General features: G+C 34.7%; 5 protein-coding genes across 5 annotated transcripts; 1 reads left to right on the forward strand and 4 right to left on the reverse strand.

Moving 5' to 3' along the window:
- The first annotated feature begins 14,091 nt into the window (after window positions 1–14,091).
- On the forward strand, window positions 14,092–22,571 carry SAE2 (SUMO-activating enzyme 2). Its single transcript, XM_039044388.2, has 11 exons — window positions 14,092–14,593; window positions 14,690–14,779; window positions 15,874–15,957; window positions 16,043–16,261; window positions 16,942–17,043; window positions 20,055–20,513; window positions 20,630–20,859; window positions 21,215–21,308; window positions 21,407–21,589; window positions 21,670–21,767; window positions 21,935–22,571. Exons 1-11 carry the CDS (start codon window positions 14,561–14,563, stop codon window positions 22,269–22,271), a joined length of 1,929 nt encoding a protein of 642 aa, XP_038900316.1. The 5' UTR covers window positions 14,092–14,560; the 3' UTR covers window positions 22,272–22,571.
- A 1,408-nt stretch (window positions 22,572–23,979) lies between these two features.
- On the reverse strand, window positions 23,980–30,026 carry IMPL2 (inositol monophosphatase family protein). Its single transcript, XM_039044389.2, has 9 exons — window positions 29,054–30,026; window positions 27,984–28,062; window positions 27,700–27,794; window positions 27,585–27,634; window positions 27,158–27,282; window positions 26,313–26,379; window positions 24,975–25,064; window positions 24,674–24,785; window positions 23,980–24,520 (listed from the first exon to the last, which is right to left on the reverse strand). Exons 1-9 carry the CDS (start codon window positions 29,406–29,408, stop codon window positions 24,450–24,452), a joined length of 1,044 nt encoding a protein of 347 aa, XP_038900317.1. The 5' UTR covers window positions 29,409–30,026; the 3' UTR covers window positions 23,980–24,449.
- Window positions 30,027–31,194: 1,168 nt separating this feature from the next.
- On the reverse strand, window positions 31,195–33,032 carry LOC120088777 (uncharacterized). Its single transcript, XM_039046215.2, has 2 exons — window positions 32,436–33,032; window positions 31,195–31,676 (listed from the first exon to the last, which is right to left on the reverse strand). The coding sequence occupies exons 1-2, from the start codon at window positions 32,952–32,954 to the stop codon at window positions 31,455–31,457; spliced, it is 741 nt and encodes a 246-aa protein (XP_038902143.2). The 5' UTR covers window positions 32,955–33,032; the 3' UTR covers window positions 31,195–31,454.
- A 2,660-nt stretch (window positions 33,033–35,692) lies between these two features.
- On the reverse strand, window positions 35,693–48,925 carry LOC120088509 (uncharacterized). Its single transcript, XM_039045876.2, has 3 exons — window positions 48,768–48,925; window positions 48,188–48,384; window positions 35,693–36,039 (listed from the first exon to the last, which is right to left on the reverse strand). The coding sequence occupies exons 2-3, from the start codon at window positions 48,362–48,364 to the stop codon at window positions 35,965–35,967; spliced, it is 252 nt and encodes an 83-aa protein (XP_038901804.1). The 5' UTR covers window positions 48,365–48,384; window positions 48,768–48,925; the 3' UTR covers window positions 35,693–35,964.
- A 13,842-nt stretch (window positions 48,926–62,767) lies between these two features.
- LOC120088479 (uncharacterized) lies at window positions 62,768–67,331 on the reverse strand. Its single transcript, XM_039045816.2, has 4 exons — window positions 67,213–67,331; window positions 65,856–66,288; window positions 64,113–64,159; window positions 62,768–64,009 (listed from the first exon to the last, which is right to left on the reverse strand). Exons 2-4 carry the CDS (start codon window positions 66,169–66,171, stop codon window positions 63,053–63,055), a joined length of 1,320 nt encoding a protein of 439 aa, XP_038901744.1. The 5' UTR covers window positions 66,172–66,288; window positions 67,213–67,331; the 3' UTR covers window positions 62,768–63,052.
- Between the last annotated feature and the right edge of the window lie 4,758 nt (window positions 67,332–72,089).

The following is a 72,089-nucleotide window of genomic DNA, read 5'->3' on the forward strand; positions in this document are numbered from 1 at the left end:
AGATTGTGGCACCTGCAAATTGCTAGCTTGATTTTGCGTTTGACCATTTGTTCGCGAGAAAAATCCTTGTGGCTCTTCTTTTTTCGCCATTGGTTGAAATTTTTTTTGTTGATTTTTCCATGCGAAGTTAGGGTGGTTTCTCAATCCAAGGTTGTAAGTATTGAAAAACGGATTATTCTTCACGAAATACCCAGAGTGTGGATTCCTCGAACACTCTTCCATTGGATGGCCTTAACCACAAGTAGCACAGCTTGCGCTCGTTTGGTCGATTGCGTTGACTTGCCCCCTATGCGTTCCTGTGCTGCTAATTGCAATTCCTTGTATTAAATTCATCATCGCAATCATTTGGTTTTGTAGGGATGCGATGGCCCCGTTATTTGCATCACTGTCTTTAATTCTCAGTCTTTGATCGCTTTCTCTCTAGACTTCATGATTTTTTGAAATGCGATCAAGTATGTTCTTAGCCTCGTTGTAATTTTTGTCAAGAAGACCTCCAGTTGCTGCCGCATTGGTATCCGTCTGCAATGCAGGGTACAAACCGTGGTAGAAAATTTCCATCTATAGACAATCTGTAAGCCATTATGCAGGCAATCTCTCACCAGCCTTTTAAACCTCGCCCAAGCATCCCTGAGCGATTCATCGATATCTTGTTCAAAATTAGTAATCAACTTCCTCCTTCTGTCGTTCTCTATGGGGGAAGTACTTCTTCATGAACTTTTCTACTACCTTATCTCACGATGTAATTTCCTCTGGTTCTAGAGAATAAGCCCATTTTTGTGCCTGGTCACACAACAAAAATGGGAACAGTGTTAATCGATTCTCCTCAGCATAGATGTTTGGGAACACAAACGTATTGCAAATCTCAATAAAACTCTGGAGGTGGGCGTGTGGATCCTCGCCATGTCTACTGCCAAACTGTCCGGTAGTTTGAATCATCTGCAGCATCACCGATTTCATCTCGAATCTCGATCCGTTTAAGGCTGGCCTCCTGATTCTTGGTGAGAAATCATAAAGGTTGGGCGACGCATAGTCCGGATGGGCCTATTGGGTCGTTCGCCAAGAGGATGGGGTTCGCCATGATATTATTTGCATTTGGTGCTCTATCTTCTAGTTGCTCCTCCATGTTGGGATCTTTCTCTTGTTGTCATTGGCGGCTGTTTCTTTTTCTTCTTCGATAAGTTCTCTCAATCTTTGGGTCGTAATTGGGCTCAGGATTTTGTCCTTCGCTCATACGACACCCGCTTCTTCCCTTACCTAAGGAGAGGCAGTGCATAGAGATGGAAAGCTGCAAAGAAAATAAAAAAAGTTACCAGTAGCACAATCTGTACTGCCGTAATCCCCGACAACAGTACCAAAAACTTGATGCGTTGTGAATATGATGAAATTATGGTGTATATTGCGATGGTGATGTATGTGTTGTGCATGCAAGTTTTCCTAGCAAGATCCAAGTATAAATCCTACTAAGTTGCCTGGTAAGCCCAGGGTCGAACACAAGGAAAATGGAGACAGTATGCGATGGTGATTTCTGATAACTTTGCGATGACAAATAAAACAATGTGTTGGTTGGTATGTTTATTTAATGTATAGATTCTATGCGGCAGAATTGAGAAAAGAGTCAATAACAATGAAAATTACAATGAGTATACGAGGGAACAGGTTGAGAAGGTATTTAGCTAGCGCTTCCTGAGATTGAGTTTAAGCTATGCGATCATGCTACACACATGCAACAATAATTCACCTTCCAATGCAAATGCTATAGCTCCTAGTTTTAGGACGCAAGCGATATATGAGATGATGTCTATAGGACTTATTCCGAAGTCTCAATTTCTTGTATATGTGATGATGAATGATGCACACAGATACAAGATGAGCACACACCATCATATCTATCTCTAGGGTGCATGCGACGCGTTAATAGCAAACACCTAAGTTTTTATCTCTTGATTATGCGGTTCTAATCTGACTCTTCCGAGCCTAGATTTTAATCTGACTTTTCTAAGCCTAGATTATATCCTTAAACCACCCTCCCGAGCATCTCTAAAGGACGAATGATGCATACATAATACAAGATGATCGCATAAAGTGAAGATCTCAGGTTATGCTAGCTAAGTGCTTCTCAACCCATCTGATAGTTTAGTTACTCATGCGTAATGTAAAGAGAGTGAATAGATGTAGAGATACAAATTCCATTTTATAAATAAGTTCAAAATACAGAATGACAATGGAAAATAAGGGTAGAGAGCCTGGTAGCAATGTCTTGCTTCCCAAGGCTTTTATACTGAGTTTTCTCTACTCTGCCCAAAAGAATGTTCTTGCTTCCGCAAGAGTCGGCCCTCTCTCTGTTCTCAACGCTTCCCAGCACTCTTCTGTGTTAACCAAGACGATCTTTCGGCGTATTCTCTCTTTACTCGCCTCCACCTTCTAAGTATATAAAATTACAGACTACGGCTATCTAAGTATATGGCAAAGAAGAACTCTAAATTCTGAATAGCAGAACCACTTTTACGAAGGTGGTCTTCGGTATTTATAAAGTTTTAGGGTGAAGAGCTTTTCTCTCAAATGATTGCACTGATGGGATGTCATTAATTCAATGTCTGATGCGTCGATTAATTGTCACCGAAAAGTTGAGTGTACTTGCTTAGTGTGTCGTTAACTATTTGTCAACTTAATTCGGATTCGACCGTCATCAGTTTTCTGTCCCATCGCGATTTATTAAGCTTCCACCTTGATGCGTCGTCTCTATGCGGCCACCTTTTTTAGCAGATCTTCGTGAGCGCATACGATCGCATCACCTTGCGGTCACAATCTTTTAATGCGCTTGGATGCTGAATTCCTTGGATCACAACTCAACCTTATGCCAACACATTTTTTTGCACAAAATACATAAATTAGTTGCTTTAATGCGATGGATGCATGTGATCGCAATGTTCTAAACTTAATGCTTTTGGAAACGATTTTATATATTTTACCGTCGGAATCCTACATTGTTTTATATCTTTGCGCTATAATAACATGCATTTTTGCCCGTTATCAATCAGCCAAAAGCAATTGGAGCCAGAGGTAAGGGTTTCAATGGAGCTAAACAGAAAGGAGTGGTAGGACGACCTCAGCAACAGGGTATAGGGTTTGCAATGACCCACCAAGAGGCGGAGGAGGTGCCAGATGTTGTGACTGGTAAAGTAACTTTATGTAACCAGTTAGCTTATGTATTACTATATCCTGGTGCTACACATTCATTCATATCTAGTATGTTTGCATCAAATATAGATATGACGATTGAAAGCATGCCTGAGGACTTGTTTATTTCTACGCCTGTTAGAGATGTTATAGTGGTGCATGAGTATTATAGGAACTGTGAGGTAGTTATTGACAACCGAGTTTATGGGTTGATCTGATTCCGTTAGAATTACTTGAGTTCGATGCTATTTTAGGCATGGGTTTCCTGAGCGAGTATAAGGCCTCTATTGATTGTTTTAAGAAAGAGGTAGTGTTTAGAAGGCCAGGAGAGCAGGTGATATTGTTTGTGGGAAGCAAAAGACTTATGCCTAGCAGTTTGATATTAGCAGTTAAAGCTAGGAGGCTGTTGAGCAAAAGATGTATTGCCTATTTGGCACATGCGGTTGCTTCATAGGATAAAAAATTGACCCAACGATGTGCCGGTTGTACAGGAGTTTCTTGATGTGTTTCCTAAAGAGTTGTCAGGATTTCCACCTAACAGAGAGGTTGAGTTTACTATTGACCTAATTCCAGGTACAACACCTATTTCACAGGCAACGTACAGGATGGCACCAGCTGAGTTAAAAGAGCTAAACGTGTAAATGCAAGAGTTGGTTGATAAAGGGTACACTAGAACCAGTTTGTCACCCAGGGGAGTGCAGGTTTTATTTGTAAATAAATAAAAAAAAAATGGCTTCTCAGGTTATGTATAGATTACAGGCAGTTATACAAAGTAACGATTAGGAATAAGTATCCTTTACCCCATATAGGTGATCTTTTTTTATTAGTTAAGGGAGCAAAAATGTTCTCTAAGATAGATTTGAGATTAGGATACCATTAGTTGAAGGTAAAATAAGCGGATGTTCCAAAGACTGCTTTTAAGACCAGATATGGGCATTATGAGTTTTTAGTAATTCCATTCGGTTTGATGAATGCCCCTGCGGTATTCATGGACCTTATGAATAGAATATTTCATCCCTATCTAGATCAGTTTGTGATTATCTTTATTGATGATATCTTAATGTACTCTAGTAGCAAGGAAAAACATGTGGAACATCTGAGGATGGTGCTTTAGATGCGAGAAAACAAGTTGTATGCTAAGTTCAGTAAGTGTGAATTATGGCTAGATCAAGTTGTATTTCTAGGGCATGTAGTATCTGCAGTAGAAGTTACTATAGATCCCCATAAGACATAAGCAATAGTGAACTGGGAACGACCTACTACAGTATCTGAGGTACTTAGTTTCATGGGTATAGCAGGTTACTACAGACGATTTGTGGAAGGCTTTTCTAGGATAGCTCTTCCATTGACTAGTTTAACCAGGAAAGATGTGAAGTTTGAGTGGTCTTCTGAATGTGAGCGTAGTTTCCAAGATTTGAAACGAAGATTAGTATCGGCTCCAGTACTTATACTTTCTACTTCAGGTAAAGAGTTCGAGATTTATTGTGATGCGTCCCGTCAAGGACTAGGATTTGTTTTAATCCAGGAAGGTAGAGTGATAGCCTATGCTTCTAGACAGTTAAAGAAGCATAAGTGTAATTACCCTACTCATGATCTGGAGTTAGCAGCACTAGTACTAGCCCTGAAGCTATGGAAGCATTACTTATTTGGTGAGTGTTGCCATATATTTACTGATCATAAGAGTTTAAGATATATCTTTGATCATAAAGAGTTAACTTGAGATAAAGAAGATGGTTAGAGTTGATCAAGGATCATGACTGTACTATTGAGTACCATCCAAGGAAAGCAAATGTAGTGGCGGATGCCCTAAGCAGAAAGTCAGAAACGATAAAAGCTACTCTCTCAGTACGAGGTTTAGTATTGCAAGAGTTGAGAAATGCTAATGTTGTTTTAGCAGTTGATCGGGCAAGGTCTTTATTAGCTTCATTTCAGGTATGACCTACCTTAGTTGATGATATTCTATGTGAGCAGTTAGGAGATTCTAGTCTCCAAAAGATAGTTGAAGAGGTAGGTAAGAGTCAGAGGACAGACTACGAGTTAAGAGCAGATAGAGTGTTACTCAAGGATGGCAGGGTATGTGTGCCAAATGTGTTAGTATTGAAATAGGCTATTCTAGAAGAGGTGCACAGTTCAGCTTATGCTATACACCTAGGTAGTACAAAGATGTATAAAACGTTAAAGAAGTTATACTGGTGGCCTAGCATGAAAAGAGAGATAGCAGAATTAGTTGATAAGTGTTTTATATGTCAGTAGGTAAAGCCTAAACGGCAGAGGCCAGTAGGGTTGCTTAATCCACTCTCAATGCCAGAATGGAGATGGGAGTATATTACGATGGATTTTCTATTTAGCTTATCTAGAACACCATCAAGTTATGATGGAATTTGGGTAATTATTGATAGGTTGACTAAGACGGCTAAGTTATTACCGGTGAAGATCACTTTTACCCTAGATTCTTTGGCCTAACTATATGTTGATAAGATGGTAAGCCAGTTTGAAGCTCTAGTGATAATAGTGTTAGATCGGGATCCAAGGGTTACTTTGAAGTTTTGGCCTAGTTTACAGAAAGCTTTAGGTACTAAGTTACATTTTAGTACAACTTTCCATTTTTAGACAGATGGTCAGTCAGAGCGGACGGTACATACGTTAGAAGAGATGCTAAGAGTATATGTGTTACAATTTTAGGGAAGTTGGGATATACATTTTGTTGTTGATCGAATTTACTTATAATAACAACTATCATTCCAGTATTGGAATAGCTCCATATGAAGCTCTGTATGGAAGACCTTGCAGGACACCTGTGTGTTGGAATGAGGTTGGGGGAAGGAAATTGATAGGCCCAAAACTTGTACAGTAGACATCAGATAGTGTTAAGCTGATCAAGAAAATTTTAAAGATAGCCCTAGATAGATAGAAGAGTTATGCTGATAAGCGAAGAAGGGAATTGGAGTTTGAGATGGTGATCAGGTATTCCTGAAGTTATCCCCTTGGAAAGAAATACTAAGGTTTGAAAAGAAAGGGAAATTGAGTCTAAGGTATATTGGACCTCATGAGATAGTAAGCGAGTTGGCGCAGCGGCGCACATGCTAGATTTACCTCAAGAACTATCTTGTAGTATTAACTCTCAAAAGAGCTATTATTATTAGCTTAATTTAGGCTCATTAATGAATTTTGTGTGTTTATTGTCTTATTTTGTATGTATCATGCATCGAGGAGGTAAAACTAAGAAATCGGAGTCAAACAGGACTGATTTGAAGTAATTTGGAGGTGATTTGAGCAGTCAAGCTTCAAAATAGTGAAAATTACGAAATTGCCACTGCACTGTCACAGCGTTGCAAAGCTCTAAGGCAGAATGTGTAGCTTTGCGACACTGCGATCTTTCCTATAAATACTCCCCTTCGTCTTTAGGTCAAAATATGTTAAATTTGGGAGGCTAAATTGATGGAGGCCGAAGTAAAACTTGTTCCTTCGTCCATTCCCTTCAATTTTCGGTATCTTTAGGTTAGTTTCGCTTTTGTTGTAATCAATGGAATGGATGTGTATCTCAAATTTGTGTATGAATTGAGAGGTAATCTCTATCTAGTTTCTTTGAGCAAGAGCCTTGTGTTTAATTTCTTGAAGGTTTCTTAATTAATTTAACTGCAATCTTGTGAATTCTTTGGTTGGATTTGTTTTAGTCTTAATGGAGTTTTGATAAATTCTTCTGAAAAATTAATTTGTTGAAATTCTTGTTTGCAAAATCATTCTAGCCTATGCATCATTGATTGATTTAGTTGCACGTATTAGGATCACATGTTTAGGGTCTAGACTTTTTTTGGCCAAACTCATGCCCTAATATAATCTTTCCAACTAATTCATGCTATAAGATATGGCTTTTTGGCTTGTATTATGTCTCAAGAATTGAACTCTTTCGTAATGCAATTCAATTTTAACTTGTATGTTGCTAAGAAGGAAGAGTTGTAAATTGAATTAAGGCTAATTTGGTTTAATATCGAATTTGGCTAATTGGGCTATTAGATTTTCTAATAGGTTGAGGGATTGACAAATTCAGTGTAATTAATTGGTGCTTAATGAAAGAAATTGCATAGGAATTATCTCTTGCTCTAGAAATTAGATATACTCCTTTCCTAGATTGTATTTACCCACTTTATTTCAATTTTGCATATATTATCTCTTCCCCACCAAAACTCCTATTTATCGCTTTAGTTAGAAAATTAACTCAACGAAACCAATCGCACTTCTTTGTGGATCAACTTGGACTTACCACTGTTGCTACGTTTTAGTAGTGATAGGAGTAGTTCGGTATTTACAAATTTATTTTGCTTCGGCTCGGAATCGAATTAACAACGTCGACTCCCGAGTCCGAACAAAATGGCTTCGTTGCCGGGGAAGCCATTGATGTTTCGTTAGTTAAATTTCTAGTTAGAGTTTTCTTTTGCTTTTGATTTGTTTTCTTTTTGTGTCTATTTGTTCTTTTATGGAAGAAAATATCAACATGTATGGTTTTCCATATGCAGAACAATGGGAATCACTAGAGGTAAGAGAGATTTATGGCCTTAGAGATCAAATTTTTGAACTAACCTTTGTTGTGCGAGCTTTGGTGAATATGCAGGTTTAGAATTCGCACGGTCCTGAGTGCGGATATTATTCTCCTTGGGAGTTAGCTGGCCAAACACCATTGCCAATGTCATATCAGTCTACCCACACAGGTATTTCTTTAAAGGATTTAGTTAGGGAACTTTCTAATCGCTCTGGTGAGTTTGTGCAAGAACATCCCTACTATTATCAAGAACCCATCAATTTCTAGCACAACGACCTCTATTTCGAACGTGAGATCAAAGCTGAAATTCAGAGTTTAGTGACCAAATCGTCCAGATCGCAGAATAAATTAGGAAATTGGAGGAGTCTTATAAATCACCCTCCGAGGAAGCTGAGGTGAGCAGCGGCAATATGAGCATAGATAATCCCACAGAACAGACAATCCCTTAAATTTTTTTAGCAAGGTAAGGCGTTAGATTATTTAATTTGTGAACGTACTAATGATTTTTCTAAGTGCGCAGGAAATCATTTAGAGCCATCCCACATCTATGGTACTGAGCTCGATCTTGTGATGGAATATGCGTGGACATTCAAATAACGGGGTTTATCTTCTGCCACAATAAGAACGAGTTAGTGAGGTTAAGTATGAGTATGGGCTTAATTTAGAAGAATTCAGGTAAAAGAGTCGGAGGCTCCCAAGCCTTGCCCTATTCTTTGTACCGGTATTCCTCTTATTTTTGAATTTTTCTCGCCTTCACCTCATAAGTCAGTTGAGTTAGAGTTTTTATTTTTTGCAGAGCCAGTCCTTGTGTCTTTTATTTTATTTCCTTTTACTAATATGAAAAATACCAGAATTTACCTGTCTGGTTCTCTTCAAAAGATGAAGAGCCTAGTAGTCGTACCGGGTTATATTGACTCATCCAAGAAGGGACTGGAGAAATACGAAAATTTCTTTGTGCTTTGATAGGGGACAGGTCACATCGAGCAATCGACGTTAAAAATTTGCCCTTCCAAGAGGGAGCCAGGTGATAAAATTTACTGCTTTCTTTATTTGTTTTCTAGATCTAGTTTCTTTTTATTTTGTTTTGTAGGGATGACCTAGAGGAGAGGAGCATTTTTTTTAGGCGAGCCTACGACCACTACCATCCCATGCGCGACTATGTTTTCAGGGGAGGTTTTCTATTCCCTTGGCTTTATTTTCCTTGGACTTAGATTAGAGATACATTGGGGAAAATGTATCGTTTTAAAGTTGGGGGTGGTAGTTATATATGCATGTGTGGCAAGTCCCTGATCACTTGAGCTTGGACTTTATGGTTAAACTGTTGATATGATTTTTATGATACATGTATTGTGATGATGACTTTATGTGATAGGATTTAGATAACTCTCTCTTTGATCTGTTTAGGGTTCACAGATGTATGCACGATTTTGGACTAAATTTAAATTTTTTTCTTGATTCCCTTGCATATTTTGAGCACATAGCCGTCTTATTTGTGGTTTTGAATGCTTAGGATTGGATTATTTGGTCCATACACTTGTTGTCACTTCGAAAGGTCTAGGTGAGGGTTGTTAAGTAACTGAAGCTCAACTTAGTAATGCATGCTTAGGTTTTTTCCAAACTCTTGTGTTGTAAAGTAAAAGCCTGTTGTATGCTAATTAAAAGGGAAGCATGTCGTAGAGTAAAAGAAAGTTTGTATGATATTTTTGAAGGGGATTACTCCTCTTTCTTGGGTTATGATTAACCTGGGGCGGCTATGACACTCGTAGTTTCCCTCTGAGCTAAAGTACCCCGAGGAATGAGTAAGCTTCGACACCTTATTAAAAGACATTGCTTGTAGTTGGATGATTTGTATGACACTCGTGTGGGCAAGCGAAAACGAAGTTAATGTGTCTAGATAAGGTTTCCTCTTTCGTGTGTATAAAGGTGAAATAAATAATAATAAAAAGGGGGGGGGGTTGGCTTGCTTAAGTGTTTTATTGCCACCTTGAGTCTAGGGAGTTTAATGATTGATCCTCCGAGCCAGAGTAGGGGAAAAACGAGTTGAGGGCTGAATAAAACTTTCCCAAGCTAGTAGCGACCTAGATAGGATTGGCTAAGCACACACACATGTGGAGATAGAGAATTAGTTTTAAATTTCTTGATTAAGTGCATGCATTTGAATCACCCTTTCTTTCAAAAGAGTTTGTTATCTTTAGCCTTGAGATCCGAATCGCTCATTTGCATCATAAGTTTCATACCTATATTTTGTTCTGCCTTGCTCGAGACGAGCAAGAATTAAGTTTGCGGTGTTTGTTAGCTCTCAAAAAGAGCTACTATTCTTAGCTTAATTTAGACTGAGTTTTATGTGTTTATTGTCTTATTTTGTAGGTCATGCACCGAGGAGGTAGAACTAAGAAATTTGAGTCAAACAGGACTGATTTGAAACAATTTGGAGGTGATTTGAGCAGCCAGACTTCGAAACAGTGAAAATCACAAAACTGCCATTGCACTGTTATAGCGTTGCAATGCTTTACCTTGACGCTCTAAGGCAGAATGTGCTGCGTTGCAACACTATTCGTATACATGATGTCTTCCATGTATCCATGTTAAGGAAGTATGTACCAAATTATGCTCATGTGTTACCAAAGCAACCAGTACAGTTAAAGGAAAATCTGACTTATGAAGAGGAACTAGTAGAGATCCTTGACAAGAGAGAGCAGATGCTGAGGAACAAGACGATACCTTTAGTAAAGGTATTATGGAAGAATCATGGAGTTGAAGAAGCCACTTGGGAGGCTGAAGAGCAAATGAGAAGTAAATACCCTCAACTATTCAGTTGATGGACTTGAAGCAAAATTCAAGGACAAAATTTCTTAAGAACGAGGTAAATTGTAAACCCCGAACACTAATTTCCCTACCTAAGTAAGTTAACTAATATGATTAATTAAGGTTAAGTATAAGTTAATGTTATGTTTGTAGGGAAAGCTTGAGGATGGTTAAAGAAGGAGGAAATGTTCTTGATGCGTTGATTTATCATGCGATGAAAGGATGTGTGGAAGCGTTGATTTATCATGTGATGGTGTGGATGCGATAATTATGAAGTTTTCCTAATAAAGCCCAAGTATAAGCCTTCTTAGGGTTCTGGTAAGTCCAGGGTTGAACGCAGGGATTACTAAATAGATATGTGACAGACTCTCTGATCTTATTGCGATGGTGGTTAAAAATTAGATAATGATTTAACTTTGATTTTCTAATGCGATGGAATTAAATGCACAGTGATGAAAGGGTGGTGTTGTAACAAATATGCGATAAAGGGGTTGAGAAGAGGTTTTGTTAGCATTTCTTAAGATATTGTACAAGTCATGCGATCATGCTATACACAAATATTAAGCACTACATTTCTCAATGCATAATGACACATTTCCTATGTCTAGGATGCATGTGATGTGTATAGAATGCAGCAGATAGAACTTATTTCTAAGTCTCTACTCTTGCTTATGCGATCTAATCCGACTCTCTCAAGCCTAGATTTTGTCTTTAGACTACTCTCTCAAGTACTCCAAATGATGAATGAAGCATACATAAGACAAGATGATCGCATAAAGTGCACAACTTAAGTCATGCTAGCTAAGTACTTCTCAACCCATTCACAAATTTAGCTACTCATGTACAGTGTGAAGAGGTTGAACATAAATTGAAATGAAGTTTCCATTATTGCAAATAAAGCGTTTAAGTACAAAACAATAAATGATGTAAGTATCAAGCCAGGTAAGCAATGCCTTGTTTCCTCTGGTGTTTACACTACTCTTATCACTTTAATTCTTTCCCAAGTTATAAACTCTTGTTCTTGCAAGGGTTTAGTGTCTCTCCTCCGTGCTATTTTCGGTAGTCTCTCGACCTCTCTGAAAATTAATTTCTTCTTAAGAATTCCTTTCCCTTCGCTTAGTAGTCTTGCTGGTTTAGTAGCATTGGGCATTTATAGACTTCCAGACAAAACAGTTCTTCTCACTAATGATTGCGTGGATGGGCAACATTAATTTTCATACCCTGTTGTGTCGTCTGATAGTCACCAGAAGTTCAATGAATTTGCAACGGTATGGTCTTCGAGATCGTCAACTGAATTTTTTATTTGACCGTTATCGGCTTTACGTCCCATCACGTTTTATTACATTAGGCCACCGCCTTTATGTATTTCCAGGGTTTCTCTAAGCAAGTTAAGGATGTCAGTTAGGCAGTAAGTGCCACAAGGGGTTGATAATTGCTACCGTCACATTCTCTTTCGAATTAAGAAGGTAATCTGGGAGGGGATATGACAAATGAATTGTGGCCTTTTGCTAATGTCATCGTCCTATAAAATTACCATTTATCCTTCTTCCTTTTGCAACTTTTTCTTTCTTCCATTTTTCTGCATTCTTTCTTCTTTCTTCTTTCCTTTTTTTTGTTTCTTCTTTCTCCCCCTTTAGTCGTCGTCTTTTTCTTCTTCCCATCATTCTCCTGCATTCTTCTTCCATCGTTCTTCTTCTTCCTTTGGTCAATTTTTTTCTCTTCCTTCTTCGTTTTGCAATTTTTTTCTCAAATAAAAATTGTAGTTGTGTCTGACAAGACACAAGTGGAAAGAGAAGTGTGAGAGAGAAACTAAAAGAAGAAGTGAAGAAGAATATGAATAGAAGAAAAAAAATCGGAAAAGAAAATAATAGTTGTATCTGATGAGGAACAAGAAAAAATAGCGAAAAGCTTGAGGCAGGAGAGAGAAACGAGATGAAGAATCTGAACAAAGAAAAAAAATTGAAGAAAAAAATTGCAATTGTGTCTAATGAAAAACAAGCAGAAGGAGTGAGAAGCGGGAGAGACTAGAGGAAGAATCTGAATAAAGGGAAAAAAAGCGAAGAAAAAATAATAGTTGTGGCTGATAAAGAACAAGAAAACAAAGTGAGAAGCAAGAAGGGAGAAGTGGGAGGAAAAATTTGCATGAAGGAAAAAATCGAAGAAAAAGTTGTAGTTGTGTTTGATGAGAAACAAAAAGAAGGGGTGAGAAGTGAGAGTAAGAAACGATAATTTGTTTGAGCGCCAGGGTCTTGCACACGGTTTGGGGACGAGATGATAATTTCGCACGCGACCAATGTAAGTATAAGGCCATTTTTCAAATAAATTTGAATCTTGGGCCAGATTTCATTTGCCCCTTTCCGTACAAAAACCCCAATATTGAGCTAATGATACGTTATTTTGATTGTCTTAGTTTAGTTTCTAAACTTTGAATCCAAGTTGTAAAACTGACTTAATTGATAAAAATTATGCTATTTGAATCGAACGTTTTTATTGGGGCAAAATCCAATATTTTTATCCTATTGATCTTGGATGCATTGAATTAATAACACACTTTTGGATGCCAGTTTTATAGTTGGAATTTGATTTTAATTTCATTGTTCGCTATATGTGGTTGGTAAATCTATATATCATTTCAAAAATTAGTTATGTTGATATTGATTGGTGTACATTTAGGACCCATTTGGATTGATTTAAGAAAAAAGTGTTTTCGAAAAAAGTTCAATTTTATTTAAACACTTTTGATTAAAACTATTTAAAATACACTTCAAAAGCAATTTTTGAGTGGTTGCCCAACACTACAACGTTTTCTAAAATAACTTATTTTTTAAATTAAACACTTGAAAATGTATTCCAAACACACCACTACTATATTTAAGAACTTATGTTTTACTTTTCTTAATTTGCCCTCTTTTATGTTATTTGCTTTCTTGTTTAATTTTGTTAACCCATACTCCCTAATTTTTTTTTTTTTCGTTTTCGTTCAACATCATTGCCACATTTTTGTGTGTGTTTTTTAATTCTTTAGCATTCAAAGTTTTTTTTTTTCGAATATGCATTGTCTACCATTTTTCTACTTCGGGTACATTTTCTTTTTCAACATTTTTTTTTTGTTATGATTAGAAGTAGCTAGGTATTACACTTCCATTTTTTTTTATTTGTTTAAGGTATCAAATCTTTTTCATTTTTTTCTCTTCTTATCATTTAACATGAAATTATTTTTTTAAAACCTTTGTGTAAGACTGAGACCTAGATTGAATAAAATACAATTTTAAATAGTAGTTATAAAAACGTTAGAAATAGGTTTTTATTTCTAATAGAAGTGATTAACTTTTATTTTAATGTTTTTTTTATTATAAACGTAAATATTATTTAGTTTATTTGTTATCTTACTATCAAATATTTAAACGAAGAGACAATTTGAAAACTTAATAAAAATAGTTTTGAAAAAATATATTAATTTGAATATGTTTTGAGTAACACAGTATTTTTTATATAAATAAAGAAAAAATTATCATCAAATATAACACTCTTATTTCATATTTATATATATATATTTCATTTCCAACTAGTTCAAAGCTATTAGCCAGAATTGGAAGTGAATTATATTTAAAAATCATACATTTTTCCAAATATATTTTAAGAGACATACATGAATTACGAAAAAAGACGAAGAAGCCGACAAGTAGTTGGTTGAAATTTGCTGAGCTCAACCTAACTTCGAATCCAAAATCCAAACACCCAACGAAGAATTAAAATTAAAAGAAAATGGAAAAGAAAAATATGGCGAAAGCTTCAGAGTTGAGAGAGTTCAATGCTGACTTCTTTTTATATGTCTTTTCCATTTAGTATTTGGCGCTTCCTTCAGCCGCCCTTCCTTGCGAGAACCCCATTTGTGCGATTTTTTTATAATTTTTTTTCCCACTACTATACCCGTTCGATTCTTCCCAATCCCAGATTCTACACCCAAATCCCCAAAACCCCTTGTAAGTTTATGGTCTTCCTCACTTGTTTGCGTCTTCTCTGAGTCAATTCCCACTTCCAATGGCTTCCCAGCAGCAGTTATCCGCCATTAAGGTATTAACCCTTCAACCATTTCTCTTTTAAGTAGCCTTTTGTCACTCAATTCGACTGTTTTTTGGGCTTATCTCAAATGGGTCGTTGTGTTTGTAGGGCGCTAAAGTGCTGATGGTTGGTGCGGGGGGGATCGGCTGCGAGCTTCTCAAGACTTTGGCTCTCTCGGGGTTTCAGGACATTCATATTGTAATTGGGTTTTTTCGTTTTTCTTCCTAATTTTTTGGTTTGAAGTTCTTTGTTGAGGATCACTGTTTTTGGGTTTTTGTTTTTCTCCCAATTTTGCTTCGTTTGTGCTTAGAAATTTCGACTTAGGTGACTAATATATTGGCACTTTGGTGGGTTAGGGTTTAAATGGGTTAATATGATCGCGCCCGTGAAGCTTGTGGGTGGAGTGGACTATTTGTGTTCGTCATTCTTGTCTTTTGTTTTGCTCGTAGAAAGACGTTTATTTTGTGTTCCCCCCTTCGGGGATGCCCAACCAATACTGTTATGTAAATTCTCCGTGTAAGGTTTTCCATGAAACTATCTTACGCAAGATAGGAATTGTTAGCATTTTAGTAATTTCGTTTTGATGGTAGAATGTTACATCTTCCCCTCCAAATGATTAAGGGGGTGGAAAGAAGAAATTCTTGTACTTTTAGAAGCATCATGTTTAAACAGTTTAGTGTTATGGCACTTCATCGAAAAGTTTCTGATCTCGCTGTCGAGAGCCACCTATTTTGAAAAAAACTAAGTTGTGACTGCTAAGATTTAAAAGATATTTCTCCTCTTCTCGTTGGTAGTGACCTTTATCTGAGGGGATGCTTGAGATATTCTTCTCTTTATGATTGATGCATTCAGGTTCATGTGTAAATACTTCAAATTTTGAGAGGGGTAGGTGGCAGGAGCACCTGGCTCTGCTCTGCCCAACGTGTTGGCTGGACGGTTTAAATTTTAATAGTCGATATATCTATCTTGATAGCAGGTTACTATTATCAATTAATGTTTGTTATTTCATTGTTTTTAATATTGTATTGGTGAAATTTTTTGTTTGGAACCTCGACTGTATCAATGCATTTTTCTTTAAATTGTAAGGGCTGATATATATTATATGTTTTTCAGTGTACACTGAAATTGTTGAAGATCACTTTTAAGAGGTTTAAAATAACAATCTTGCATGTGGACTATGGTGTTCATTGACTATAGATTTGACTTAGGCGTGTTTTTTACCCCATAGACTCATGTGCATTGCTTAATACTTGTTTGCAGATAGACTTATCAAAATGCATTCTAATTTGCAGATTGACATGGACACCATAGAAGTGAGCAACTTAAACCGACAATTTTTATTCAGAAAATCCCATGTAGGGCTATCAAAGGCTAAGGTGAGGAAATTTTCGTTTTTCAACTGTTGGTGGCAATGCAGTTTCTGTCATTGAACTTGACAGATGCTCAATTTTTTTATGCTAGGTTGCTCGGGATGCTGTCTTAAGATTCAGACCTCATGTTAGCATTACCTCATATCATGCAAATGTCAAGAATCAAGAATTTAATGTAGATTTTTTTAAGCAATTTAGTGTTGTTTTGAATGGACTCGACAACTTAGATGCAAGGCGTCATGTGAATCGTTTGTGCTTGGCAGCTGATGTTCCCTTAGTTGAAAGTGGAACCACTGGATTCCTTGGACAGGTGATCTACTTATTCAAATATGTTTGACAAGAAGCTTTTTATCGTGAATGGTTATGCTTATGCATATGAAACCTATCACATCCTTATAATCTTTTTTGTACTTTTAGTTTCCCCTTGGAAACACTGCACAACAGTGTTTGGTGAGGTGAAAAGAGTGGAACCTGTTTCCAATGGAGTACTTAGTTTTTGTGCTTGTTTTTCAAATGTGATTTATTATTATTATTATTCTTTTTGTAATGCATCTGCCTTGCTATTACTTGAACTATGTATGATATAGAGTCTGGCTCATCAAAACTCATTCTATTTAATGTTCAAAGAACTTTTACAATTTGTTAAAATTGTGGAAACTAAACTGGTCAATTATTTTTCACGGATCTTCAAAGAGAGATTTGTGGTAGTTCCTCCTGTTATGTTCCAAAGTGAGGTCCAGGTGATCAAAAGTTGGAACTGTGTGAAGATTGGAGCTGGTTCTTTGAAGAAGGCGGTAATAATTATGAGATTGAGTTGGGCTTGGGCAGATGGCTAAAATGCCAATGGTCACACATACACACACAGAGTCGATGAGTTGAATACTACTCCAACCTTATTTTCTTTTTCATCTCTATTGGCTGGATGTCAATGTGTGCTTAGTCATGGTGTTTTTTCCCTGCTTGAACTATTTAATTTCAACTTTGGCCCAGGTCACAGTCCATGTCAAGGGAAAAACAGAATGCTACGAGTGCCAGCCAAAACCGGCCCCAAAAACATATCCTGTCTGTACCATTACTAGTACTCCGTCAAAGGTACTAACAAGCGTTATGATCTATATTGTTGTTTTCTTCAGTAATCTTCTCAGAGACCTTACATTATTCATTTATTTTCTTTCTTGTTCTTGTGGTTGAAGGGTTTATTACGTCTGATCAAGCTGTTACACCAGTTTTGTTTTACCCTTACTCAATTATAAATCTGAATTGGCGTTTTTGGGTTAATTAGCAATATACAAATTATTGCAAATTCATGATAAGCGACGTGGATTAAAAAATGGTGAGGGTTGGAGTGACCCAATATTTTTGTTTTTGTCTTTTATTAAACAAAAATTTCATCGATGAGATGAAATTACAAAAGATGATCATATCTAATGGATTACAAATAAAAAAACTTCTCCAATTGGTCATAAGATTAGACAGACTATAATTACAAAAAGGAGAGATCAATTTACACCAACTTAGGGATTAGAAAGTAATAGATTTGAAGGATGCATGGTAGTCTTGTTCCTTATCTGTAAAGGTGTGTGAGTTTCGTTCATGCCAAGTAGACCATAGAAAAACACAGATGAAGTTCAGCCAAAGAATCTTCTTCTCCCTTTTGTATGGGTGGCCATGGAAAAGGTAGGAAAGGATGTCTCATGAGTGTTGGGGAAGGGTTGTATGCCATCCAAAATCATCAAAGATGAAATTCCAAAATAATCTGGCTCGATCGTGTCGAAGGAATAAGTGTGTGTGGGATTCACTGGCAGCCTTGCACATGATGCAACAATTTGGAGAGATGAAAATCCACGTTGATCGTTTTTGCAGATCGTTCTGTGTTGAAGCAAGTGTGACTCAATTTCCAAATGAAAAACTTCTGCTTTTTAGGATAACCATTCCAGATGGATTGATAAAGAAATTTGAAGATCAAATCACCTTTAGAGGCCAGAGGAAGTGGAAGGGATTTGGCAGAGAAGACCCCATGTTTCTCTAATTTCCAGCACCAAACATCAGAAAAAGTATTTGCATGGAAAGATTCATGAGCATGGGAGAGGATAGTCCATTCATCAATTTCTTCATCCTTCAGATTTCTTCTAGGAAAAAAATTCCAGCATCAAGTAGTTGGATCCTACATATCAGCAATCGATCGATTTAGCTTTTGTGATATAACAAATAATGAATGGAAGCTATCTTTTAAAGAAAACTCCCCCAGCTAAGATTCTGCCCAGAAGCTAGTAGTGCTGGATTACCAATTTTGCAAGAGATTGGCAAAAATGCCAATTACCCTCAACATTGTGTATGTATCTGCAGGGACTGTGGAGGTGCTCAAAGAGGCGTGACCCGGTTTTAGATCAAAGTGAGGGGAGCCAAATTTAGCAACAATGACTTTCCTCCATAAATTGGATTGCTCTCCATGAAATCTCCAAATCCATGTAGCCAATAGAGAATCGTTTGTCTGCTTAACAACAACAACAATCCCCTAACTGCCTCCTCAAAGGGAAGTTTAACATTGTCCTATCTCAAATTGTGTGCCTCCCTTGTCTTTGGTTCCCTTCCATAGGGATTTCAAGTCTTTCAATATATCACAATTCACAACTGACGGATATAGGAAAAAGAGATAAGTAATATGTGGGGAGATTGGCCAACACAGTTGGATAAGGGTCAAATGGCCTTCTTTGGATATATGAGAGTGACTTAAAGAGTGAAGTCTTTTTTGAAAATTTTCAATGATAGGGACCAAAAGGCTGAAGTTTTAGGCTTCCCACTGAGAAGCAAACCCAAGAATTTAGCCAGCCAACTACCAACATTAAAACCCATCCTAGCTGCCAAGGTGTCGATGGTAGATTATTCAAGGTGAATCCCAAGAACTTGGACTTTTGACAATAATATTTAGCCTGGAAGCAACTTCAAAATCTCTAATCTAAAAAGAAAATATGTATTAATCAAGCTCTGGTTAGCATAGGAGAACAAATTTGTGTCGTCAACAACTGTAAATGAGTAATGAATATCTATTATGAAGTCTTCCTCACTTCCAACCTTTTAACGGTGTCTCTAGACTCTGCAAGAAAAATCATATGGCTCAACACGTCCATAACAATGGTTAATAAAAGAGGGGAGAGGGGCTCACCTTGTTGAAGTCCTCTAGATGCAAATTCTCCCACTGGCTTACCGTGAACAATAATGGAGGAATTTCTGGATGAGATCCTGATACACCTTTATCCATCTCCTCCCTATTGGGCCAAAACCTTCAGCATCAAGAATTGGATAAAAATCCTCCACTTTAATGTCATTTTTTTTCTTAGGAATAAGGCAAATGTATGTGTCATTGACATTGACATTAACGATAGCATTTTCAAAAAAATCCTCGAACACCCTTTTGATAGCATCCTTGAGGATGTATCAGGATTTTTCTTGAAAAATTCAGCAGTGAGTCCTTCTTGGTTTGGTGATTTATCAGCACCCAAATCACTGGCAGCAAAGTGGATCTCTTCTTGTGTAAAAAGCAGTTTCAAGATTCAATTTTGTTCCATAGAAATAGGGCTTCAATTAATAGTCTTGAGAGAATTTTTGGTCATCTTGAAGAGAATATTTCTTCTGTTATTTCTAGAGAGGATTGTGCGGCCAATTGCATTGCCTTCATTGATAATAAGTTCTACAGACTCGAGAGGACTAATATAATAGCTGAGTTCATTAAAAAAAGAACTAATATGAGGCTAAGTGACTAGGTTGTAATTATTGACAATTGATATTAACAAGGTCACATATTTTTATAAGACAGCCATCTCTGTAACTAATTAAAATTAATGAGTTTACAACTAAGAAATCCTAATATATCAGTAGATCATTCAACCATGAACCAACTCATTTACTACACTCAAGAATTGGGCAGCTCAATATTTGAAGAATGTATGATCATAAGTTCATAACTTGACTACTTATCGTGGCTCATCTTAGGTTGTGTAGCCGCCCCCCTCCTCTTTTTTTACTATTTGTTTAAGCGAAGTTTAATACTATGAGTTTCTGCTTTTTCTATTCTGCAGTCTAATATGGTTGTATGGACTTTGCAGTTTGTTCACTGCATCGTTTGGGCGAAAGATCTACTTTTTGCGAAGTTATTTGGAGATAAGAATCAAGAAAATGATCTAAATGTGCGTTCAAGTGATCCTGCAAGTTCATCAGATCATGCTGAAGATATATTTGAACTTAGCAAGGACGAAACTATTGAGCACTATGGAAGAAGAGTATTTGATCATGTATTTGGGTACAATATTGAAGTAGCTTTATCTAATGAAGACACTTGGAAAAATCGCAATAAACCTAGGCCTATTTATAGTAGGGATATCTTTCCTGACGAACCAACTAAACAGAATGGAAATGCAGACAAAAACTGTGCAACTGATGGCCAATCCTCAATTTCTGCTATGACATCTCTAGGCATAAAAAATCCCCAGGAGATATGGAGTCTTATGGAAAACTCCAGAATCTTCGTTGAGGCTCTTAAACTTTTTTTCACGAAAAGGGAAAAGGTTTGGTTTTAACTTCTTGTTTTATGATTAAAAACCTTTAGATTTCTTGATCTCCTTGTGGCAGCAAGTCTTAGGTCTGTGGACTTTTTAAACTTCATTTGGGGTGTGTTATGCAGGATGTTGGGAACTTGGCTTTTGATAAAGATGATCAGTTAGCTGTGGAATTTGTCACTGCTGCTGCAAACATTAGAGCTGAATCTTTTGGTATTCCAATGCATAGCCTTTTTGAATCTAAAGGCATTGCCGGTAACATTGTTCATGCCGTTGCAACAACCAATGCAATAATTGCTGGGTTGATTGTGATTGAGGCAATTAAGGTGCTGCAAAATGATGCAAACAATTACAGGCATGTGGAGTTTCTTCATGTTGCTATGAGATTTCATATCATGTTCTGTTTTTAATCTTAGTTATTGTGGTTTACAGATGTTTTATAATAGATGCTCTGGAATCTTGTTATGTGGTTCATTATTTCTGTGCTTGTACATTATTTTTTGGAATCTTGTTTTGTTTATGTGGTGCGTTGTTTCTGTGTTAATATCGTTTTACATTTGTGACAACACCGTATATGTAGAATTTTATTTCCTATCAGAAGTGACATTTGAATTTCACCAAAATTTTGAGAAAGCAAGAATGATTGTATCGAACTTCTTGTTTGTCTACTGGTTCTGTTGAATCTTATCCTGTCTTGAATGCGCTTGTAGGATGACATATTGTCTTGAACATCCTTCAAGGAAGATGCTTCTAATGCCAGTGGAACCTTTTGAGCCTAATAAATCCTGCTATGTTTGCTCTGAGGTACTTTCTATGTTTTTTATCCTTGTGTTTTGTTGGGTTATTTTGTGGAAGTCCATTGCAGATTTTTACTTTACTCGCATATATCATGATGAAAACAGACACCGCTATCACTCGAGATAAATACGCATCGTGCAAAGCTGCGAGATTTTGTTGAGAAGATAGTCAAGGCCAAGCTTGGGATGAACTTTCCACTTATTATGCATGGAGCTGCCCTTCTTTATGAAGTTGGCGATGATCTTGATGAGGACATGGTGGCAAACTATACTGCAAACCTTGAGAAGGTGTGATTTTTTCGTTAAATGCATTAATCATTAGTTTTTTTGCCCCATGAAAATTTAGTCCTTGCACACATGTATTTCAGGTACTGTCGGAACTTCCTTCACCTGTTGTTAGTGGGACTATATTATCGGTTGAGGATCTCCAACAAGAGCTTAGCTGCAGTATCAACATCAAACATAGGTATTTCAACTTACTCATTTTTGCACATACCTTTTGATGTTTTCAAATTTCTCTTGTATTTGGAAGTCAAACTCAAATAGGTAGCCCCATAGAAGAAGATTGATCTTTATAAATCTCCCCACCAAATAGTTGAGTTACTTTTACAAGAATCACAAATATCTGTGCAGAGATGAATTTGATGAGGAGAAGGAACCAGATGGTATGGTTCTATCTGGATGGCAGCAGACTTCACTGGAAAAGGGTGATACCAGCAATACTTTGGGCAATGGAGAAAGCACCTCAAAATCGTTGTCCTCTGCGATGGATGCTGATAAGAATGACGACTCAGACATTGTTGCATCTGGAAGAAAAAGAAAACTGGATGAGGCATCTTCGGCTGTCGATATATCAATTGAAGCTAATAGCTCGAAGAAACCTGAAGTGCTTGATGACGACGACGACGACGACCTTGTCATGCTTGATGATGGGGACTCAGCTATCAACAAGAAGAAAAGATTGCAATAATTGCTTCTTGGATTTAACGGAGGAATGCTAACCTAATTTTGTTCTGTTAGGAAGAAATGGTGATTCTTTAGGTGCTTCATAATTTTTCTTAGATCTTATGTGTAATCCTTTTTGGAGTTAGGCGCATCAATTGGTCTCTCCTTGCCCCATCTTGTGAGTTCAGATGTAGCAGAATGTTGTTATATTTCCAAGCATCAAATTTAGAAGCTAGAGTGATTGTAACACTAAACAGAAGTCTCAACCTTTTGGAAACTTATACTATCTTATGACAGTAATCAATCAAAAATATATTTTCAACAATTATCATTAAGCTATTGACAAACAATGAATTACAATAAAAGAGACCCAAGAAACAAAGTTGAAGAAAACCTAAAAAACTCCAAAATCTCAACTTTCAAAGTTCACAACTGAGAATAAATTTGCCGTGGAAGATGGCCCTTGGCAAGGATATGGAGGGAATTGCATCATTTGGCACATGATTGACCTTCCGTATGATAAAAAGGACAGTATTAATATCAATACAGAAGAAAAAGCATCCAAATTCTTGCTCATGTGTGCACTTCCCCTTTTAAAATTGCAATTCCTTCCTACTGTTATCGAATAGCAACCAATCCATTTGTGACATGATGGAACTTGCCAATGTGATTTGAAGATATTACACAGAGAACAGGGCTGTGAGAGCGCAGTTGCAGCATAGAGAATAACAAGGATGTGTTTTAAATTGTCTGAGATGGAGGAGACTTATTAATGCTAAATATGGCTGTCCTTTAAATACTCACGCCCGGGTTTTTAAGCAATCCAAGGGCTCTTGGACACATTGCAAAATAAATGGCTCTTATCCATACTAATATTGCTCATGTAATTGGCAATGGCGTTTTTACATCCTTTTGGAATGACACTTGGGTCGGAGAATCACCCTTAAAAACAGCCTATCCCTGATTATATGCAATCTCTAGACATAAGGAAGCTTCCATTGCACAGTGCTGAAATTCGGATTATGAGTCTTGGGACCTTGGGTTGAATGGACTATTCTTTCCTCCTTGCTCGTTGCCCCTAGTTACACCACAGTAGAGGATAAATGGAGATGGAATCCGGAAAAATCTGGGCAGTTTACAACTAAATCTCTCATCCTTCACCTTGCTTCCAGTGGCCACGAACATAACGCTTTCCTTTATAAAGATATTTGGAAGGGTCCAATCCCAAACAAGATTCGGTTCTTTCTATGGGAGGTTAGCCATGGTAGCATTAACACTGTCGATGTCCTCATAAAGAAAGACTCCTTGGATTGTAACTGCGTCCAATTGATGTGTCCTATGTCGCCATTCTGGTTTTTTTGGGACTTTCCACAATCATTTTGGAGAAGATATTATCTTGTTATAGTTATAATATGGTCTTCCCATATGAACTTCCTCTTATCCTATTAAATATGCTTTCTTATTGGTCACCCTGTCAGGGATGAGATGGAGATTTCATGGACTTTCCTCATCAAAGGCTTCTTCTGGCTCCTTTGGAACAAGCAGAATCATCGTATTTTTTGAAGATAGAGTTGGAATTCACATAATTTTTAGATCATTAGTTATATACATCAAGACAGGAATAGCAATATGTAACTCTCATGGCGCATTTGCCCTTTTGTAATTTCATTCGATAACTAAATGTTTCTCATTGAAGAAAAAAAAAAGGATAATAACAAGGAAAAACAAGAGGGTTACACAATTTAGAACACTTCCCTGGAAATTTCTTGTGGTAACCACATCGAAGATCGTACATCCATAGACAAGAATAATGAAGAAATGATCCCATGAAAAACGTTTTTTTACATATGAAGGTAATGGAAAGAAACCACAAGCTATATGATCTCCAATTGGGGGTGTAATTTCAATTATTGATTATCATCTGATGGCTTTGTTGAAAGGACTAGACTTCGTCATAAAAGAGTTATCACCCCCATTCCTCAACATGTAGAACAATGAAGGGAGAGAGGGATCTGTACCTTCTATTAATGTTGTGCACTTAAATAGTCACCAATAACACATGAAGATAAAGATAAACCTACACTAGATATGCTTTGCAATTTTTTTTTAATTCTGTGTTACGTCCAGTCCAAGAGGCCAAAAGTTGCTGTCAAACTGAAACTTCAAAGCCAACTATTCTTTCTCTAGTGAGTATCTAGAATTGTCAGACCCATCTTAATGATTCAAGGGCTTGTTGATGTATACCTTTATCCCCAGCTGCTAACACATTAAAACCTGACATAAAGGATCAGTTTAGTTTCATGTAAAACATGCAAGCTTTATATGTTCAATAAAATGAGATTCAGTTTGGTTGCTGTATTTCACGGTAAAGGAAAAGTATAAAGAAAAAACTAGAGTTCAAGTTTACATATAAGAAGGGTAGATTACTTGTTGCTCGAGAATTAGGTAAGGCTTCCCAACAAAGCTCATCTCCTTTCCAATCGGTTATTTCACCATCAGCCCCTTTGATTATGGGTATTAGAGAGAGGAAATCATACGGCTGAAAGAATTAAAAGCAATCTTGATTACATCTTCATATGCTAGGCAATTCAATACACATAAAATGCCCATGTAAATAGTGCATGAGCTCAAATAGGAGTATTCCTGGACTCTATTTCTCACTGTTGGCCATGTGAATAGAAAATGGTCACCTATGAGTAACATATACATATGGCAGCCGAACAATTACCTTGAGACCAGATTCAATCACAAGATCTACAAAACCCGACGCTAAAAGGGCATATGCGTAGCAGTCACAACCATACAGGGGAACTTTTACCTGTACAACAATGTCAATTTGTGAATATAAGTAAAGACCAAACAAGCTCAAAACCTCCTACAGATCAATGAGTTAGAAGAGAGTCAAAAGGATATATCCATACAGAATAAAGTGAAGTCTTTTTAGGAAGAAATCAAGCTCCGCTTCTGTATTTTTCTAGTATTGCTTTTAATTTATACATTTTTTCACATTGGCTCACATGGAATCTTGTTGTCCATCGACTACACCTTACACCTTACAGCCTGACCTTAGGCCCCGACTCACCCCCGTGGAAGAACATTCCCGTAAGAGAGACATGATGAATTGATTTCTTAACTATGTTTTAAGATCTTTAAAACTTCCTTAATCTAGCATACAACATCGCAGCGGGTAAATTATGTCAGGGAGACATGCTGTCCTAACACTTGTGTGCATTAAATTCTCGTTTTCTCCCAAGCTACCAAGACATACCTGGCTGATGGTGACCGGTGATTCGTCTTCTAGCAATATAGTTTCCATATCACCAGTTGACTTAATTTCATTGTCTTTACTATTGGATGATATTTTGGAGTGGGCAATTGACCAAAAAAGGATCTCAGTGTATATTAGTTGTCACATTGGGGAAAAGGGAAGTCCTCGCCAAACAGAAGGATTTGCCATCATTTGAAGCTGCTCAAAACCTCATCAAGAATCAATTTCCTACTTTTCACCTTGAGAACAAGGTAATGTTAGACTCTAGAGGGAAATGTTATGTTAGACCTCCATTTTTAATATGAAGAGCCGTAATAAAGGGAAATCTCTATATGATATTTAGAGGGGATGGGAGAGTACTTCCCCTAAGAAAAAAATATGTAACTGTATGATACCACGTGATTAACTTGATTGGGTAGTAGTAGCAGGAATAGGAGTTCATCCATCGACTTTGAGTTTAGTTTGTAACTGTGATTACGGAAAGTTCTACTCTTCAGATAATGATTAATGAAAGTGGCTTATGGCACAATTACAATTCCTAGAAGATAAGGGCAAAATGGGTGGGGTGTATCTGCCCATTAAGCCAAGATAGTGAACCTATTGGTTGTTGGTACAATCCTACAGATCCAAGATATAAACTGCATTCCACTGAGATGGTATAAATTTCTTTGCACCAAATAAAACATCAAGTAACTTCTGATGTTTTTACCAGAAAATGAGAAGATATCTCATATCTTTTGTGTTGACATCAAACATCGCGAGAAATATTCAGAATATGCAATTTCTCATCATACATACCTTGTTCCTCACACGAGCAAATGCCTCATCTGCTTCTCCACTGAAAAGGTGAGGGCTTGTAGTATATCTACACAGACAGAGCATAAGAAAACCAAAAGAAACCAAAAAAAAAAGAAAGAAGAGTAAAAAAGCCTTAAACACCCAAAAGAAAAGGTGAAAAGTAAACCCATCAACTTTTGGAGTCTAGATTTTGGTTCCCAACTCCTATTTGTAATTTTTTCTCCATGAACTCTTAAGATTTAATTCCAATTTGGGTCCAATAATAGTCCTAGCCTTTAAAATCCCATTCTAAGCTATTGAAAACATGAAAAACTATTGTCGTATTCAAATTATCACTTTTTTTTTGGCCAGGACAAAATATGGGTTCAATAGTAGGTAAAGCACCAAATGAGAAGGAAAGATGAATATATTTAAGATGTCTGGGAGGTGGACAGTTGAATTTCACTCCCAATTCGGCACATGATTTGAATAAAAACTGCATGCTGGACATGCAGCACCGGAACTGTTCCTCTATAGGTCTTAAATGTTAATAATAAGAGAAAAAGATGTCACTATTAGGGATAAATTATTAAAATAAAGAAATGAAAAGGGTAGAACAAATATAACAGGATGCGCTAGAAGTCCCACGTCAAAAAAGCGTGGGAGCTAAAACCAGGGATAATGAAAATAATACAAAAGAAGGAAAGGTTTCTCTACCTTGCCCCCAATATCTGCACAGATCCTAAAACAAAAGGGAACGTACAACAAATGCGACTAAAAGTGAGAACACTATTGCTCACCATGAGTAATATATAGCCTGAACTCTGAAACTAAGATAAGAAAACACCATGAAAGGAATAACATACAAATAGGCCTGTGATATGTCTGAACAGGTTCTTGTAGATACGTTTTGCCCATTCAATGTAGTTCTCCTCCCATTTAATCCTATCCATCTTTCTCTCAGAACAGGCTGATCAATGATGCCCAAAATCTGAAGATTAATGATATCTTATAAGTAATATGGTACCAAAGGTAGAACATCTGGGAAACATTTTTAGATATCTTCATCTCCACTTTTCCTAACTTCAAAATTGCATCACTATATTTCCTTTCTATTTGATCCAAAAATTATTTGAACTTGAGATCAATGTCAAGGCTTTTTCCACACAATATGCTATAGGTAAACCTTATAAAATGAGGTAAACAATTCAATAATGGTAAAAAATATACATCTTACTAATGAGAAAATATAACAAGCAATAATAGAGGAAGAGGGTGGTCGATTGTCCTTACTGGTTTCCCTCTATATAACAATGCAATGAGAGTTCCAAACAGGGGCTTTCCTGGAACATTCTGACGATCAATAACGACTAAATCAGATAAGGAAAAAGGAGCACCGGGGAAGTACCAGTGATAAAACTTTTCGTGCCATCGATGGGATCTAAAACCCAAACATAATCAGCTGAATTTTCTTTGCATCTCCATCCCTTTTCCTCACCATAACTGCAATTGCAACATATTTATATTAACAAAATGACACATTATTGATTGACATCATCGTTTTTTTCGATAGGGTTACATATAAGAGTTTCAGAAGAGATTGAAATTTTGGTTCATATTAGACTCAAGCAAGACTTGACAATGTTTTCACGAGGGCCAAGGAGAAAAGCTAGAATTGAATGAAAAACTAACATAGCATGAGAAGGAAAGTTCTTCAATATAACTGAAACCATAGACTCCTCCGCTGCTTGATCTGCCACAGTCACAGGACCTGTTGATGCAGAAAACGGCCCCGAAACCAGACCTTTGTTATTAGGTACAGAGAGCTCCGGAAATGACCTTCTAACCAGTCGTGCACCATCAAAAATGAAAAATTATATCAAACGGAAATGTAGTAAACGAGACACCCATACTCATCAGTGTAAAAGAAGATGCCTGATTTTGTTGTACATTAGCAACAAATGCCTTGATATGGAGTTTCAGGGAAAAAAATTATGCCAAGCAGTCTCCACTTTGCCAATTTGGGAGGCATGTTATATTGTGTGGGAAAGAATGTCTTACCTCGTTTCTTGTTTTTTCTTTTTTCTCTAATGAATTATACCTTCTAAGAAGACAATCGATGCTTAGAGCTAGAAGAATTGAAAATAATAAATAAAAAATCAATTACCATCCTTTTTCTCTTATTTCTGTTGATGTCCATTAACATGCTGAAACATATTATATAACACACGTTCAAAGACACCTTTTTCACTTCGCTATTCTCTCAAAAGCAATCCATCCAACATCAAAACTATTAAATCACCAATTGACCAAAAAGTTTATGCTTATAGGTGAAAGTAAATTTAATATTATATCATCCAATACTCCCTTCACTTGTAGTAATTGGAGAGGAAATAACATTGCAGGAGTTTAACCATCAGACCTCCGGCTCTTAATATCATGTTAAATCATTGATTGACCCAAAAACTAAAGCTGATAGATTATGGTAAATTTAGTATTGTATCATCTTTCAGAAACTCCCAATTTTCTCACCCCCTAGTCAACGATCTTTTCTCTTAGTCTTATCATCTGTTCAAAAATTTCACCTTGGCATTTCATCAAAAACTTCCATTACAATAACAATACACAACATAAAACCATTAACAGTTAAGCCCATTTCCCTTCAGCAAGTTTCGTCAACACCACACACCACCACCACCCCCCCCCCCCCCCCCAAAATAAACAAAAACCAATGCACAACTTAAAAACAGCAAACCACATACTGAAATCCGCCTTATCAATGATCTCGAACTTCTGGCGAAAATACTTCCGGATGACTTCCCCAGCAGCATCCGCGACCCTGTTGGCAACCTCGGCAAAGCGATCAAGGTCATGACCATCAAAACCCATGTCAATGGCAGTGTCGACATCGTTAGAGAATTGGGAATTGGACGACATTACTGAAGAAACAAAGTGGGAACAGCGGGAAGGGAGAGAAACGAAGAGGGAAGGAGAGGATGGAAGCGAGGGAGTGGAGAAATGGGAGAAAAGAGAGGTGGGTTTAAAGGGGTTTGAAGGGGTGGAAAGAGAGGGAAAATTGGTGGGAGATTGAGAAATTGAATGCGAAAGCGAGAACATTGTAGGAAGAAGGAGAGGGAGAGAAGTAAAGGGAGGAGGAATGCAATTGAAGTAAAGGGGAAATCTGTGAAGTGGCTAGAGACTAGAGAGGATGAGAGGGCGCAAGGACAAGAACCGCTTTTAGTACTCTTTGTAACTTGGGAGTCGACTCATTGCATAAACATTGCTTCAAATTTGTACCAAAGTTGGGCAATAAAATATGCAATATTTTTCTCAAATTGAAGGGTTTCTTTTTTAACCTCTAGTTGTGCCATATTCTCATGAAATTATCGAAATGGAACCTCATGCGCAGGTACCCTCTTACTTTCACTCTTCACTTTCTCAATCTCTCTCACTTATTCTTAGTCTCCTCTCTCTTTCTCTCTCTCATCCTACTACTGACGTTTCGAGCAACATTCAGCGATATCTCTGCAACGTTTTGATGGCCTACCATGACTGAACAAAAGAAAAATAGAAAATGTCTAGTTGAATGGAGAAAGAAAATTTGTAAAGAAGAAAGAGGAAGAGGAAAAAGAAAATTGAGAGTAACTTTGTAACTTTAGCAAATGATGATGTAAGCTAGAGGGTAAAATTCTTAAGTTTCAAAAGTGGAACAAAATAATTTTAGGCTCGAGATTCTATTATACAATTATCTTACTAAAGTTATAGCTTAGCTGGGCACATATGTGCATTAACAATGAGGAGAGATTAGTCTATTTGAAATTCATGGATTACATTGAGCTTAAAAAATACTTCTAGTTCTTTAAAGCTAAAGATATCCATAAAATTGAGTTTATTTTCAACCTCAAAATTGAGGGAAATTTTGGCAACTCTAAATCTCATCGCGTTTCTTTTAAATTTAGAGTTTCAATTCTCCATTTTCAAATCGTTGACACAAAATTGCATATTTAAGATACTTCAAAATTTAAAAAATAAGAAATTTTTATTCAGTCTAACTTATGATGCTAACAATAAAGATCAAGTAAAATTTAAATAATCATACGAAAAACAATATACAGATTTATGTGATTTACTCATCATATGTTAACTATGAAAAGATTGGTTTCATTATCATGAAAAGAACAAAACACATAATATAGAGATAACATAAGAAATATAGAAACACCAAAGCCATACAATTATTTTATACCTACTTAAAACCCATTTGGGTAAAAATCGGGTAGAAATCAAATCACGTACCTAAGAGCTTTAGATAATACATTGTTATATGAATAATATCACAAAAACCAGAAAATAAATAACCTTATATACTTGAAAAATACAACCTTATATACTTGAAAGTAACTGTCTCTCAATATAATAACAAATCACCTCTAAGAGAGAATAAATTACCTGCTTCAATAATTGACTTGACTTTAGAAATCAATCACTCTGCCTTCTTCAAGTTGATTAATTACCAAAAAAGACATGAATTGATTAATTAAAAAAAACATATTCATTCATAAAGTTATACTACTTATTCCAATATGTATCTTTTGCTTTGAAGATGATAAAAGACTAGATTTTGTTTGAATTAATCATTTTATTTAGATGTTTTTCTAAAATTTATTTACCTCGCATCAAATACAGTACGAGAATACCACAATCCGAAACAGATTCTCTTGATCTTGAACTTGAGAACAAATACATCTTCCGATCTTGAATTTAAAAACAAATATTTTCCAATATTTACACACAAAAGTTTATTCAAAATAACCTAATTTGTGGTTTTGTTATTAATAATTTATGGAATTGGAATGTGATATAATATGAAAGTCCCAAATCCCACCAATGTGACACCCATGGCAATATATAAAAGCATAAATATACTCTCCAGTTCTACAAGTCGAAATTCAAATAAATGTACAAAAGATTACAATTAAAACTTTCAAATTACAAAGAACGAAACTTCCAACGACAAATTTGGAAATCAAAATATCCAAAAGTATTAAATCTGAAAAAACATAGCCAAATCCATAAAAACACATACAAACACAAGTTACAACAACACACAAACATATATACTAAATAAGTTTCCATGATAATTGGAAAGCAGACAATTTGAGGTTAATGGTGATGGCCAGGCAATCTCTCTTTTATCTTCTCCATAACCCCCTTCTTCCCATGTTCTTGATGTTCGACGGTGGACGTCGTCACGGTGGTGCTTTGGTGGTGCTCCGCCCCCGTCGTGCCAGCCTCTTTGTGTTTTCCGCTTCCCGTCAACTTTTCCTTTATCTTCTGTGTCAGCCCCTTCTTCTTCCTCCTCCCGCCTTGCCCATCGTCCTCCGACTGCACAATCGTCGTCAATTGTAATTATTCTAAAACATAATTTAATAATTGGATTTAAATATGTAAAATGAAATATAATTGTGAATGAACAAACAAGTGTTTCGAAGTGGGTTATGAATATGACTAAAACCTAATTTTCAAAAACATAAAACAAAAGATCAAATGATAATTACCAAACTAAAAACTAGCCTATTTAAAATTAAGTTTAACAAGCTTATTCTGACCATCTTTGTTTTGTCATTCACTCACCACCCATGTCGATTCACTTCCAACCCATGTTTTAAAAAGCCCGACCAAGTTAAGAAAAGAAAAAAAAATTAATATAATTATAAGAACGGTCAGATTGACTTAACAAAAAATATTTTTTTTAAATTCATTTTTATTTAAAAACTTCTGATAAAAAGTTATTAAAATACACCTGAAAAATTATTTATATTTCAAACACACCCTAAAAATATAAAAAAAAAATGTAGGCAATTTGGAAGTTTGATAACCATAGTAGGGAAAAAAAAAAAAACAACATTTTGAATGAATTTTGATGATATAAAAATTATAAAGATATAAAATTTAATATTAAATTAATTTAAAGTCATTAAATATACGAAGTGATTTTAAACATTATAAATATAATTTCAAGGATTTTAAAATCACTCTTAACATTTATTAAAAACTTGTAATCTAATTTTAGTTTCTAAACATGGATAAAGAAAAAAAATTAAAAACAGTAAAAAAACGACTTTTAATTCACAATTTACTCACGGAGCTAGAGCTGGAGCTGCTAGAACGACGCGGCGAGCCGTCATGGGCTTCTCGAGTGAGCTGCGTCTGGGCGACGTCGTCTCCGGCAGGGGTGGTGGTGGTGGCGGCGGCGGTGGTGGGGGTGGTGGTGGTGGAGTCAAGTTTGGAGGGTGAGGTGGCGACGACTCCGGTCAGATGCATGGGATTGCCAAATTCGTCGGTCAATTGAACCGGGTTTCCACGTTCGTCGGTCAGTTGAACCGGGTTCCCATGCTCATCTCGTACATTAGCCATTGTGGATAATATTCTGCTCTGTAAAGATAGATCACAAAGAAATGATCTTTGAAACAAGCTAAGCACATAGCTTGGGGGAATATAAATATATAATGGGGGTTTCCTAATTTTGCATTTGCATGTTAAGGATAGAATTTCACACGTGTACACTGGACAGAAACCGTGTGGGAATGCAGCCGCCACGTGTGGGATGTTTGGGACACGTGTGAGTTGGTGAGGCTGATGGAATTTCGATGATATGAACATGGTTTTGATTTTGGGACTGATGTCGGAGATGCGAAGAGAGTTTATATTGAAACGACACCTATAGCATTGTCCTTCTCTAACTTTTTTCGATTAAAAAATATTTTTTATTCCTAAATTTGTTGAAAAGTAACTTTAACTTTAATTAGAAATAATTTAGATTTGTTTTTTTTATTATTTTTTTAAAAAATAAAGTTTATAGGTACTATTTTTATTTTAAATTTCTTTTTTGATTTAAAAAATCGAATCAAGTTTTAAAAATTAAAAAATAGTTTTTATTTTTGAAATTTAGCTAAGAATTTAACCATTATACTCAGGAAACATACAAATCAATATAAGAAATTGAAAGAAAATAGACTTAATTTTTAAAAACAAAAACAAAAAATGAAATGGTTATCAAACAAGACCTTAGTTTTGGTACCTTCATATTTGTAACAATTTAGTTGTTATACTTTAATAAGTAACAATTTGATCTCTATATTTTATAATTTGTAACGATTTAATCCTAATATGAAAAAGATTAATAAGATTTAATGAAATTTTTTATACATATAGATGGAATAACGGATCAAAAATTAAATTTATTTATAAATTGTAAAGGCAAAGTCGTTACATAATAAAAGTTGACACTTCGTTTTGATGAAAATTTTCATAATATAGACTAAATTATTACAAATTAAAAAATATATAGATTAATTCGTTGTCAACTAAAATTTAAGGACTAAATTATTAGAAGTTTAGGGACTGAAATTATTTTTTAAAACTGTTTGACTTCACCTTTTTGTTTGCCTGTCTTCTACGTAGCTCTTCCTTCACTCTTTAATAATATATAGGGCAAATATAAATTTATATTGTGTTGTATCAATTTAAACCTCAAACTAATAATTGTAACATTCAAACCACAAACCATTAATTGTATCAATTTCAACCCTTAACTTTTATAAGTATATCAATTTAAACCCTGAACTTTCATAATTATATCAACTTAAACCCTCTATTATGTTTGCACTTATGGAAATTTAGGGTTTGAATTGATATATTTATGAAAATTCAATATTTGTATTGATATAATTATCAAATTGAGATTTAAATTGATACAACTCCCAAATGTTCAAAGTTTAGAGGTATAAATTGATATTTGCTCTAATATTATTATTCCCCTTAAATTTCTCTCTCAAATCAAAACTCAAACTAGAGATGTCCAGAGCGGAATAGGATAGGGATGGCACCATCCCCATCCCTACTACCCATTTCATTCCCTACCCTAGAGACACGGGGATGGGGGCGGGGATTCCCCATGGGGAATTCACGAGGGTCGGATTCTTCGCGAGGAATTTTTCCCGTTTGGATTTTTTTACAAAAATAATAATAATTAACTTAAATCACTATATCACAATTTTTTATTTAAATAGTTAAATATCTCACTCATATGTGACAAATATATGATTAAAATGTTTAATTTCATAATTTCTAAAAATTAAAATTTAAATATTACAACAATATATCCTAATCTCTACTTAATAAGAAATAAATATATCAAAAAAAAAAATTATATATATATAACCAAGACAGGCTCACATCCTTATCCCTGTTTAGCCAATGGGAAAAATTTTCTCCTCGCTCCCTCCCCATTACCCGGAGATTTCCCGCCCCATTCAGGCTCTAGCCTCAAAAGAGGCTCTAGCCCTGCAGGTTAAATGGACATCTCTAGCCCAAATCTTTTTTTTTTTTTTTTTTTTTTTTTTTTTTTTTTTTTTTTTTTTTTTGGACAAATATCAATTTATACCCACGAAAATTTGAGGTTGTATCAATTTAAATTATAAAGGAATAATTATATCAATTTAAAGACTAAATTTTCATGAGTGTATCAATTTAAATCCCAAACTAATAATTATATCAATTTAAACCTTGAAGTTTCATAAATGTATCAATTTATACTTTCCATTATGTTTTATTTAGATACATCAATGAAAGTTTAGTGTTTAAATTGACATATTTATAAAAGTTCAGAATTTAAATTGATATACTTATAAAAAGTTCAAGATTTAAATTAATAAATTAATATACTTATGAAATCCATGATTTAAATTGATACAATTATTAATTTGGAGTTTAAATTGATACTACCTTAAAACTTAATGTTTAAATTGATACAACTATTAGTTTAAAATTTAAATTGATACCATCTCAAAATTTAAGGATATAAATTGATATTTCTCCATTTCATTTCTTCATCCGCGCCATAACAGTTTGGATATATTTAGTAAGAAAGTGAGGGCTTCACTTTCCTTTCTTGTTTTAGAAAAAAAATGTGGATGGGAGCTTCACTCTATAAAAAAAATAAAAAAGCCAATTGGTCATTCATGAAAATAACAGTGAAGTTTAAAACTTTTATGAAATTTAGACTCATTTATCAATGTCTTCTGCGAAGAAAACCCTTACAATTATGAGAAAATTATGTCAACTTTGGGTTAATTGTAAGGGTTAACAATCAATAATAATCAGAAGAAAACCCTTATTGATTATTAAACCTTGGGTTAATTTTCATTTGGGCTCCTGTACAAAAATTCCTACAATTATATTTTATATTAAAGGAGAAAAAACCTTTATTTGATTGGTCTAATGTATGTTTAGATTGACTTTCTAAATACTTAAAAATACATTTTTTTTCCACTAAAAACATTTTTAAAACACTAAAAAGGGTCAATCCAAACCCTACAACTAGTTTATGAGAGATTAAATGAAAAATGACAAAAGGATTTGAATTTGAACAATCCAAACTAGACAGAATTCTTCCTTTTGGTCGTTATGGAAACACTTTAACATGGCCATTAAAACGAACAGCGGCTTATTATGTGGTCATTAAAAGAGCGACATGAATTGGAAAAGATAACACCAAGTACTGAAAAAATTAGTCTCTACAATTACCAGATCCGGAAGACCCTTTGACTTGCAAAATCAAGAACATCGTTTCTGGCTAATATTTTCTGTACTCAATCTTCAGGTGATAGATTTAGTACTCCTTGTTTCCAAAGTTCTTGCACCAGAGCTGTGACGGAATTGGCCGAACGGGATTGTGTGGCCGTTGCTGCTTTGGAAAAGAGATGACAGAGATTACTTGCTGATTATACTTGAGATATTCAAATCAGAAAATTTCAGAAAAGCTTGTGATTCTAATTCTAGTGCGAATGAATTATAGGGAGCTTTTTGACTTAAGTGACAGAAAGCACTACAATTTTGGAAACATATGAGGAAAATCAAATAAATGTCTAACCCCCGGGTTCAATCATTTTCTTCTGAGCATAGGCTTCTTTCTATGGCTTTCTTTTGGCGTAAAAGAATAAACACCCTTTTGCAGTTTATAGCTTATCTTTTTTCATTTCCAATTGAATTTCTTTCTTGTAATATAATTCACCAATAAGGTGCTTAAAGTTTATACTCCTTTATTTCATTTATTAATGAAATCGTCTTTTCTATGCAAATAAAATAAAACTAATAATCGTGATCTCTATCAAACATCCCAAAAAAAAAAAAACCAAAGCACAAATAAATATTGATGGAAAGAAATAAAAAATATTTATAGAATATATTTCAAGAATCTAAGAATCAAGCCACCCAAACATAAAAGCCTTCCAACTGGAAGGGGCCCTTCCTTTGTAGTTCTTTTTTTTTAGCCTTTCCTTTTTAATATATTTCTCATGGTTTCTTGAGGAAAAAAAAGGTTCAAATTTTTTAAATTTTGTTTCTAACACTATGAAGGGGAAGGCTAAGCAGGTCAGATATGAAATGCAGCAGTGGCTAAGTAAGGACATGACAAAACCTAAAATTCATATCAACATCAGCTTTAATAAAAGATGATATGAAGGCAATTGCTAGCATCACTTTTCAAGGGTTTATACGTTCTTCATTCTCAATGAACACCATATTGGGATATTTTGTCTTGTGCAGATGAAACTTTCAACAATAAATTTTACAACATCCCTTACCAGTATCAAGGACAGATATGTGAACCAATAATTTTATCCTCTGTAAAACAAATATTTGAACCTCCAATACAAACTCAATCCAACTAGTATAAAGGTCAAAAGGAAAACTAATTTAGAGGTTAAATGGTGTTCATCTAGAGAACTACTATTCCAAGGAGTAACACAAGCAACAATCCGAAGGGTGTTAATCCAGACGATATACTAGGAGTTACCCTACCAAATCTTTTCCACACTATTGTATGACTCTCGGCTGCCTAGTTAATACAAAACAAATAAACCCCTTTGATGCCAATGCACAGCAAATCATGGCAAACGTGCATTCACAACAAGGCTATTAATTTCTTTTTAATGGATTACTCTCATTGACTGAGATGAAATAAAAGAATACAAAGACATACAAAAAGGCAGACACAATAAACCAAAAAAAGGGCCCTCCACAAAAGGAGGAGGCAAACTAAAGAAAGGGCCTCCAGTTAAGCAAAATAAGGCTGATGCATAGTTACATAACGGCTTAGCCACCAAATCCCACAGAGACGATGAACCTAACAAGGATCCAAACATCACTCCAAGGTCTCTCAAACCCTCTAAAGACTCAGTTATTCACCTCCCCCCAAATACTCCAAAAAACTACACAGACCTTCGACTGCCACAAAAAACTTCATTTCTTACAAAAAGGAGGGAAAGGAGTTTCTCAAGCATCTTTGTAAAGCCTCTACGTCTAGACGAACTCAAGCCAAACTCCTCGAAAAAACAACTCCAAATCCCCTGCGCAAAGTTCCAACTCCAGATGATATGATCAAGGTCCTTATCCACCCGCCTACAAAAGATATAAGAAAGGATCCAATCAAATTGTGCAACCTTCTCGAAACTTCATCCGATGTGTTAACCCATTCCATGGAGAACCAACCATTATTTGGACTTTTCACCTTCCACGGGAAGGCCAAGGCACCATTCAAGGGAGAAGGATTGGCCAAAAAAAAAAAAAACCTTAAGAACTTTCACAAGAAGTCTTGTGATAATGGCTACAAAAAGAACATCCTTGCTCCCCAGACTACAACAAAACTCCAAAATCAAAGAGAGAAACATAATAACATCTGATATTTCCCTACCAGACAGAATGTTGGAACCCCAGCATAGGCAAAGAAAAGGTCTGAGAAAAGGGCAACACATCTGCCATTGAGTGCTTCTTAATTGATAACAAATGATACAAACAAGGGAAAAGACCGGAGAGGGATCTATCCCCCAACAACCTATCCTCCAAGAAAAAAAATCCCTCCCATCACCCACCGAACACTGGACTAACTATGAAAACTGAAAAGAATATGATCCCCACAATTATACCTTTCTAAGGGGTTATACAAATGCCTTTAGTCCCTCCCTCTTCCAATCCATTTGAAAGGGAGAGGGCCATATTTGCTCACAATAACCCTTCGCCAAAGGGGAATTAGACTCGAGATGGAACCACCAGAGCCATTTAGCTAGGAATGCATTGTTATGAGCCCTTAAAGTAATGAGGAAGGGGAAGAGCGGTGAAGAAAAAGACCTTCCGTTGTTGCTGATATTTACTAACTGAAGGTGTGCAAATAGGTTTTTTAAAAAAAAAAAAAGAAAAGAAAAAAATATGTAGAAACAACTGCTTTTATTGAGAAACAAAAAATGAAAGAATACGGGAATACAAAAAACCAAGCGCACAAAACCCCCTAGAAAAAGGGTTTCCAACTATGTAAAATATTGCCTAAGGTGTGCATATAGGTAGATGGTACTTCCCCACATGTCAATTACCAACCTAAGAAGCTGCTTATTTTTACCAATGAAAATGTGCAAATACACAACCATTATCTATAAATGGGAAGTGTGCAATAGTCCACATCAAATCAACCCAATAAAGGAAAGGAGAAATTCTTTGATGCCAATTTCCTTAATCCGTGGAATACTGTTTCAGATTTTTTTTTCTTTTTTATAAGAAACAATTTTATTGATGTATGAAATTACAAAAGAAAGGGGGAGAGAGACCCCGGAACAAAGGAGTTACAAAAGGCATCGCCAATTGAACAAAAGAGTATTAAAGCCATAAGAATTGAAATGCTTAGACAATTTACACCAAGAGATAGCAATGTTAGACACATGGTCTAAGAAGATGTCAGTTACAAAAGGCATCACCAATTGAACAAAAGAGTATTAAAGCCATAAGAATTGAAATGCTTAGACAATTTACACCAAGAGATAGCAATGTTAGACACATGGTCTAAGAAGATGTCAAAGTGTTTGGCTTTGTGCTTGAAGATGCGGTTGTTTCGTTCGAGCCAAATTGACCACAAAAAAGCTCTAACGAGCTGTTTCCAGAGAAGACCCTTTCTACCCTTGAAAGGGTGGCTGTCTAAAACAAGGGAAAGAAAATGGGTGATGTGCCCAGGAAAGACCACACACTAGTTGAAAGCCTGAAGAATATGGTTCCAAAAGTTCTTGGAGAAAGGATGAAGATATGATCTTGGTTTTCAGTGTCATTTCTACAAAGGGAGCACTAATAGGGTGAAAGCATCTTATTAGGGAGACGACGCCGAAGCTTGTCATAAGTGACAACCGCCTTATGAGCAAGCTCCCAAAGGAAAATTTTAATTTTTTTGGGATATTGATCGGACCAAATAGCACCAGTTGGGCCCTCGAATGAAATGGTGCCAATATCATAGCTGTTGTCAATCCAAGACTTTGTTGTGTACATCCCAAAGGGGCTCAAGCTTCCAAAGCCACTTGCATCTTATTGGGGAGACGGCACTGAAGCTTTTCATAAGTGACAACCACCTTATGAGCAAGCTCCCAAAGGAAACTTTTAATTTTTTTAGGATATTGATCGGACCAAATAGCACCAGTTGGGCCCTCGAATGAAATGGTGCCAATATCATAATTGTTGTCGATCCAAGACTTTGTAGTGTAGGGCCCAAAGGGGCTCAAGCTTCCAAAACCACTTGTCTTCTGTTAGTAGGAGTTGATGAGATACAAGCAAATTTGAGCGGACAGCTATTCTTCTGTTTCCAGGTCATTGAGATGTCTACGGGGATGAAGGTTCCACCCACCCTCCATCGAGTTCCATAGCTCGGAGACCATAGCATCTTTGGCAAGGGATAACGCAAATAGATTGGGAAAAGCAAACCTCAACGGGCTGTTATTCACCCATGAGTCTCTCCAAAAGGATATAGATCCCAAAGTAACAGCAACATATTGATCCACACAAGGTTGAAGGTAAGACAAGGCTTTCCATGGGCCCTTAGCAGTAGACATAGAACAGGAACCAGCCTTGTTGCCACATCTAGAGGTACCAAATTTACCAGCAATCACACTTCTCCAAAGAGCAGTTTTCTCCACCCTAAAACGGCAAATCCATTTTGCAAGAAGACCCTCATTCCTAAGCTTGAGATTAATGATTCCCAAGCCACTGAGAGATTGGGGAGAGGTATCTTTGTCACAATGGACAGGGTGCAAGTTTGATCCATCATCTTTCCCTTTCCAAAGGAAATGTCTATAGAGCTTTTCCATAGTAAGAGCCACCTTACTAGGGAGTTTGTAAAGAGAGAGAGAGGTAGTATGTAGGAAGATTACTCAGGGATGCTGGAATGAGAGTTAATCTCCCTCCTTTAGAAATGTAGGATGAACCCCAAGCCTTAATCCTTTGCTCAATTTTTTCAACCACCGAAGCCAAAAACGAAAGAGTGAGGCTTGCCATGGAGGGGAAGCCCAAGGTAGGAGAATTTGGCCACAAACCCACTTTGCACCCATATAAATCCGCAACACATTGGAGCTCATTAGCAGAGAGATTAATACCCATAATCTCATATTCTGATGATTAATGGATAAACCCGAGCAGACTCAAAAGAATCAATAACATTAAATAAGTTTTTAATAAGTGCATGGTCGTAAGTGGAGAAAAGTAGAGTGTTATCAGCAAATTGTAAGTGAGTGATAGTGAGCCTGTCCCTGCCCACCCTGAAACCCTATATCCTCCCATCCAAATCCGCAAGTGACAACATCCTGCTAAGGGTATCAATAATGATATTGAAAAGGAAAGGTGAGAGGGGATCCCTTGGCTAATACCTCTGGTGGCACCGATTTCCCCCTAGGACACCCATTGATGAAGATAGAGTAATTAGCAGATGGAATACATCCCATGATCCATTTTCTCCAAAGACAGCCGAAGCCTCTAGCTTGAAGGATGGAGTTCAAGAAAGCACAATCAACGGTGTCGAAAACCTTCTCTATATCAAGTTTGATAACAATGCCCTTCTTGCCCTTTCTATTCCACTCATCAATGAGCTCATTTGCAACGAGTGATGCATCAAGTATCTGACGGCCCTCAATAAAGGCTTATTGGTGCTCGGAAATAAAGAAGGGGTGAACACTCTTAAGCCTATTAGAGAGGACTCTCACCAAAATCTTGTAAACCCCGGTAGTGAGGCTGATCGGTCTGAAATCACCAACTCTCCAAGCATCAGCACGCTTGGGTACGAGACAAATATAAGTCTCATTAAGATTCACATTGACAATCCCTTTCTTAAAAAAAAAATCCTGGAACACCCTCAATATGTCGTTCTTAAGGATGTTCCAAGATTTTTTTTTATAGAACTCGACGGTATAACCATCAAGGCTCGAGGACTTGTTTGTGCCAAAAGCACAAACCGCACACCAAATTTCTTGTTATGTGAATGGAAATTCCAGCATCAGAGACTAATTAGTAAGGAGGGCCAAGCAAGAATGGGGAAAGCATGTAGATTGTCATTCTTTGTAAATAACCTGGTGTAAAAATTAAAAAAATTCATCAACAAAGTCTGGTTCCAAAAGAAGGCTCTCACCACCCGTGGAGATAATTTCATGTATGGTGCTTTGCCTCCTTTTAGTGGCCACAACCTAATGAAAGAAGCGGGTGTTTAGATTACCTTTCTTAAGCCGAATGGATTTGCACTTTTGCCTCCAAATGGTTTCTTCCTTGGCCACCACAGTGAGGAGTTGTGACTTGAGGCTTTTTTTCTGTTCCCTGTGGCTAGGCAGACTATCATTTGATTCCTCTAGGTCGTCCAACATAGTCATTTCCACCATGAGTTGATTTTTCTGAGTATGAATGCACCCGAAAGTGGGTTTGTTCACTCTTCCTGAACCTCTTTAAGACCTTTTAAATTGACAATTAAATCATGCCCTGGTCTGCCAATCAAAGGAGTATTCTTCCACCAATAATTAACTATGCTTTGAAATTCTCTGTGCCTCAGCCACATATTTTCGAAACGGAAAGGTGTAGCCATTCGTCCGCGCCATTGGAAAGTAAGATAGGGTAATGATCAGAGATGGGTCTTTCCAATCATTTTGATGTGGTATATGCAAATTTTTGTTGTATGCTATCAATAATAAAAAATATGTTTATAAGGGTGAAGACAAGGGTAATGTCTATATCCATACCATGTGTACAAGCCATTTTGTAAAGGAATGTTAAGAAGATCCACCATATCAATAAAACAGTTAAAAGCTTTCATACTCGCCAATTGAGGTCTGCCACTAGGAGTTTCTTATGACCATCAAGATACATTGAAGTCTCCTCCAAGGATCCAATTTCCAGTACAAAGGCCTTGGAGATCATATAGTTCCTGCCAGAAAAGGAGTCTATCTCTAGCACGAGATGGGCCATAAACATCAGAAAGCCAAAAAGGAAAACCATCAACCAAGTAAAAACGCAAGGTAATGGAGAAAAGACCTTTAATAACTTCTCCGGATACAAAGGAAGGATCATTCCACATGATGATGATACCTCCGAAGGGACTTTATGATTGTACAATCCACCTCTTCAAGCTTGGTTTCTTGAAAGATTACCACCATTGGATTGTGTTTAAGAATAAGATTTTTCACCACCACTTGTTTTTCTCGGGCGTTAATACCTTGCACATTCCAAGAGAGAATTATCATTTAGTTGATGTCGACCCACCAGAGATAGCCTTGGAGGAGACCTTTTCATAGTTGATAGATGAAAATAGCCTCTTTAACTCATTTATGCCACTTGTTTGTTTCTGAGTTCGTTTGACTCTTTTAGAGGATGAAGGTATAGCCATGATGCACGAGTTGTGCTCCAAAAGCCAAGGTACCACAATCCTTGCTTCAGATTTTTTTTTTCCTTCTCCATTAGCCTTATACAACTCTATACAACTCTGGGATTCATTAAAATTTAAGTACATCCAAGAGCTATGGTTTTCCTTTTCCTATCCTGTGTAAATTATATTGTCAATGAAAGGAGATTTAATTTAGCAATCAAAGGATTCATCAAAATATTCAAGTAGATCACCTTGTTTGAAACACCTAGGGCCTAGCCATAATTTTCTAATGAGGTCAAAGATAACTTGTAGAAATACAAGTTATTTTACCTCTTTTATCCAAAAAAATTAAGAAAAATCATGGACAGTGCGACAGAATTGGTAAGAAATTCATGATTTCATTATATTATGCAATCGCATGTATACAACATCTCATAACCCTTAAATTATAAAATTGTGCTTTTTGAAATGCAGAAATCCTATCATGCGATCAACAGTTCATTGCGGAAGAAATTCCTATGCATAGACTCATGCGATAGAAGAAAGGGAATGTGACATGACGCATAGGTGGTGGAAGTCAAATCAAAGACCAAGTTGGTAGCTGATAAGAAAGGTTCACAGTAGAGCCAATGAACTTCTGACGTGAAGCAGACAGCACGTCAAGATATGGAATTTAATGCATGTCGTCAGAATAATCATTAGTGAGAGCTACAGAAAAGAAAATTGTCCTATTGTCCTATTTCTAAGCAAATTACTCGCAAATCAAAACTAGAGGTGGTTACTCGCAAGTTCATTGGCTAAATTCATTAGTGAGTAATTTGTATACCCATGGTTTGTGCATTTACTTTGGGAACGTTATTGAATATGTGCCTCAACCCTAATTCATCCCTTGGAAAACTTCATCGCATTGCATAAGTTGCTTCCATTACGATGGTGATTTCCAACGCATTCATCAGCTTTCATTTCAACAATTAGGAACATAAACTCATTGCCTTTATTTAACAACAAATTAGCGTCAAGATTGAAACAATAGTGTCATCGCATCAATAGCAAGCAATCCCTGCGTTCGACCCTAGACTCACCAGGCACCTAGTTAGATTTACGATTGGATTTAATTAGGCAAAACAATGTATTCTTGAAGGCATCATAGAGCATTTAACCATCACATATATCAAAAAGCATCAGTCGACCATTTATAATAATTGAATAATTTACCAATTACTATGGAGAGAGATCCCAAAATCCATATTCTCCATTTAGCCCCAAAACCTTTATTACTCATCACATCATCTAGGAAAACCCGATTCACTTTATTGCAGGCCTTTTCATAATGAAACTTCCACAAGAAACCCTTCTTTCCACCCTTTTGAAGAACACAATTAGACTCAAAGATCTTTTCCACTCGGAATCAAACAAATTGAATCCAACAAAGTAGGCAAAGAAGCAACGTCCATAACCACTCTATACGACAAAGGTCAAAAAAACCCAAAAATTAAGCAAAGCAAACCCCTTGAGGAAGATTGGCCAAAGCCAACAAACACCTCTCCGAGGGCAACAAAAGGTAAACAAAATGTTAGAGCTACAGAAAAGATGAAAGATGTGGTTTACAAGAAGACCAGAAAACCCTCTTTGAACAACATGAGGACTAGACTCAAAGATCCCTTCCACCTTGGATTCAAATCAACTGAATCCAACAATACAAGTAAAGAAGCACAGTCCACAACCTCTCTATGCAAGAAATTGAATCCAACAAAGTAGGCAAAGAAGCAACGTCCAGAACCACTATATACGAAAAAGGTCAAAAAAAACCCAAAAATTAAGCGAAGCAAACCCCTCGAGGAAGATTGGCCAAAGCCAACGAACACCTCTCCAAGGGCAACAAAAGGTAAACAGAATGTTAGAGCTACAAAAAAGATGAAAGATGTGGTATACAAGAAAACTAGAAAACCCTCTTTGAACAACATGAGGACTAGAGATTTGAATCCAACAGAGCAAGTAAAAAAGCACAGCCCACAAACCTCCCTATGCGAGAAAGGTCAACAAAAACCCAAAAATTAAATGAAGCAAACCTCCAACAAAGATTTGGCCAAGGCCATCAAGCATCCCTCCAAGGGAAACAAAAGGTAAGGACAAGGAAACACGACGCAAGATAGGTTTATTGTAATTGTTTCCCTCTGTATCGCTCGTACAAAACTTGAAGAAGAAAATTAAATTTTTGGTGTAACAATATGTCAATATTAGCTATCTTCTCAATCCCCCCTACCACCTTTCTACAGGTATGAATTTTCTAATAGTAGACATGTTTTCCAACCAAGGATTGAACGTAGTTAAAATATAAGAAGCATGGATATGAACATGCAATATGACATGGACACGGCGACACATCAATTTCCAAAAAAGTAGGACATAGATGCTTTTTTTTTTTTTTTTTTTTTTTTTTGCATTGTTTAATATATTATGCAGTATCTAACCTCCTATATTCTTTTTTTATATTTACTTTACTTATATATATTGTCATATTGACCTGGGGAGAAGAAAAATTTATCTTAAAGTAAATTGTATTATTATCTACAATTAAAAGTGATTACCAAGATATGAAAAAATAACAATAAACAAACAAAAGAAATCCAATATATATGTACATATAGTGATGCAACTAATGGTGGTCCTTCCACAACAAAAAAAATTCTTCTAGATGTGGAGATGGGAATATCAATTCAAAATAAAACCAGTACCCCACACACAAATAACAATAGCTTTTCAAGGATGGGGACGATCCTGCTCTCACTCTCACAACTCTGATGGCGAGATCAAAGATCCCTTCCCACCAAATGGGTGTTATGGGTTATTTCAAATGGGAAAAAACCTTCAATCTTTCTAAACTAGTGCTTCATCTCCTCCTTGTTCAATCAATATTTTTTTTTATAAGAAACATTTCATTGATAAATGAAATAATCGAAAGAGGTACACAAAAGATTACAACGAATCCCAAAGTAATATGAGGAGAAGACAACCCCAACGATGATAAAAGATGAATATAAGAGGAAGGGGAGCCTATACAAAATGGTCAAATACAACTAAAAAGATACAAAAGATACTCCTTAAACAAAGGCAAATAAACGAGCACGTTGTTGATGAAACGCCCAAAAAAGAAGAAGATCTAAGTTTGTAAAAGTCCCATGGCCAAAAGATCGATTAAAGAAAACGTGACTTTATCCATGAACTGATACCGATGTGCGGGGTTGATAAGAGTAGACTCGAGCAGATGCATAATCTTCTCTAAACTGAGCTTTTGTTTTTTTGTCATTGGAGATGAAACTTTCTAGATTCCGAAGTTCTCTCATTCCTTTTTTTCTTTGAAGATAACCGGTTGGATTATTTTCTAGTAGGGATCGCCTTTATACAGAGGCCTAGTTCATTAAACCATGGGGCCAAGGCATCAAGTGAGGAGTTGGGTCGAAAGATCTATATCGATTTTGAGGATAATGATCAGACCATTCTTCTCCTATGTGCTATGAAGGAGAAAATGGCATTGGGCTACATAGAAATGCATCCGTGTCAGCATCTGATGGCAACGGTAAGATGGTCGTGGAGTGTTTGCCAGGGAGAAAAATAGTGCGCTTGGTAAAGGAAGAGGGGTCGATGTAGTTGGTTTTTAAGGAGGGGATCAGGTTGGCATCTGTTGAAGGCGCTCCTTGAGAAACATTGCTCAATGGAGGGAGCAAGGTGGCTGATGTTCAATCAATATAACGTTATTTCTTCGATCATTTAGGGTTTTATAGGTTTGACTCCTTTTTTAAGCAAGTTAATACCTTTCTTTTCCGGGCATGTCGAAAACGTGTCTTGGACGTTTCCCAACATGTTCGAAAATTAAAAAATAATTAAAAAATAAAATAAAATAATAAAAAAAGCAAACACTTTATTTCATGTGTTGAACACGTGTCTTACATGGACACTTCCCCAATATTTACACGTCTATGCTTCCTACATGATAGAGAGGTCTTAGACTTAGTCTTCCAGCAAAGTAAGAACTTCCAAGATCATTGTTTGAGGGGAGGGGTAACACACTAAAGCTAAGGGCATAAACGGCTCAAAAAAGCTTATGTGCAGAAAGTATGGAGGATTCAAGCTAGCTCATATGCAAATTCCTTTTACCATTTAATTTTTATTCAATCTCTACTTTTGGTTAGCTTTTATCTCCTCAAAAAAAGAATTGCAAATTAGGTTGGTCAGTAGGAGCTCAAAAGTGACTAAAAGTGCTGGATCCAAAGCTTCCAAATATTAGTGTAGTGACTATCATATAAAGAAATGAATGAATAATGATACTTGTGATCAGCTTTAGAGGCAATATCCTTGTCCAAATAGAATATCCAAATATTGGGCTCAATGCAAGAGGTCAAGAAAGTATGTAGAAGACTTGATTCCAAGGCATCCAGCCTCTTGAACAAATTGGTGCAACCAAGAGGGTTATTTCAATGTTGGCTATTTCGTGAGTTATGGAGGGAAAGACTGATGACAGAATAACCACTGGGAATAGAGAAGGCATGGACAATATTTTGGAGACCGTTTATGGCTTCTTGTGGTCCTCTCTTTAGTGTGAAAGTTTTATATTTTCCCCCTCTTAAAATTTTGAAAACCATCAATACAATTTCTATCATAACTAGAGTTGGACACCTGATTCCCCTAGTTTTTGTGTTCACTCTTTTATATTGAAATCTGTATTTTATCCAGAACTTTTTGGTAAGACCTTAGATATACCAAAACCAATAATTGTCTTTGACTCCACCACAATCATCCAATATCATATGATACAAGCTACTGATTAAACCCAACCAGACCACAAGTATGCCAAACTCTGAAGCATTCAATAGTCCGTTTAACAAATGGTAAAAAAAAAAAGTAAAGTATGATTATCTAGCAAAATCAGTAACTTACGACACAAGAGAATAACCTTAAACAAACCAAACTCTAGAGTCGTAGTTAGATCCTTTATTTTTCTAGCTAGGGTCGAATCCATGTAAATTCTAGTTCAATTTCACTCCATCTCGCCTATCTATTGGGGGCGGGAATAGAATGAATCCATGAGTCACCCCACCCAAAATGAAAATTAAAAATATAAAAATCCATCCTTTAAATGGTAAAAGAAAAATAAGAAGGAATAGGTATACAAAAATGGGCAAAGAGAAACCTCAAGCTCTGCAGATTTCATAGCTATAGGGATGCAGATGAGAACGATGCCGGCCATGGCAATGGCAGTATTGCGTTTCCAATGCTTGGGCCGGCAATAAGGTCCTCCGCTCATGCTCCAAACCTTAGCCCTAAAGTCCCCATGGGCTTCCCCATGTACATGTTCACCTCCTCCCATGGTTGCAATGCCCTTTGAAACTGGAGATCAGAATGGGGGTCAAAACCAAAATCATAGTTCACAAATTAGCAATCAACTAAGATCCATATATACGTAAAAAAAAAAAAAAAAAAAAAAAAAAAAAAAAAAAAAAAAAAAAAGCAATCAAATTAGAGAAGTGAATCGGGAAGAGATGAATTTCGGTTCTTGAACCGAATTGCTTGCTGAATCTGTATCCCAGAAATCTATACTTTTAATGAAATTAGAAACTGATTAATGAAATTAGAGGTGGAGCAACCAAAAATGGTCCAAACAAGTTTGAAACTGATCGTTGAAATTAGAAACATAACAATCATGAAATAACAAGTTTGAAAGGGATTTGCAAACTGAAGATTAAGAGAAAAAAAATGTGTGAAAATTTTACCCTTTGTTGCGAGTTGCTGCCTTGAAGATTTGAAGAAGCTGACCGGCTATGGCGAACTTGATGCTTTAGTGCGTGAGTGTGGAGAAGAGATGACTGCACTTTTTTTTTTTTTCCTTCTTTTTCTCACTTGGGCCGGTGGGCTGTAATGGGCTTTTTTTTTCATCTGCCTCAAGTATAGCTTCAAGGTTTCTGGAAAGTCGGCGGCATAATTTGATTCGAGTCTCAATCAAATTAGGGCGTTCAAATCACTAAAAAAATCCGAATATTTCGAATTATCCAACTAACTATAAGAGTTGGATTGAATTAATTTTATTTTTTATTAGATTAAGTTAAATTTTAATATTTTTTAGGTTAGATGGAATCTCAGTTGAATAATTTTGATCTCAATTGATTCAACCCAACTTTTATATATATATATATGATTGAAGACAAGGATAGAGGATCCCAGGATAAGTAAAAATCTTTTTCAATTGTCTCAATAACTAAACTAGATCATAATGACACATAAATATATCTGTATTGAAAAGAGTGCAGTTGTTGGTCTTTAGTAGAATGCCCAGCAGTTAACGGATGGTGGATCTCGTGACTAAAGAGTTTAGTCATTATTCACGTACTGTTGAAGCTTCAAACTACAGGTCCATAAGGTCCCCTTGGTAGTTCAATGGGTTCAAATTGAGAATCAGTTAGTTTGAAGTATTCAAATTAACAAGAGGAAATTCGATTATATGTGATATAATTGGTATGATGTATGAGATACATTAATTTGAGGTATTAATATAAATATGATTTATATTAAATACTATAAAATAGAAAAAGAACTATGGTTTATATGTTTCATATGATGAAATATTAAAACTATAAATTATAAATGCAATATGATAAGTTGGTTATCATATTTATTTATAATATATTAATTATATGATAATTAATTCTTTTTCTCTAATAACCAATTGAGTGGGAGGCTATTAGAAGTTTTATGGTAACTGTGAGATAAAAGAAAAATTGTTTTCCAAATTTAGTAGTTAATCCATTCGAAAAATTCTCACGGAAAAAGGCTATCAAGTGAAAATTGTTTTTACTGAGCGATAGCCGTTGAGAGTCTACCCAATCGTTTAGAGTTGACTATACGATAGTTATTTAGTTGATCGTTGCTACACGATCGAGTAGCAAAGTCTATGCGATAGGCTTCATTTACTATACGATCGAGTACATTGTCTATGCTATAAACAGTGTTTCATCTCCCACTTACTCGATCGTATACCTCCTCTCTTCCTCAAGCCAATATCATACGGAGCCCACAACTCCTGGATTCTCACACCGAGAATACCAAGGTAACACTTTTGGTGGTGTCCTTACTCTGTTCGTGAATCGAGTTGGACTCGATTGGGTTCGAGGAGCATCAAGTTGTTCGTGTTGTTGGTGTTCTGTTCGTTGCGTTCGTGTGTTGTTGTTGGACGCATTGGAGACTGATCGAGGGATTCTTGAAGAATGGTTCTTCAAAGTTACGCACACTCTATCCCTTGAATCTCTTGTAGCATGTTGTAATTTCTATTGATGCATAATCTGTTTGTTTCCGGTTAGACTGTAATTGGTTATGTTCATTTGGAATGAAATTTGGAACGATCCACTTCCGCTACTCATGGAGATCCCCGTTTGTGATTTCCTTCAATTGGTAACATGTTTATCTTTTTATATACTATATAGAACATTGTTTTTTGTTTCTTTAAAAATGGAATTTCAAGATGCAAGGCATTCACACACTTCTACTCGGGATTTAAACCCTACATAAAAAAATGAAGTATTCAAATCCTTCTCTTGCCTTAGTATTTGTAAGACCACAAAGATCCAAATGTATAAGTTCTAAGAGTTTTTTGGCTTTATGACTTTTTCTAGTACAAGGACTTTTAGTCATTTTGCCTTCAAGGTATGACTCACATACTGGTAAAGAATTTTCTTCTAACTCACTTAGAAGTCCATTCTTAACCAACCTCTCAATTCCATTAAGATTTATGTGACCTAATCTTAGGTGCCAAAGTTTGAAATTTTCTTTAGGAGAAAACTTTGTCTTTTATTTTGAGCTATAATAGTTTTGAACAATTCAGTATTAAGAAGGCCCTTTGATGCTAACTGTCTTAGCACATAAAGGTTACTTTTGAGAGTTGCATAACAAATTTGAACACCATGCTCGTAAATAAACACTTTATTTACAATATATTTTAAGGTATAATTTCATTATGACAAACATTTTACAGAAATCAAGTTCTTCTTCAAACCAGGAACTACAAATACATTATCCAACAATAAATAACATTTTTGTAAAATTAACTAGAGCCCTCTCACTGCCACAGCTGAGACGACGTGTCCAGTTTCAACACACATCTTCATCTCCCCAGTCGCTAGCTTCCGCCAGGAACTAATTCCCTAAAAGGAAGAACAAACATGATTAGTGACACTTGAATCTACTATTCAGGCAAAATCATCATTCTCCACCAAACAAGTTTTCAGAACGAGTAAATCATATTTATCTTGTTTGGTCTTCTTCTTTTCTGCCAAATATTTGAGACAATTCCTCTTCCAATATCCCTCTTGGTTGCAGTGGAAATAGATTCCTTTAGCAACCTTGGCGTTCTTGCCCTTTTGAGCAGTAATGGGGTTAACTTTCCCCTGACCTCCTCCCTTTTTCTTCAACTTTTTGGTGCCGGAAGAAGAAGGTGCAAACTTCGTTCCAGAGGTCAAACCTTTATAGAACTTTTTTTAGAACGAGATAACATTTGCCTCACCCTTCTGTTCCTTGACTTTCATCAAGGATTAGTATGTCTGCAGCTCATTTAGGAGGGTGGTCAGTGTAGGGATCAAATTTCGAGTGGAAGCATTAGGATCGCCTTGCATTCAGGTTTTCCATTTTATATGAAACAAAAACAACATGCTAAACAGAACAGAAATAAGATAAACACCATACATTAAATTCTACAACATGCTTTATGAAGGAGTAGCAAAAAGGAAGAACTGTTCTTACCTTTGTAGACTCCCGAACTCCTTGATATTCTTCTTGATCTTCACATGAACGTGTCCTCAACGATCACAGAAACTACCATAAAAATATCTTGTTATTCTCTTAGAAATTCCAAGAGTTGGATGAATGGTCTCCAACCCTTGGAAGATGAAGAGATAAAGAAATTGTAGAAAGGAATTGTAGAGAGGAAAATCTTTTGTGAAGGCTATGGTAAGTTTTTCATAAAAACCACACTTGTCCTAAATAGACTAATAAGATGATTATACAAGGAGAAAAGTTTACCCCTTCTCCAAGTAACTCCCTTTTTACCTTTGGTGCCTATTATTTAAATAAATCTTTATTTAAATTGACACATTAATTAAATAACCATACATTAAATCTAATTTGATATATATGGTTAATTAATTAATATATATAAACATCATATGTTTATATTGTTCTACCTCTCTATTATTACTCAATCACTTAATTAACCATTAATTAATCAATTAAGTAACTATATTGAATCATATTTAACATAGTCTTAATTAACATATAAATATCACATATTTATATGTATACATATCTTTAGGAATCTAAGTCATATAAATCTAATATTTGAATCTCATTCAAATATAACTCTCTTACATAATTTGAATTATAGATCACATCTATAATTAATTATATATTAATCTCATCAATATACAATTTCCTTAATTGATTTGAACAATTCAAATCATTCCTCATTAATGTCCTTTAGTGAATTAACAAGGGGACCTTATGGACCTACAGATTGGAAGCTCCAATAATATGAGATTAATTGGCTAAACTCATTAACCAAATTAATCAATATTCGTTAACTGTGGGTACACTCCACTAAAGACCCACAACTGCATCTTCTCACTGTAGATATATTTATGTGTCCACGGATATAGGCCAATAGTCGCAAGTTAATCCTTCACGAGTGTTCGTAACATCAATTGGGTCAAATTACTGTTTTACCCTTGGGTTACCTCTGTATCCTTACGTATTAATGCTTCTCTAATGAAAAACTTGTTTTTGATCCAACCATTAAATAGAAACCCCTCTCGGGCCAATGAGAGGCCAGGACCCTTTGTTCAAGTCCCAAAGATAACACTTAAGGGAACACTCATCTACTTACCCTAAATTCGGGAATGAGTGAATTCCATCTTATAATATTATGTTCCTAGCTCCTCACTCAGTCTTGTCCTCAAAATGGTAGGCTTATTGAGTCGGCAAATTGACCACTTTCACCCAAACAAATTATAAGACAATCCTTCGTGAACAGGAGTTCATAATATACTTAATATTAAGACTAAGTTGCCTATGTCATTCTATTGGAATAGAAACCTAACTAGTCAATGGTGTTACATCTAGTGGTTACTACTTCGCGGTTCGATTTTATGCAAACTCTTGCATAGAACACCTCTACTCGCATTTCACCTACACGAATGCGTTGGTTCATTTCATTTGTATCAAATATAAAGTGAGTTGTATCCATAGTGTTACTGATGACAAGCAGAAATGCATGTCATCTTAGGCCTTTTACTTAGAATTATGAAGGTTGTTAGGAAGAAAATGTGGCAATTATGTTAGGAATTCACGAGAAAATGAGCTTGCGTCGATCAGCATGTCGAATCTCAGCCAACTCATTATTTTGCGTTAGCTATACGTTCAATGTTCTATTTTTGTGGCTAATGCAGGAAATGAACGCAAACGTGAAAACTGGACCACCGCATAGACAACCGTATGTGGAGAAACACTCCATCGCAAAGGCAAACGTATCGATCAACGCATGGATGTTGCGGTAATCAGCCGTATGCGTCCATCGCATGGGAGTTACGCTCATCAAGCGATTGCGGTCATCATGTAAAGTTGCGGTATGAAGCGAATACGACCATTGAATGATTGCGGCTACGCAACAACGCATTCTAATGGGATCAACGTAAGGTAGGTGGAATGAACGGATCAACACATCTACCTCGAGAAAATCCAAAGTTGATGCTGACATTTCACCTACCATGTCGTTAATGGCAGAGGTTCAGAAAGGACTAACGCGCCAAACGTCAGACTTAGAGTAGTCCAATTAATGTTGTCGATGACCCAGGCTCTATAAATAGAAGCCAATGAGCAGAAATTCAAGGAATCGAAGGTTTTCGCTTGAGGTTCGCCTAGGGCGGATCCTTGTGATCTAGAAAAAATGCGTGAAAAGATGCTGAGAGTTCTTCACCTCCTTCATCCATTCCGAGTAACGATCGGAGCCTTCGACCGGAAGAGTCAGTTCCTCCGCCCATCTATGGCACCACCGGCAACCTTGACGCACATCCGTTGGAAGCAAGTCTTTGCTTCCAGCCGGTCATTTCTTTTTCCTTTCTTTTCTTATATTGTATTGTATGACATTTTGTGATTAAGGAATTAATACAATTTTCTTTCAATGCATTTCTTTGTTTCCTTCGACTCCCTCTCCATCTTCTTTGCTTAGCATTTTTACTTTCATTGCAACACTTAGTGAGATTGCTTGGGTATTGCATACTTAGTCATGTGGATTAAAGATATGAAGCATGTAGCAACCTACCGAGAGGTGTGCATTGTGCGAGTGTGTGAGTAACCTTCTTGCTTAGTGTGAAGCTACGGCAACGCCTGTCTATAGGCTAACACATTGCTTGTTTATGAGTAAAGTCAGCAACAACCAACTACTCGAGAAGGTAAGTGATTGGTCGCATTAAGCAATGTATGCATTGTTCACTAGAGATAGGAATAAGCTTAGGTCAGCCAAGTTCATGCGATTACCTTATTCTATGAGCGCATGATTCATCATTTAGGCATACTTGAGAGAGTAGTCTAAAACCCAAATCTAAAACTTGAGAGAGCGGATTTGGAGCGCATAGACAAGAACGGGGAACATAGAGATAAGCTCCGTTTGTTAACCTGCATCGCATGCACCCTAGGAATAGGAATGATATTATGTGGTCGCCTTATTTGCGTGTGTGTCATTTTGTCATTGTATAAATAAGAATAGAGGTTTGTATGTAGGTCCTATAGACTTATCGCATATATCGCATGCGTTCTAGCATTAGAAGCCGTAGCATTCGCACCGAGAGGTGGTTTACTATTGTATGTGTGTTGCATGATCGCATGGCTTGCGTTGACTAAGGTTGTCTTTGCGGTCACTCTTAAGGGTTGCAATGAAAACATCTTCGCATTTTATCTATTTTCCCATTCATTTATTTCATGTCAAATGTTGTCGTATCTTTACCTCTCATGCATATTCTCATTGCATTGTCTGTTAGATAGGAGTAGGAGTAGGATTAACTTAACAACCCCTCAAACATTCTTTTATTTAACCACCGCATGCACATCACCACATACATATAGCTACAAGTCCCTGTGTTCGACCTCGGATTTCCCGAGAAACTTGTGTTCGCATTATACTTGACGTGAACGCAAGAAAACTTGTGACAGAATGCATGGTCATTGCATACATTTATTAACGCATATTCATTCCAACGTATGAGCATTGATGCATGACTATCAACGCATATCTTAAGAACATGTATCGCATATCGCGTCCACGGGATTTTGGTTGTCGAGTAAAATTGACTTCTAATTTCCCGCCATCAGTTACCAGGATAAGGTACCCAACCTTATCCCTATACTATAGACCCTTTAGGTTGTATATTGAACATTGATCCTTGTATGTCTCCACATATTGTTCAAGACTCATAAGACAACCTTGGAGGTTAGTTTATTGGATTTAGAGTTATCAAGACAAAATAAAATATAAAAATCAATAATATTTATTGAAATGACATTCATAACTCTTTATTGATGATGTAACGCAATCAATAACATTTATTGAAATTACATCGATAACTCTTTATTGAAGATAGTTAATTAATTACATTTACTATCTATGAGTTTTAGGGCATAAAATCCAACCGTCAGATTGTAGTCAAGCTTGTTCATAATAATATTGCTACTGAACTAAAGGAAACTCTCAGGTAGAGTCTCTAGCATAAAGCTAACCTAATTGACTTTGTTGATGACAGACCCGTTCATCTCCGTCACGTTAAAGTGGACTATCACGTTCAGAACATGTTCACAAACAGAGGCCCCTTCTTTCATAGGTGCATTCAAGATGTGCTTAAGAGCGTCATGACGGAGCTGTGTGGACCGATGTCCAAACATGTCCCTTAATGAATCTATGATCTCACGAGCTATGACCATTCATGTTTCTTAGCCAATACTTCAGATAAGCTGGCCAAGATATAGCTCGGACATTCTTATTCACCTTGACCCATCTGTCATGCACATCCCGAACATTTCAAGATGCTCCAGCATTGGGTACTTGAGGACATTCCTCAATAAGGATGAACCTCAAGTCATCGATTATTAGCATAGTGTTAATTGAGTTTTCCTAACTAATGTAGTTTTCACCAGTTAGTTGATTAACTTTTTGAAGGTTCAAAGTAGCACTAATCATTTCGAAGTTTGCTGAAACCATACAAATTATTTATATTAGTTATTAAGGAATTATCCAATTCAAACCAATCAATTTAGCAAAAATCTAATGTATCCTAAGTGACATCTATTTTGTAATGATGCTTCAGTGGTTCAGGATAAAAGCCACCGTAGGGTGACCAGTTACCTCTTCACTGAATTAAGACATTGTCAACTAATAATTACACCACAATAACTCTTATTCCTATAATGTTAGTCACCATTGTTCGGTCCAAAATTCATTAACTTACTTAACAATTTCTTGTATGTAACTCTTCATTTTAGATTCTAGAGTTCTGTCCAATAAGCCAACCGTAGGAAAAAAATGAATTGGGGCAAAAACTAAAGCAATCCTATCCATTTCCAGAGGTTGAGTTAAAACTCATGCAAACATCATTCGTAGAGGGACATAAGCAAAGGTTCCTCGAGGCCGAGCATGAAAGTTTACTGCAAATTAATGAAGGAGACCGTGGGATGTGTTGATACATATCTCTCTCCCACTTACTATAAACACTCTCTCCATTCACCTTGTTATTCACCTATGCAATCACCATCCGTAGGGGGACACAAGCAAAGATGCCTCGAGGTTAAGCATAGATCTCACGATGTGGACTTTTAGGGAGAAACGTGAAAGAAAAATTGAAGTGTCATATACATCATTTTTTCTCCTACTGAGTGTTTTACCTAGGGTTGATTAACTTAGGAAAATTTCGGCTAATAATTTTTACTAATTGATTGGTAACTTTGTCCAATGTAACAATTACATTGATAGTTTAACAATGTTGATTAATGTTTATTAAATATTTTAATAAACTTTAATCACTCATTGTATGCTTATAAAAAATTTATCTAATTCATCTTCTAGGTCCTTTTCGAGGTAAGGGTATTTCGTTTCTGTCAACTTAAGACCCCCAGCCTAAACAGAACATTCTTTAGACAAAGGTCGATAGATAAATTTGTTATAAATTTAATTTTTTTTATTTGAATCTAATTTAATCATATTAAAAGAAATGAAAAGATTAAACCTATTTCTAATCATATTAGGAATATTGTGAACATAGGTCTAAAGTGAAATCAATTTAAAACTATTTAAAAAAGATTTATCCTATTTTTGCATGCAACTCTTTATTATAGATTTTAATTCTAATTTTATTTTAACTTATAACAATTATAAAGTTTAATGAAACAACTAAAACCTATACATACTTTAAAAAAATTATAACAATTATAATTTTACTAAAGTGGTGTCATGCTTCATGCATTCCATTTTCATTACTACATACATAAAATTAATATAGTAAGGTAATGAAAATAAAAATAACATACATCCATCGATCCATACTATATATTATAATAGTTATGATATAAATGATGCATGGACATGTTATTAATGCATGCTATCATATAAATGATGCATGATTTTACTTTTCATTAATAATATAACTCTTATATTATAAATGCATAAACATGTTAATAATTTATACAACTATAAAATATAATGTTTATATTAAATATGATGCATGAATAATGTTTATCGTAAGGTGAGATTTTCAAATAAAACTATATGACATAAACAATGTGACATATATATAATTTAACCATACATCAAATGCAAAAATTAAATTAAACAAAAAATTGGACCGGATTTTGGCACCCCTAAAAAAATTAATTAAATTAATTTATATTAATCTAATTAATAAAATAAATAAATGTTGCTGAAAAACAAAACAAAACAAAACCAAGCTCGAACCCATGACCTCACGAACAGACTCACACGTGCCTTCAACATCGGAGCGTCACAATGCTGTACTCTAGTGTTGCTACGCTACGGAAATGATTTTCGTTCCGCTTCGCGTCGGAGCGTCGTGATGCTAGGGTACAGCATCGCGATGTTGCGACACAAAATGCCTCTGTACAGCTTAGAACTTGCACCGAATTGCTCCATTTTTTATCCCGATCCTCAACAACACTTTCCAAAAATGAGACTCGGACTTATAGACTCAATAGCAGTAAGATAAACGTCCAAAACAACGAGTCCTTTACAACTTTAATTAAAATTAAAGTGACAAATTCTAAGGTACCAACATTAAAAAAAATGCCCAATTGCAAAAACCACATTCATAATGCAGAAACATTCATCATATTCATAATGCAGAATGAGAAATCTCACCTAAACTATGATTTTCAAATCAAATTGGAAAATTAAAATCGCAAGATTTGGCTCTGATGCCAATTGAAGGGATTGAATCCTAAGTGGAAACATGTGAATGCCGTACGATTCAATTTTCAATTTGAAACAAAACAGTAGTAACAAAGAACTAAATTCATAAGATAAACATTCTAAAAAATAACATGCTTAAAGAGGATAAAAGAAAGAGAATTCTACTCACCCTTGAAGAATTACGTTCTTCTCGCTTCCTCTCCCGATCCATTGCACGAGATCGATCCTTCCCCGGTCTCACCAACACGAAAATGTAGTAGCAACAAAGAACCCGAACACCACCAGAGGGCTTCCTCGTTATTCTCTAGGATGAGAAGCGAAGTGGAGTTGTGGGCTCGCTATAGATCAAATTTGGGAGAAGAAAGATGGAGAGAATTTTGATGAGAGAATCACAGTCTTCACATAGAGTTTTTTATACTCAAGGTTAAACGTAGGATGAAACAGATGAAGAATAAAAAATCACTCCGTGAACCAAAAACATGGAACTCCTTTCACGTCCTTTGAAAGATTAAAGGAGGGAAGTTATAAAATAACTCCCTCTCAAATTTAAAATTCAAAATAAATTAAAAACCATAATTTGAATTTTAAATAAAATATATAATAACCAACTTTATTATATATTAATATTCAATTGTATATTATATCATATATAACATATAACCTGTAGTTTATTTTATATCACATATAATATAACCTAATCTCTCAATTAACCTATAATATTAATGTGAATCATATTCATACTAATTTTGACTTATAGTTTTTATATAAATTATATCCATATAATTAATATTCGAATCACATTCAAATATTTATTTCTCTCATTAAAATTTTATATTATAATGTATCCTATACATTATATTAATTATATCTCATATAATTAATTTCTTCAATTAATTTGAACAATTCAAATTAATCCAAAATTAATTCGATTCTTATTAATCCTAATTGAGCTAACGAGGAGATCTTATGGACATATTGATTGAAGCTCCAATGATACTCGATTAATTAATCACATTCTTTAATTAAATTAATCAACATTCATTAACTACCGGTTACTCCACTAAAAACCGACAGCTTCACTCTTCGTACTATACATATATTTATGTGTCTATTTGATATAACTAATTAACCGTGCGTTGACCCTTCACAAATTGTTTGCAAGTACACTTGGGTCAAAATTACTGTTTTGTCCCTGTAGTTACAATTAACTTTTTAAGTACCAGTGATCCCTCTAATGAACAATTAGTTATAGTCAAACTATAACCGAACACTCCTCGGGTCAGGAGACAGTGTGGTGCCACATTGTTCAAGCCCCGGAATCAGCCCTTAAATGAGTAATTTCTCTACTTACCCTAACAGAAGGGAAAAAGTGAATTCCTTTTTGTGTAGCTGCATTAGCTCCCTAATCACACGAATCCCCAACTGATAGGCTTATTGAGTTAGTGAATCTGACCACTTTCACTCATATAAATCAAAGGACCACCTTCATAGATAGGAGTTCACAACTTACTCACATGTCTCCACATGAATGATCAGGATCCAATCATTTGTAGCACTTTACAACAATTGTAACAACTACAAATTCTGCCTATCTATAGTGTCACAAGGATAAAGTACCCAGCTTTTCCATCTACTACAAACTGTTCAGGTTATCACTTAAACAGAGTCTATCTGTATGTCTCCACATACATGTTTAAGTTACAATAGATAACTTAGGATCTTAGTTTATTGGTTTTTAGGTTAATGGAACTAAATATCGAATAAAATACCTCTTATTTTATTAGATAAATAAAATGTTTATATAAATACAATTACAAACTATAAGACCATGAGATTTAGGATATCAACCCCATTCGTTTTATCTCAAAGCCCATTAAAATCAAATTTTAAAATAATAAATTAAATAAAATTATAAATTTAGTTACATCTCTATTTCAAAATTAAAAAAAAAACAAATATTCTTCTAATTTTTTAGTTTATTTTAAACTTAATTATATTAAAATAATTAAAATGACAACTCTGAACTAATCTAAAATCTAATGATGGATGAAATAAAAAAAAAAAATCACAAACTTAATATATATAAATCTACACTTCATCCTCAAACTTCCTAAATTTGCACTCTAAACATTGATTTTTTAAACTCAGACTTCAAAAACCGCACTCTAAACATAATTTTTTAAACTCAGGTTATCTAAACCTCCCATCTAATCTTCAGACTTAACATATATGGGCTTAAATTCGACATCAAATGTCCCCTAAATATATTTGGTAGCTTTCAAGCGAGAGTCTCGCAAAATATAAAAGAATTTATAACTGATGCTTAGATTTGTCATATAGCATTCGTTATTAATTTATTTCGATGGTTGTGAGTTGTTTGCTAGTTGATACTTTTTTTTTTCCTACTGCGTTTTTGTTAATTATAATGTATATATCTTTTTAAATGGTGATATTTTTAGTTAATTGTAATGTATATATATCTAAGATTATTTTATTGGTAGATATCCACTTATGATTTAATTTTTATTTTCGAACGATCTCTTAATTTGTGGAAGTTCCTTTGGTTTAATTTTCATTTCATATTTGTTTTGATTACTCTAATTCAAGATTTAAATCTGATATTTTTTAGGGGTATTTTAGTAACTTGATAAATATTAATTAAATTATGAAAGAAAAGGTTTGGATATTGAATAACAAATTCTTTTGATTATATTTCAAAATTGGTATTTAAATTTGACCATTCCTCTACTTATCCCAAAGGAACACATGGGTTGTGGGCTGCTGATATTGGGCTAATGGTCTTATATCGAGTTTTTGTGTAAGGGCTTGTTTGGATTAATTAAAGAAAAAAATATTTTAAAAAACCATTTTTATTTAAATTATTTGGATGAAAAGTATTTAAAATGAATTTTGACATTGTCTCAAAAGCTATTTTAAATGACTGTCAAACACTTCAATTTTTTTTTTAAAGTGATTTATTTTCAAAATTAAACACTTGAAAAGTTAATCCAAACATTCTTTAAGTACTGAACTGAGAACTGAAGTGAAAAAATTAGTTCTCCCTGTCAATGAACGGAATAACTCAAAGGATTGGAAAAGAAATCAAATTGAACCAAGTGGTTCAGTTCGATTAATAGGTTTAGATCGAATTTTAAACACCCATAATTTAAAACATGATAAGTTTTGGTAGACATATTAGATACAAAATTAACCGTTTAGGATTTCATTAAATATAAAATTCAATTTTATATCCATAGATGAATGAATTTTTAAACTTTATTTTATGTCAAAAGGATCTATAGGACACAATATTATTTAGATATTTATTAGACATTCCTAAAGTTTAGTATTAAATATAAAATTGAAACTTATCGGGTGGACACCTAAAAATTGTCAAATTATTAACATATACTTTCAATTGGTAGTTGGGCATTTGGTTGTGATAGTTAATCTAGTTATGATCTGATCTTAATGAACATTATTATAACCAAAAAAATAGTTTTCTTTTCATTTTGATGTAAGTAATTTAACATTCTTTACCTGCTATAAAATAAATATTTAAAAATTACTTTAGATCATGAAATAAAATAATATATCATCAGATGATGTGTCAAATGCTTAATAAAAATATGTACTTCTTGCATCATTGAAAATTTTCCAATTTTGAACTACGTTACTTATCGAGATATCTAAAAGCAATCATAAATGATTCCCCACATAAAAAATGACTCTTATAGTCAATAATATCATTTCCCACAAACTCAAAACCTTGACCTTCAAATTTTTCTTACACTAGAAAAGTTCCTACTCTCATCCACAATTTGACACCATCGTAAAATGATATAATTCATTTATTGTTAATTTATTTTGTGAACTCAACATGTAAAATGATATATTCATTTATTGTTAATTTATTTTGTGAACTCAACATTATTCTTAATATTCCTATCATGGTAAACAATGAATAAAATTAGCATGGACAATTCTGTGTTACAGTAATACTGAAAATTTTCCCAAAAGATCCAACCATAAATGACGACTTTGACCAAGGGAGAGAGAAATTATAATAAGCTTTTATTAAAACTTATAAAACATCTAAAATTATGAAAGGTTGAGGCATCAAAACTGTAAACAAATGTAACATGCTTGTGACCAGAAAAATAAATGGGAGTATGCTGCTCAGACTCACAGATCATAGGAAGATTAGTATTGGAATCTGTTTTACACAAATGAAACTGTGTATAAACAAGAACCCATAACAAAGAATTTCAACTCAAATAACATTTATATATCATATCTTTGATATGTATACAGACGTTTTAAATTGGAGTTATGAAGTTGACCGACAATTCCCTGTTTCAAGACTACAAACAATTTGTGGAAGGCATCTGGATTTGAGGGAGGAGCAGCATTTCACTGGCTGCAATGGACGTGGGAACAGAACTTACTTCTTATGGCCATGTTTCCATTGACAAGCCACAGAAGTCGATAGTTCCTCTGTTTCACGAAACACAACTTCCCGACATGACGTGAAGCGGCCGTTAGAATCTATCATACTTTGCTAGATTTTGCCCAGAAGAATCCTTTCCTTCTTGTGGAGTGATTATCAGACATTACTCTAGACGATCCCTTTGAGCCAAAGGAGAAGTGCCGTTTCAAGAAAGGCTTTCCTGAGGAGCTTCTCAAGCTAGAACTGTCAGACATTTTCGATCCCCTTTCAAGACGCGCATTGTTTTTGAAAGGTTCGTTTGCAGCAAAAACGGCATCAAAATCGCTATCTGCAGTACAGTTTTTGGGTCTCTTGTATAGACTCTTCCAGTCCATTTCAGCTTTAAGCGCTTTTTCGGACAACTTTTGAGTATGCTTCTCCCCAAAAGTACAAACAGGACAAGCGGGGTCGTACTTGTAAATCTCAGGTGTCATACTCTCCAAGCAATCGGCATGATAAACATGTCCACAGGTTAGTACAGCAGCAACAGAAAGTTCATTGTTAGCAATAATCCTTTGGCTACTCCACGAGGATTTCTCGGTCAACAGTTTCGAGCAAACTCCGCAAGTTTGCAAATCAACTGAGGAAGTTGAAATCTGACTACTAGATCTGGCTATTTTCTCACCGTTGAAGCCAAACGAGTCACTATCAAAAGACCACCTTTCTCTATGAGAAGTGGCCATGAGTTCAGAGAAAGCATGCACAGACCAACAATCTGAAGACCCTCCATGTGAGTCCCGGACTGATTCATTGCTCCAAGATGGAAGCCTTGGTCTATCTTCCGAAGCTAAATAGCTACTTGGTGATTTTAATCCTCGAATTCGGCTGTCAGACACCTGACGCAACAGCTGATGTCCTGGAGATCGGTGGGAACATCTTGTTAGGGATGAATTGGTTGGAGGCAGATAACTCTGAGATGACAAAGGAGATGTTGACAAAGATGAAGTTGAGGGCAATGAAAGTGACAATTTTGCAGGAGACTTATATGAAGCCGTGGGAGATTCTATAGCCTCCTTCACCTGCTTGGAACAGAGAAAATTGAATTTAAATGGACTAGGATTATCGGGTTTAGAAAACCGGGAAATAAACGAAAAAAACTAACTGGAAAAGACCTTATGTTACCTGTTCTAAACTCACATCTGTCGATATATTCCTTGAATTTGATTGACCTGCCATGAACAATTAGATGATGTGAGACATGAACACGATACAAAAGGCTACTTATCTTTTTAAAGTGGTAATTAAATAATTTAATTGGGTGAAGGGAACAAACTAAAAGGGTAAGAAAGTGGAAGCTTTATAACAAAGTATTTGCAAGATTTCTCAATTGAACAAATTTTATTTATAGAAGGTACCATCATCTTGTATCCATAAGGCTCTATTGAAAGTACCATTAGTAAACCATTTCTTTAGTTATTTTGTTGGCAAAACAAGAATCTCAGAAAGAGCAAAAACCAAGAATAATACCACCAATTCAATAAACATTGATAATTCACATCCATAAGTTGATAAATTATTATCTAAAAACACCCCCCCCCCCAAAAAAAAAAAAATAATAATAAAAATAAATAATAATAATAATAAAAATAAAATAAACTTCATTTTATTCAATCCTCTCTGTTCGCAAGTTGCATGTCACGAGTTAAACTTGGTTGGGCTTGGATAGAGTAGGGTTAAAACCAAAGACCAAAGATCAAACGAAGGTAACAATAGGAACAATTGGGGTGGGTGAGGCAGGGTGGAGCAGTGCTGGTAGGAAGAACAAGAGATGAAGAAAGGGAAAGGGTGAGAAGAAAAAAATGAAGGTACTGATGGAGGTGATAACGTTGGGTAGGGCAGCGCTTATAGTAAGAACAAGAGGAAACATTAATTGAGAAAGCAAGTGAAAATGTGAAATTGAAAAAGATGACAAATAGCGCATTAGAGAGGGAATCCAGTTGGTCTCTCAGACATAACAAGGGTCACCAACCAACCGATAAGTTTTTTTACAATTGATTTCATCACTCAGAATGAACTATCGTAGGTTATGTTGGAACCACTCAGTTTCATCAGTTCTTTCAATTATTAATTGCACCTCTACCACATATTTTCAATAAAAATATATATATAACTAAAAAATTAGCTCCGTTAACCATGCATTCATAATAAGCAGGAATTTTCCATTACATGTTGGGTGCAAAACAGAAAAATAACCATACACTAACTCGTCACTCTAAGTTGATGATTTGGTTGCTAGTATTTTGATGCTCTCATCAAAACTGCATCCCAAAACGACTACAAAGCTGAAAACCATTGATCACTTATATCTTTCATGTGACTCAGTTAAATAGATCATGAAGGGAAGATAGACAGGAAGATAGACAATCCACCCAAAAATCAGAGAGAGACAGAGTGAGCCACAGAACAAAACCAACTAGAGTAATCAGAATTTGCCACTATTAGAGACCTAGGTGTTTTGCTTGCTAGGTGGCAGGTGGCAGTAAGAGTCTTAATATTGTTCTCCCATGTTCTTTTGCTTGTTCAGTTGAGGTGACCCATGACAGTTGAGTATAATCTTTCAAGTACTCCATTCTATTATTATTGAAGTGTCACTGCGTCCAAGTTATTTCTGTCATATCTTCAATAATACCCATGCTTTATTGATTTCAAACAATAACTCAGATCCAGGTTCTAAGACTGATGAGATTGAGAATAAACTAACAAAGAGTTTAGAGCATCCATATTGTTAACACAGGAGACTGACAAATGCAAAATCAAACTGGAGAATGTAAGGGGGAAATTAAAATTAAGTTTATCAGTTATATCAAGCTCGTTATATTCTCAAGTTAGAACTTAAAAAGTTTTGTGTCCTACCATCTGAATTACCTGAACTAGGAGTCCTCAAATTATTAGTTGTGCTTTCTGGTGGTGGGGACTTTTGCCATGCACGTCTACGGAGATGTTCGAGCGGACTTCCATCCTCTGATGCATATGCTGACTCACACTTCAGTTCCACTCTATCATTGCGGCTAACACCATCAGAAAACCAATTGATCGAAGTCTCTTCGCCAGCTACCCGCCCACGATTATCCCATCGAAAGCTCCAACTAGGCGAATACCTTATATTCCTGCATAAGGTTTCACTTCCAGATCCACTTACTATAGTCTTGTCCCTTGCGGCAACACAACACGCAGATCCCATGCTGAAGAAGGACCAAAATTTTGGTTTTTATAACTTCGCCACAAGAGTTGATGAAGCTCTTCAAAATTAGAACTCTGAGAATAACTCCAGCACCATGCCTCTCAAGGAAACGTCAAACTGTATTTTGTCCATAATCATGATAAAAAGAATAGAGTTTTCATAAGGTAGGATTATAAGGCCAGCAAACGAAGTACACACTTGAATATGCAAAAAAAATTAATAATAATAATAAATAAAAATAAAAAATAAATTAAAAAAAATAACTATCCACAGAACATTGAAATCTACCTATAGAACATTTATTAAAATCCCCCAATCCAAAATAACTATACGATCCTTTTCCAGCTAAAAATAGAATAAAAACTAACGTGGTTCAGAGTTCAGACAAGCATCTCCTAAACTGAAGACATAACGTAAAGAGTACACAAAAGTTACCCTATGGGAAATGAATTCTTGGATTTCGGTTCTCATTTACAAATCATTATACGATCACCACCACCACCACCACACAAAAGTACATAAACAACCAGATTAAAATCCTAAACTTTTCCCAGTTCCTTAAGCAAACCGAGACTTCCAATCAAAACCGTCCTCCATTACTATTACAACGTGTCGACTTTCTACCTTCCCCGAACTAATTAATTAATCACACTCACTAAAAACACAGACAAACACAACCGCATAAGAAACTGTTCTTTTCACGGAATAAATGGACACAGATTCGGTTCAATCTGCAAAATTTGTGGAAACTGTAAGTAAGTCTAAATCAAAAACCCTAAAATTAGAAATTTGAATTAAAAAAAAAAAAACCAAAAACAAAAAACAGAGATTCAATCATTAAACAAGTCAGCGAGATCCGAACAATTAGCAAAAAAAAACGCAAACAAATTCAATCAAATGCCACCCAAAAAGAAAAAACTAAAACTAAACATAAAAAATGGAAAAAAAATGAAAATGAAAACAAAGGAATCATTAGATTCTGAAACTCAATTAGTTGAAACAAGAGCAATCAATAATACAACGAAATGATCTAAAGCGTACCTTCACAGAGCCCAATCTCAAAATCGAGAGAGAGAGAGAGAGAGAGAGAGGGTTTTAGAGGGAGAAATGAAGGTGAAATCCTGAAGAAGCTGGGTTTTCTTCACAATACAGAAAGGACTGAGAGAACGGGGCGTTCTAAACGGTTTAATTAACGACGTTAGGGCATTTGGGGAATCTTCCACAACAGTGACGTTGGAAGTTAACGGCGGTTTAAGTTTTCTTTTTGATGTACGGTCGTTACTTGGGGGGCTTTTTCCGCCATGAAGTCTACGTGTACATTTATTATTATTACACTTTAATTACTTTTTTTAAGAAAAAAGAAAAAGAAAAAGAAAGAGGAAATTACTCAAAAGTATGCTTTAAGTAGTTGTACTTGAGCACTATTATGCTAGTACATAACAGCAGGAATATATAAATATATATATAATTAAAAATAAAAAGATAGTTCAAATTGATCTAGCTTTTGTGGTTTTAAAAAAAAATTAATGGGAGAATTTCTTTACCATCCCTAAATTTTGAATTTAGTTTTTATTACTCTCTAAATTCTAAAATGTTCCACTTTTAATTTTTATAGATTGAGTTTTGTTTTAATTTAATCTTTATATTCAAAATATTATAATTTTACCCTTAAAATTCGAGTTTTGTTTTGATTTGGTCACTTAAATTTCAAGATTTACATTTTTATCACCTCTATTTTTTACTTAATGCTCACTTTCAGTATTAGGTGTTAATTTTTATTAATTAATTTTAAATATTAATGAAGTGAATTTTTAAATTTAATTTTATTGGCGATGAAAAATAATAATGAATTTTATTAATTATAATTCTTTTAAATTAACTAATAATAGACTTTACCACTAAAGATGAAAAGTTAGTATTTGGTATAAAATTGAGATTAAAAGTGTAAATCTTGAAACTTATGACAAAATTGAAATAAAACTCACATTTTAAAGGTGAAATTGTTACATTTTAAAATTCATTGACTAAACTAAAACCAAAATCAAAATTTAATTACTAAAAGTTTATCATTGTGAATATCAAATAGAAACTAGACCAAGAATTTAGAACAAAAAATGTATTTTTTTTCCCCTAAAATTAATTTACACCTCTAAATTTTGAGAGCAATTGAATTTTTGAATTAATAATTGTTATTATTGAAACTCTAAACTTTACTTAATGAATCAATTTAAAATATAAATTGAAATTCCATTTTTATTACTAGAAGTAGATTTTTCTTTTATCATTCTCATATTTCTAATCATATGAGTGGTTAGAGGTTCCGTTCCTCCATAATAATAACAACAAACTTCTAATTCTAACCTCTTTATTGATTGCATATATCTTGATCGGTTGATTATGTTTGAAGTGACAAAAATTTTAGTTAAATAAATATATAACGTTCTATGCTAGCAGTTTGTTATTTTCTTTTTCTAAGTTCATATGTAAGGATAGAGATTTGAATCTCTAACCTTTTTTTTATTTAAGATATATATTTTAAATAGATTGGATGAGATTTGACCTAATACTATTTATTATAAATCATATGTAATGATGACATGGAATTTTTTAAATTATAAGCTCAAAAAGTTGGTTAAATTATATAAAATATATTGAATTTTTTAGATTTGTTTCAATTATGTTTCTAAGTTTCATTTTCAAATTTTGAAATTTGATTAAAATATCTTTGAAAAGTTTTTTTTCCTCTTTCAATTAAAATAGAAAATGACGAGATGGTTAATGTGAAAAAAAATATCGTGGCATTATTTGCTGCATCATTTATATAAATTCACTTAAAAATTAAAGATTAAAATGTGACGATGTAAATCATATTTCAATAATATTTTTTGATATAAAATAAATCGTGATAACGATCCTAATTTTCTATATAATTGTAAATAATATCACACAGACTTCCTAATTTTTATACATCAATTGTCATCTTTATTTTTAAAATTTGTTTTATGGAAAAAAGTTTTTGAACAATTTCAAAGCTCAAGGGTATTTATTGAAACAAAGTTAACAGTTTAAGAGTAGAGAAAATAAATAAACTTCCAAAAAAATATAGCCATAATTGAAACAAACTCAAAAGATGGGAGGTATTTCATGGGACAAACATCCATTTATATCCCTAACTTAGTTGTATATATCAAAATTCTAAACTATTAGATGTATCAATTTTAAACTCCAAACTTTGTTAAGTGTATCAATTTATACCCTCTTTCAAATTTCATTTGAAAAAGATAGTGTGAGACCTATAATTATTTCAATCAAACTCCTAAATTGTCTCAAGTGAATCAATTTAGATACTTTATTAAAATTGTCTTTAAAAATATCTATATATTAATTATTTCACACCTGTGTATACTTCTTCAAATGTCGAACTAACAAAATGATTGACTTTCAAAGAAACTCCTAATTGAGAGTTTAAATTTATTCACTTAGGATGTTTAAGAATTTAATTGATAGAATTTTCAGCCTCACGTGATGTTTATTCAAATAGAATATAATAAATGGTATAAATTGACACACTTATGAAAGTTCAAAATTTAATTTGATATAATTATTAATTTTGAATTTTAATTGATATAGCTCCAAAATTTAAAGGTATAAATGGATATTTCTCTTATTTTATCACCAAAGTCTAAACCAATGTAATATGAAATCTTATGGTGCAAATAAATCCCTAAATATATAATAATAAAAGTGAATAGTAATTTAAAATAGGTTAAAATATCGTTAGTAGTTCCTCTACTTTCAATAAAACTTAAATATAGTCTCTCAAAATTAATTTTTATCGAAATTGGTTAACTAAATTTTCATACAAGAAAATAAAATATGTGAATATATTTTCAAAAATAATAACAAAAATAATATTAGATAACAAAAAGTTTCTCTTTAAAAATCAACAATAAACTAGGGGAACAATAAACGAGAATCAAAATAATATTTTAAGTTGTTTAAAATTAAAATAATAAATATAGGGGAAAAAAGAATAAATCAATATATATATATATATATTTATTTAAAATGAAAAGGTAGAGAATAAGGTGGTGGAGGTGGTGGCTTTGGGATGAAAAATTAGAGAGTGGGAGATAAGCAAAACCACTACTTTTCACCTTACACGCAAGCATCCCATTACTTTTTCCCCGTTCTTCTTTTTAGTTCCCTTGTGAGCCTTTTGTTCTTTTTTTTTTAAAAAAACATGTCGATAATCTTCTTTTTAAATTTGTTTTTCAATTTTTTTAAAAAAGATATTACAAATTTAGTCTTTATAATTCCGAGAAAATTAGAATTTAATTCATATGGTTTATAACTAGAATTTAATCTTTATAATTGATAAAATTCTCATAAATAGTTGTTGTTGTGTAAGAACTATTTATGAGATTTTTTTATTAAATTATAGACTATTTATGAGGTTTTGTCAAACCATGATCACTATATATATTTTTTTTTTGAAGAACAGACTAAAATTTAATTTTTAAAATCATAAGGATCAAAAAATGCAATTTTATCTATATATATAACATATCAACTAGTAAATAATATCACGATTATTATAAGTTTGTTTCAAAATTTAGGGTCTCTTTGGTAGACAATTTGCTTAAAAATTCAATGTTTCTAAATTTTGTATTTGAATTTTAAAATACAGAATTATATTAGGCAAAGATTAAAAAAATTGATAAATATGATATTTCGTGTCATTGACTCAATTCATTTTTCTTTCAAATTAAAATATGCATTATATAATGTGTTATAAATTATATGAAACAAAAATAATATTTATATAAATTTTTAAATATAAAACATGTTCATAAATTAATTATTAATGATATGTATACAAAAATTTGATAACTACTGGTATTTAATTTATAAATATATTGTCAAACACATTTTCAACAATTAATTATTAAATTGAAATACAGTTTATGAATTTGTTACTAAATACATATTTGAAAATAAAAAAAATTCAACGATGTGTTCATTGAATATCTTGTTTTCAAACTTTGTTTTTACATTGTCTACCAAACAAGTCCTTATAATTTTGATATGCAAGATTAAATACATATAAAAGTTTTAGTTTTGGACATTTTTACCCCTTTTTTATTCTTAAAAAGAAAGATAAGTGTATGAATATGAAATATGGAAATGAGAATGAATGGTAACTGCCAAACTTGGAGTTTCCCTTTAGTTTAATTAAAAGCTATCTTTTTAGTAAAAGAGTATATTCTTGAAACATTTAAATTGAGAACTAAAAGAAATTTTCTTTTCCCTTCAAAACTGTGATTGATGAATATGTGTTTAAAAAATAATAATAACATAATCTATTATGGAAAAAACACATGAGTTTGATGAGACAAATATTTAATCATATTCTATTACTCTTCCTAAATTGTAGGATGAATCCAAATGTATAGTTTTTAAAACAAGAAGTAAAATAACAACTACACCTTTTATTTTTTGGACAATAAATAAGTATAGTTTAATAGTCAAACTTGAAACTTAGGCTTGATTTTTTTTTTAAAAAAAAAAAAATTTGAAGAGATCTTATTTTTTATCATTGAGAATGGAAAAATGTGCAAAGTTAAATAATGTTGCAGGTGAATTAATGCCTAAGATGACATTACAATGTTTTTCCTTCCATTGAAAATTGATTTAGTTAAGTTGTGTGGACTTAAATATATTGCACTGTTTCTTAAATTTTTATGGGCTAAATTATAATAAATATCATTGAATAGCAATTTAGGAGGTGTTTGGCCCATGAGTTTAGTATTTGAAGCCAAAGCCATATTTAGACATTTGGAATAAAATTTCCAGATTAAAAAACCAAATCCGTGGGTTTGGAATATGTTTTTTTTTTTTAAATTTTTTTTAAAATT

The sequence above is a fragment of the Benincasa hispida genome, chromosome 10, assembly GCF_027475165.1.
Source record: "Benincasa hispida cultivar pf3 chromosome 10, pf3_genome.v1.1, whole genome shotgun sequence".
Lineage (NCBI taxonomy): Eukaryota > Viridiplantae > Streptophyta > Magnoliopsida > Cucurbitales > Cucurbitaceae > Benincasa > Benincasa hispida.

Excerpts from the sequence above, each read along its gene's own strand:
- SAE2 (XM_039044388.2), top strand. The coding sequence starts at position 14,561 with ATGGCTTCCCAGCAGCAGTTATCCGCCATTAAG. Across the intron at positions 14,594-14,689 it reads AGCAGTTATCCGCCATTAAG|GGCGCTAAAGTGCTGATGGT; the intron begins GTATTAACCCTT and ends TTGTGTTTGTAG. Across the intron at positions 21,309-21,406 it reads CCTGCTATGTTTGCTCTGAG|ACACCGCTATCACTCGAGAT; the intron begins GTACTTTCTATG and ends TGATGAAAACAG.
- IMPL2 (XM_039044389.2), bottom strand. The coding sequence starts at position 29,408 with ATGTTCTCGCTTTCGCATTCAATTTCTCAATCTCCCACCAATTTTCCC. Across the intron at positions 26,380-27,157 it reads GACATATCACAGGCCTATTT|ATATACTACAAGCCCTCACC; the intron begins GTATGTTATTCC and ends CTGTCTGTGTAG. Across the intron at positions 24,786-24,974 it reads TGATTGAATCTGGTCTCAAG|CCGTATGATTTCCTCTCTCT; the intron begins GTAATTGTTCGG and ends TAATTCTTTCAG.
- LOC120088777 (XM_039046215.2), bottom strand. The coding sequence starts at position 32,954 with ATGTTCATATCATCGAAATTCCATCAGCCTCACCAACTCACACGTGTC. Across the intron at positions 31,677-32,435 it reads GCAGCTCCAGCTCTAGCTCC|TCGGAGGACGATGGGCAAGG; the intron begins GTGAGTAAATTG and ends ACGATTGTGCAG.
- LOC120088509 (XM_039045876.2), bottom strand. The coding sequence starts at position 48,364 with ATGGGAGGAGGTGAACATGTACATGGGGAAGCCCATGGGGACTTTAGG. Across the intron at positions 36,040-48,187 it reads TGAAATCTGCAGAGCTTGAG|CAACGGCCACACAATCCCGT; the intron begins GTTTCTCTTTGC and ends TTTCCAAAGCAG.
- LOC120088479 (XM_039045816.2), bottom strand. The coding sequence starts at position 66,171 with ATGGGATCTGCGTGTTGTGTTGCCGCAAGGGACAAGACTATAGTAAGT. Across the intron at positions 64,160-65,855 it reads TTTGAGGACTCCTAGTTCAG|GTCAATCAAATTCAAGGAAT; the intron begins GTAATTCAGATG and ends TGTTCATGGCAG. Across the intron at positions 64,010-64,112 it reads CAGATGTGAGTTTAGAACAG|GTGAAGGAGGCTATAGAATC; the intron begins GTAACATAAGGT and ends TGTTCCAAGCAG.